At 42.8% G+C, this 67,187-nt stretch overlaps 2 protein-coding genes across 9 annotated transcripts; one reads left to right on the top strand and one right to left on the bottom strand.

Annotated features, from left to right (window-relative positions):
• Positions 1-15,356: 15,356 nt before the first annotated feature.
• Positions 15,357-22,420, top strand: LOC139914279 (uncharacterized). Its single transcript, XM_071902558.2, has 5 exons — positions 15,357-15,414; positions 17,352-17,525; positions 17,658-17,917; positions 20,029-20,340; positions 21,269-22,420. Exons 1-5 carry the CDS (start codon positions 15,357-15,359, stop codon positions 22,418-22,420), a joined length of 1,956 nt encoding a protein of 651 aa, XP_071758659.2.
• A 7,187-nt stretch (positions 22,421-29,607) lies between these two features.
• On the bottom strand, positions 29,608-60,969 carry LOC139914277 (sodium channel protein type 2 subunit alpha). 8 transcript variants are annotated; one of them, XM_078291061.1, is made up of 28 exons: positions 60,703-60,969; positions 58,683-58,801; positions 55,882-55,971; positions 54,647-54,775; positions 53,952-54,043; positions 52,381-52,569; positions 52,258-52,296; positions 51,108-51,171; positions 50,098-50,239; positions 49,372-49,578; positions 47,150-47,428; positions 46,312-46,653; positions 45,220-45,352; positions 44,731-44,969; positions 44,412-44,585; positions 43,347-43,703; positions 42,869-43,222; positions 42,653-42,802; positions 38,704-38,839; positions 37,650-37,804; positions 36,657-36,830; positions 36,314-36,436; positions 34,692-34,967; positions 33,705-33,758; positions 33,317-33,454; positions 31,536-31,640; positions 30,894-31,164; positions 29,608-30,800 (listed from the first exon to the last, which is right to left on the bottom strand). In XM_078291061.1, the coding sequence occupies exons 1-28, from the start codon at positions 60,967-60,969 to the stop codon at positions 29,608-29,610; spliced, it is 5,991 nt and encodes a 1,996-aa protein (XP_078147187.1). The 8 variants fall into 8 exon arrangements, with proteins under 8 accessions (XP_078147187.1, XP_078147188.1, XP_071758649.1 ...); XM_078291062.1 differs by lacking the exon at positions 53,952-54,043 and adding an exon at positions 53,590-53,681 and having other exon boundaries at positions 38,704-38,824; positions 42,653-43,222; positions 47,150-47,497; positions 52,258-52,306; positions 52,418-52,569; XM_071902548.2 differs by having other exon boundaries at positions 42,653-43,222; positions 52,258-52,569.
• Between the last annotated feature and the right edge of the window lie 6,218 nt (positions 60,970-67,187).

Raw genomic sequence — 67,187 nt, 5'->3', positions numbered from 1 at the left:
CCCATCAGTCCAGGTCTTATGTTAGTGGGAAAGCCCATTATTCCTGAACAAATCATGGAAGGGCCCTCAACAATTAACCCCGCTGGCCCGGCGATGGCTCTTTTATTGTTTCACTCATTCACCAGCCGCGCCAACACTTCCTAGGGAGTGTCTTCCTGCGCTCGGTACTGCTAAGGGAAGTGGGAATTAACACATTAACCATGTCTGGTTCCTCCGTGACGCACGCTGCTCCTTTCTCATCCTGTCATGTTCGAACCGCGGTTCTCACAATATGCCACAAGACTCCAGGTGGACCCGGAGTCACGCTGCGCCTGACTATGCACACAGATTTTCACTGAGAAAGAGGAAGCGCGGGGTCACATGATGGAGAGTCGGAGGGGGAAGAGAGAGAGAGACAAGAGGAAGCTGAGCAAGATTGGCAGGTTAGTTACAGGATAGGGTGGTTACAAAGACAGGAGAGTTACAGGCCTGAAACAGTCAGTCAGAGAGACAAAAGAAACATCAATACAGAGGGAGGGAGGGAGGGAGGGAGAGAGAGAGTGAGTGAGAGGGAGAGAGAGAGAGAGATTGAGCGAGAGACAATCCAGATAATCCAATCTTAATGAATGAACGGTCATGATATATGCATCTGATAGTACTTTGGAGGACATAGTATCACTCCATTTATACCAGTGGCAGATACATTATTCAGAGGGGGGCCAAAGGTATGTGTGTCACTTTCAGCTGGATCCTGTGTCCAAGGCCACTCAGTTTACAGGAGTTACTCACACACACACACACACTTCAAACAGGAAGGTTACTCAATACCAAACAAAAAAAAGAAAAATCTATTGCAATTTAAAAAAAAAACTATTGTCATGTTATCATGAAATTGCAACATTTAGGCAGTTTTTTACGACATTATTTCATTTTCAGTGCTTGGAAAATGTCAAAATTGAGAGAAAATTGGGTTTCTTAGGATGCATTCTGGTGAATATTTTCTCTTGATTTGTTGTACAGTGGAAGTAGTTTTACACACATCCAGGTTTGAGTGGAATCCAGTGTGAGAGCAAACGTAATGCCCCCAACACAATGCTCCGGAGAAGCTTTTTATTTAATACAGAAAGACAATTGTTCCTGCCCTAGTGGGCCTTCAGCGGGACTTTCAGGTAAAGACCCACAAGGGTAAAAACATTGTCTTCTTGTATTAAATAAAAGGTGCTGCGGGTCCTGTGTTTGCTCTCATCTTGAATTGCCGGCCAAGGATCCAGCACAGAACCAGACTATCTTATTTAGCAGGCTGACTGGGATGCCTTTCCCTCTGATAAGACGTTACAGCCTCTTGGATTTGAGTACTTGGAGTTATAATTTACTTTTTTTTTTTACAGTGCTAGGGAGCATGCACACACAAAAACTGTCCCACAAACACACATACATGCAAAATCACATGAATAAACATATGCATGTAAATACACAAGCATAAATGCACACACACACACACACACGCACACACACACACACACACAGACGTTGCATTTTCCAGCAAGCCATTAAAAGATGCTGATATGCTCTCACTAAGTACCCACACTTATCATAGCTTAATAGCATCCACTTACAAAGCCAAAGGTCTTCCTGATTCCCAAGAAAAAGCCTGAAAATACAGAAAACATAAATCAGCATCTCACAACCCTGTCACAGATATCAGCAAGAAAACCTGTTCAAGACCCCTGCCAGGAAAATCTTGTCCCATCAGCTTTCCGCACATTATTCATTCTTGCATTTGTTGATATAATAGGGAATGCAATACCGTTCTGATTCCAGGAGTCCTTTTCAGCCAAGGATCCAAATGAGAAATTTAGTCTCAGGCCCCTGGGAAGCCTGGCTCATGAAAATGCGTCATTATGCTCTTGTTATGTGGAAGAAGTTGCCCACTTTGGGTCACGAGCAATAGTTTCATGAATCTGACTATAATTTATCATCAAAAAATAAATGACTGCGACAGACCAGAGACATTTATAAACTTCATAAAAGGGATTTCTATAAAAGGAATAGAGTGCTTTTTAATACAACGCAAGTGGCACAAGAAGTATCCACAACAGGGTGAGTTATTACACTGTCTAGAGGTAGTGTGAGCCATACTGAACGTGAAGAGAATATGAGTTTATTTGGTTTGTTTTGGTGATAGAATAATTTTAGGTTGGTTGGAGTTTTAGTATACAAACATTTCTTGGAGGCAGAAATAATCTCAGGCTGAGTAAAACCTCAGTAAACGCAACCAAAGAGCCACAGTTTTTCTGGCTAAATAACATTAGACTAGCCATGAAAAGGGCAAATCTACTCATACTAAGTTATCTAGGTTAGCTAGTTAGCCTAGCTGACCTTCCAAGTTCAAACTAGCCTTACTAGCCTACAGCTATCTAGGGAAGCTAGTTCGCTAGCTGCTGACCTTCCAACATCATGACTGCCATGGTGATGACTGAATGAAAAAAAAAAGAAGTATATATATATTTTTAGATTTTGAACAGAGATCCTTCTTAGCATTTAAGTTTGCCAGTTAGCTAACTTGCATTCCAAAAAACTGTGGTTCTTTGGCTCCGCCCACTGAGGTTTAACTCAACCAATGAGATTATTTTTGCCTCCAGAGCAGCTCTGCAAAATTGTTTGTATAATTAAAACTCCAATCTACATGGAATGAATGAGATCCACTGTAGAAAACTACGCAGTGGTACAGTGTACTGCAGCATTACTGCAGTGGTAAATTAGCATTTTAAGCATTAAGCTGATAGTCTTATCCAGAGTAATTTGCATGAGTGCAGGGAGGGGATCAGCATCTTGCTGAAAGACAGTTTGACAGCCTACATGGTTGTTGATGGGCACATTGCCTGACATGGGGATCAAACCTGTGACCAGTTAGGAGAGGTTACTTTTCTACGCAGAGTGGCCTTCATTGAACTATGACCTATGAGAGGGAGGCAGACTATGAACCCCAGTCAATGATAAGACAAGACAAACAACCTTCACTTTGTTCAGAATAGATTCATATTTAATTTTCCTATTTTCATGAAAAGGGCTGCCTGGTGGTTAGAGAGACCGTCCTTATACACACATGACACTTTTCCTGTTCTGTCTTCTGATTTTGATGTTCATATGGTACCTCCGTCCTGGAGCTTTGCTACATGGGACAGCTGGTAACAAAGGCACATTCTGTAATATATTTGATAAGGTGCGTAGTTTTTTTTATAGCGATCGTCTGCAAGCAGTGACATTTTATGTACATATGGCATTCTGCAGACTTGTAAATCATGTAAATCACTCATCGCTCATCACAAATCCACATACTTGCTTCTTCAGTTTTCACACATCTCCCCCATTGTTATGCTTTGCATACATTCACGTATTTTCATAATGGTTCCACTATTTCATACATACTGATAAATTATGGAGCACATAATTGACACCAGCATACATTTATAGAATCACACAGTTGTTTACGTTCCATTTTATTGCTTTATTGTTTTATTAGGGTTTTACTGTTTTTATTGCTTTTTATATTGCTCTTTTAGATTGCTTATACTCTATTTGTCTTTTCCCTACTGACAGCTATTACTTTTGCTCCTGCAACGACTTAATTTCCTCACAGGGATCAATAAAGTTTCATATTATCTCATCTTAAAGGAAAAATCCTCCTTCATATACTCTTACACTGTTTGTGATGTAATTAACTTTTTTGCTGTACCCACTTTACCTCAACGTGTCTTCTTCTACTTCAGTTACTGTTACACAGTTACTGTTACACAGTTTCCCAGAATGCCTTTCAACAACACCCAAGAAGGAGAAGTAGCGTGAACTTGTTGCTTTCAATCACAGGTGGACATATGGGATATATAGCTATGTCTTGTAGCTGCATTGCATGATAAAAGAGAATTTATCCACAGGGATTAATGAAGTATCACATTATTATTGTCAGGTTACTTACATCTTGTCATGATCTTACATCTTACTATAATGTGATCTATAATGTATGCAGTCAGAGCTCAAGATTTAGGTAAGCTTGAAAAGCTGAGCTGCTCTATTTCACAAATAATAAGGTGCATAAACTTTACTTTAGGTGGGTTTACCCTCCACTACATGCCTGTTTATGCATATGCTAGTTTATAGTAGGCAGTAGTAGGTAGTGTAGTCCTAGCTTTATTGAGCTGCAACACACATCAACTGCCAGATGCCCATAGATAGTAAATAATTAGATAAGATTTATATATATAAGATTTTTTTCAGACTTGACCAGATTTCTAGACTGGATTTCATTGTGTTTGTCAGTGTTCAGTATGTATCATGTGGACAATATAAATGTTCAACCTGGCCATAACTCTATAGCTGAGGATTAATCTTTACAGCGATATCATAATATATGACTTGAATGGTGGGTGTACAACTACATAAAATGCATAATCATTTGTATGCACAACAGAACAGCAATAACCTTCCATACTTTCCCACATTCCAGTTTCTTTCCAGTTTCTAAACTTTTGAAGACTTGGAAATGATTGAATCCTTCTTCCATACGTTTCCAGAGTCTGCAGACCTGTGCAGGTTATAAGCAGCTTACAGCACACACTCTCCTCACTTTCTAGGCACACGGACGGTGACAGCATTCAGTCAGGATCAGATGACGGCTACACACTTCTCCAATTACTGTGGTTTTACTTCCTCCCTCCCCTTCATTATAACACAACAAGTCATCCGATAGGGCCGGTGGATAGTAATGTAGAGTAGTGACAGTCTGGTCTACCCAGAGTGAAAAGCATAGCACACACACAATATGTTAATTCTTTGTTAATAGTTGCTCCTAAACAACCCACTAGGAAATAAATCTCTTAAATTCCAATATTTGAATACAGCTGGACTATATATTGAGCCAGCATGGTGAGTAATGGCCACTTTATGTTGAATTCTGGCCCGTAATGGCATATTCTCTCTGTTGTCAGAATGTAGTTTACCAGCCTCATTGCCTGTCAATATAAAATATCAATCTACATAGCGAGACTTTATTTCTTTCCGTGTGACGGCAGATCAAAAAGGCTAATCAATTACTTCCAGGAAAAGTATTCTGAGCGGGTTACACTGCACTGTGCATCGATTCGGAGTTTAGAGGAAGGGGATAAATCTCTCTGTCCTCGGGGAGAAAAGCAGTGGAAGCTGTGAGATCATCTCAGGCCGTGTAGTTTGGTTTGTTTGGCTTGGGGCTCTGCCTGCAGTGTTCTTTAAACAGACCAGACAGACGGAGATGCCATCTGCTCCGCTGACCGCTTCTCAGCCACCTCGCCCCTCTTCTGAGTCGGAAAATGTGACCGTCTCCTCCTTTTCACATGAATCACAGCTGGCCGCGGCGTTGCACGCTGTTTTAAAGGGAGTCATAAAACATAGCAGAAGATAGAACTGCTGTAATACATTGGAAATACAGTTCTTCTGCTGTGAAAGTGCAAGGAAGCATGGGTCCTGCGGTAGAGCAATAGGCTGAAAGGCAAAAAAAAAAAATCTCATTTAGCTCTTGGTTTTAGAGAGAAAAGTTCCCATTCAATCTCCAGCACACAGAGCAGGCATTTAGTGGTTCCCAAAGTGGGGTGTGGGGACCTCCAGGGGTCCCTGAGGGGGTCTCAGGGCCCCCCAGCAAAATGGGGAACAACTTCATTTCATTAGTAGCACAGTGAGAGAATGTATGAGGATATTAGATATTCTTCTATAATAAGTTTCACTGCACCATCCGTACCTGCAGTGTAGACAGCTGTATAATTCATTATTAAATCATATCTAACATCAAATATCCTGTCAGACGGGGCTCACTGGGACATAATCTTATCAAATGAGCGTCCTTGGTCTACTGAGCTTTGAGGGTCCTTGACATGAAAAAGTTTGGCAACCACTGCTCTAATCCTGTTATCAATCTGTGTTCCGAATGCATTGGCTGCCCTCTGCTGTCCATTAGCTGAAATCACATCATAGGCTGCAGTCTCCAGTACTTGCAGGTGATGATCAAAATAAAGGCGATGCCACTCTTTCAGGAGAATTTCAATCATTTTGGTGTTTTGTTGATGGTATTGGTGGTGGAAAAAACTGCCTTTAGCCATTTTTAAAAGTGTCCAATGAGAGTTCATTTGGGAATAACATGGCATGCACTTTCTTTTCATCAGACCCAGACTGTCAGTGACCCCTCATGCCCTGTAGATGGAGGCATTGTGGGATATACTGTGTATTTACCGAAGGTCCCAGATGTTTTTGAAACTAAACCACCAATTCAATTCAACGAGTCTTTATCGGAAAAGGACACCAGGAAATTAAGCACATGAAGTCCAACTGTGTTTAGTAAAGCAGATAGAATGCAGATCCTACTACTAACCTCTTTAAGTGATAAAACATTAAAACTGCTATTACTGTCAAACCAAACAGGACAGAACTGGTCCCTTCCCTTGCAACTGTCCATTGGCGACTTTGTCAGATAGAGTTTTATGTAAGATAATATAATGCAGAAATAATGTACAATGTAGAAAAGATAGCATCTTCTGTATAAATCAAGAGTGTGAGTCATTGCTGTGTTAATCACAGCTGTAAATTAAGTAAATTATTATGCATGGCCCAAAGGCCCAGTAAGAGATACAATTGGGAAATGAAGTTGCCAAGTTAGTAATTTGTTTTATGCACTTGGAGGAGTAAATGGAGTTGTGCAGAAATTCAAATCAGAGAGAGAGAGAGAGAGAGAGAGAGAGAGAGAGAGAGACAGTATAAGAATAATGCACTTGTATATTTTCTTTAATGGTTTGATCACAATCATATGCTCACTTTTAATACTGTACTTTTAGTGTTATTACCAGATATTTCTCTTTCTTTTTCATTTATTTTTATATTATTTCCCCTCTAAATGCAATGGGAACACTGATGTATTTACATGTCATGCCAATAAAGCAAGAATTGATATTGAGAGCACAAGCACTGGGTCAACGCACCACATCTCAGAGAAGCTGTTGGTGTGTTTACACTCGCTCCATACACTGAATGTACCAAATATTAAGGACACCCTCCTGATATTGAGCTGCAGCCCCTTTTGCTCAGTTGTCTCAAAGCTTAAAAATCCTTCTGTAACTCATCTGCTTCTCTTTATATACATCTCTAAATCCAGGTAAAATGGCTTTTACCTGGATTTACCTTTTATATGTGCATGTTTTATATCCATTTGCACACTTTGCATGCAACTCAAGTGCACATTTTATATAATTTGTACACAATAGGCATGTCATTGTCAGAGTTAACACTTTCTTACGGAGCCAATTAGGTTTTGATTTAGTGTTGAATTTTTATTTGGATATATATTGTGTCTTAGTGTTAGTTGTTTTTTGTTGATTACATCTTTTTTTGTGCTGTGAGCATGAATTCTATGTGGAAGTACGTAAATATTACATATATAGAATGTATTATTGGTTATTTCTGATAATTAAAGAAAAAAAAGAAAAAAAAAGATAAGCTGGTGGCTCTGATATACAAGGATGCTGATTCAAACCTCGTCTTCTTATGTGTCTGAATGTAATGCTTGTCATGCAGAAGGTTGTTGGTTTGTCTCTCAGCCCTCTCACACTTAAGTGTTTCCATGTTATTGTTGTCAGCAGTATGAACTCTTGTAGAAATAAAATGATGAAGGTTAGTTCATCTAAACTCAGAAGTAGCTCAGCAGGATGAGCAGCTGGTTTATCCTTCACTGTCTGACAGTCTGAGTGTTGGTTCAGTCCCTGATGGGAATGAAATGTTCTTGTTAAAACCAGTCTGCAGTGTCTTTAACCTGACTGGTAAACACACTGGCTTACAGAGCAATATACTGTATACTGGCTCCTATAGGCTGCTCCAAATATATAGCATGTACAAACTGATCCTATAGACAGATCCATATAAATACTGTCAGACAACAGTCAGAAACTAATACATCCTAGCTCCTACAGGTAAGTACAATATTAGATGCAGATACTATATGTGATTGACACGATATGTGGAAAATGAATGACAAATGTAAGACACTATATGTAAATCAATTAACAATAGACTCATCATTGGCTCTGCTTACAGAGTGATCTTTGAGAAGTCGGATTTTAGCCCTATAGGCAGGCACTTATAGTATATGTATAATAATACTATATAGTAATACTGTATATTAATATAACGCAGTGGCGAACCACTTCCAACATTCTCAAAACCTTGACACAACTTCATGTGTTGGTAAACCTTCAGCTGGGCGGGGCTTGCTCCTTCATAACCCTCCTTACAGCTCTCTGGACAGTCGGAGGGGCCTTTCCACTTCAGGGTGTTTCTTCTCACAGCTTTTCAGTCTTTCTTTGGGATGTTGGCTTTCAACATTTCAGGGAACAAGCACCGGTAACATTTGTTTTGTCCCCCCTAATTACATTATTGTACTCTTTGTATGGTAATTAGGAAAACACCATAACTAGCCTACCTTAAAATCTCTCATAATTACAAAATTGTTACCCCTTAATTCCAGGACTTCTTGTTTTGTTACCCTGTAATTACAGCATTGTTATTTTATTAGTATCCCATAATTCCAAACTAGTTACACCGTAATTAGCGGGATGTAAAATAAAGCGTTACCTTTCTTTTTTTACCAGGTGACCCCTGAGGGACTCCGTACTTCTTACCATGAGATAGGCATACATTTTCTTTTCCAACAGGGCGGCCCCTCCAAGGCTGCATAGCACAGCCACCAACCTGCTACAGACCTGTAACCAAATTGTTTTTGTCATCACAAAAATGTAAATTTTCACTCTGGATGTTTACATTACTTTCAGTTTGTATGTGTCGTCCAAATACACCTTGGATGTTTTGAATGGGAGATAAATGCAGCCGAGGATCACATCTCGCAACTTCCCACTTAGCAACGACATTTATGGTTCCCAGAAATAGAAGCAGAGTGAGAGCTCTTCTTCCACCTCTCTGCCACTACTCCACTCCGCCTGGATGGTTTGAAATGTATGTTAGGCACAATAGCAACCTCTAGGGGATCACAGCGGCTAGGGTGACAGTAAGGTGTATAATAGCATATTGATGCAGATGCAAAAGGCTTTCTCTGGTTTGTGAAAATTTCCGATTTGTAATTCTTAGCTCGAAGCAAAGTCTCTCTGTCTCTGTCTCTCTCTCTCTCTCTCTCTCTCTCCCTCTCCTTTTAAAGGATTAATGAGAAGCCAATTCATAATCATTTTCTAATGATCGCATAGCTCTCGTTAAGGATAAGTAGCTCAACAATTTCTTCAATGTTTTCTTATGTTCAATATCATCTTTTTTCATGAGGCTTTGATGCCATGACCATTAGTCATGTAGCCTCGTTTGGTTACGTTTTATGTCTTGGATTGTGGTTTATTACCATCACCACCACCCCCATCTCTCTCTCTCTCTCTCTCTCTCTCTCTCTCTCACACACACACACACACACACACAAACACACACACACTCTCTCTCTCACACACACAGGCAGAGCTGTGTGTGGGTCATGGAGCTGTAAAGCTACAGCTGGGCCATTCGTCTGGGTCCCAAGGGAACCAATTACACCCCACCAGCCAGCAGAGTGGAACAGGAGCTTGGGATTAATGATAGGCTCATGACTCAAATTGAAGCAAAAACTTTGGTTTCCTTCATCTTCTCAAGTCTCAACACATGCTTGTATTCTCATTCTAGCCGGCCAGGTCTCCGCTATCGCCTCCCTCCTCTGTTTTACATATTAGGTATTTAGCTGACCAACAGGTCAGACCGTGAGACCATGGTGCATTAAGATGGCAGCCACCCAGAAGCACTTGATTTGAGATTTCTCAAACCAACATGTTTACTTTTCTGTTATCTCTTAGAAAAAAAGAGCTATGATATTACTATAATAAATCTTAAAAGGATACTATAAAAACATCACAGCAAAACTATAAACTATAATATCCTGTAGGAATATTGGGCATATTATAGTGATACCATAGTAGACAGAAACACTATAAGATCACAGTACCACAGATCTACACTATAGGGATATCATAGGAATATCACAGTGAAACCATGCAGTAGGAATTACAAAATACCCTAAAGTACAATAATGTCACTGTAAACTCACTATGACAGACACTATAAGACCCTGTAGAAATACTGTAAGAATGTTATAGTGATACCATGAGAGATTAAAAACACCATAGAGTACAATAAGGTAACTATAAATTCATTATTGAGTACCACAGGCACACTGTAAGTCCCTAAAGGAATATTATAGGACCATGATAGTGATTTTTCATTACTTGTGTCTTTTTTCCTACAGAAATGAACCATCCAACAGCAACAGTGTGACTGGACCTTAGCAGAAGGTGGGTTCATTATTTACTAAAAGCCCAAATGTATGTGGGGTCTTATAAGGACATAGATATTTCTGGATTGGAGATGTGTTAATAACCCAAACTACATTCACATCCAGATGAATGCACTGTCCTCTAATGACCTTCTGAGTCGCATCAGCACAGACTTTAAAAGCATGTGGATGGGAGTGAATACCCATTATATGTGGATGGGAGAGGACAGCCATTAGAGAGCGGAGGTGCTAAGCGCAGTGTGTGTTATTTTTTTAAATTTGCATTCCATCTGAAAATAACGAGGACATCTGCTGATAGTAGGAGAATAGGCAAAACACAGTCGTGTGTGTGTGTGTGTCCTGTTGTTAGAATAACGCGACGCTGTTCTTGCATTTCCAAACTATTTTAATTTCTAATGTTCCTTTGCTGCAGCGTTTCCCAGCACCCACAATGTTCTTTCTTTATCCTGTGAAAATGCGGACCTCTTCCAGTCTCCCTCATGCTTCAGCGTTAGAGGAGCTGCCACATCCCAGCCCCCACCTCCCCACAACCCCTCCAGCCTCCTCCCTCCCTCCATCTCCCTCTCCCTTCATGGCCCGTTGCCATGGAAGCTGATTGGAAGGATCACTCTGTCTCTCCAGCACATTGCCGCTCCATCCTCGCCAGGAGAGAGCGAGGCATTTCAGAGCGCTGCACAAAGCCTGGAAACGTCCTTCTGAAACAGTGAGCTGAGGTTAGGTAGTGGCTCCTGTAGCTACCAGACAATAATGGACTACAGTAATGATCGGCTTTCTGCTCATGCTCTTAAAAGTCGCATGTTATTCAGTTTTTATGATTTAGTTTTCAAATATACTATGATTCAGGATGAGAATAATGTTTTTCATGATATTTTGCAGGTACATGTAGTCTAGTTGAATGCATTTGAAGATTAAGTCCTGACAGGCAGAACAGTCACAAAACTGGTCTCTGATTGGTTGACAGCAGCAGCTCCTCTAATTCAAATGAGGTAAACCTGCTGAGCGGAGGCTTTCTAGGGGCGTGTCGGTTCAAATTCTGCAAACTTGCCTAATTGGAAGGATTTTTGCATTTTTTTTTTAGTGAGGAGAGCCAATCAAAACCAAGTCCAGTTGTGATGCGTTGACTAGAGTTAGTCCCAAAGAGACTGTGAAAAAAGCAATTGAAAAAGCAATAAATTTAACCACTTAAAATCTAATTTGAACAATGTCTTCATTAAACATCTTTGATCACATTTGTATATAGAAATTTAAAATTCCTACAATAGTACCACTTTAATCCACATGCACAACAGCAGTGTGTTAACTTAGACCGGTGTGAATGTGGATCCGCTGCAAGGTGTGAGTATGTTTATTCATACTGAACACTTGATTTACGTTGAGATGTGTCTTTTGTCCTCCGTTTCATGCTCAAGGACATTTTACTCCACACGCTGGTAGTTTCATCCAAAGGACAAAGAGCACAAAGACAGACCGATAGGCTTCGCTTTTTCTTTTTCTTTTTTTAAACCATCCCTTCATCTAATTAATGAAGTTAGAAAGAGAAAGAGAGGGAGAGCAGAGAGAAGAATAATCAGCTATTTCAAATCTTAATGCGGTGCAATTATATTCCACCTGGCAGATGTACAGCTAAATACCAGGGAGCGGAGAAAAGGTTGCACAGTGACACATTCAGTCCATCATATTATATAATTAGTAGCCTTTGTGAAATGTGCTACCTATTAGAACAATATAATAACTAGGTTTCATATCAACATTTCCTTGAAGAATACCAGAAATGCACAAATCCCCAGAACATTTTCTCTTTTTCCCAGTAAGATTTGAACGCAAATTTGATAAGGAAAAAGAAACAATCGAGAAGGTCATGAAACTATTTCATGAAATCTAATTTGCTTCCTGCAGGTCTGCATTGTTTCCCACTTTCTCTGCACTGCATTTGAAATAAAGCGGCTGACTGATGGATGAAACCAATATTCCAACACATTTCTCTGTGAGTTCAGGCTAACTCAAGGCTAAGGCCCTAGGTATCTTTCTCTCACGTGTTTTTTCTATCAAGCAGCAGCATAATGGAAGCGCTAACATTCAGCGGCCAGCATTGCTATAGCAACACTGTTTAGGGGCTCGTGGGTGGGGGTTGGGCGGTTAATGAAATATTTTTTGCAAGTGATTGTGTCTATATTGGTGATTAAAGAATTACCTTGCAAAACGTTATATACAGAAAATTGAATACTTCTTATTTTTTACCATATAAAGAGAGAGTTGAAAGAGAAAAAAAGTGGCTTACGTTCAGTTCTCAGTACCTCAACAATTCAGTTTTAATAGAGTTTTTTTTTTCTTCTTTTCATGACAAATCCTTTTGTCAGAGTAGGTGTTACATTTTTCAAATGGCGGATCTCCCATTTTGGAATTAAACTCCTCACCTCACTCAAGTCTACCATGAGCATTGTGAGTTTCTGAAAGGCTACTGTGCAATTACACAGTGGGATGGATTTGCTTATAAGGCGCACTTCAGCGAAAAATAGAGCTGATTTATTTTGCGCATATTATCTCCCGCACAGCCGAGAACTGTAAACATGTCCTGCACAATTTCATTTGGTTCGAAAATCATTTTGAGTTAATGAGTTGGAGTTTGTCCTGGGAGTGCTATCATCAGAGGACACACAACACTTATGCTAATTAAATTCCTGGTGAATCGCGTGCGTGGAGATGACAAAACAGCATGGAAATTGCATGTGTAAGGCTTTGTGTGAGGTTCAGTGCATCTGAATGGAGGCAGTGAGTCATCAACAAAACAACAGCTCTTTCTAATTTTAGTCCATTTTTAGCAATTGTACATCTCAAAATTGTTGACTACCAAATATTTAAGCTGCAGACAAAGTCAAAGAGTCAGTATTTGGACGACAAATGTCCTCACCCCCATGTGGTGTGTGAGCGAGGATCAACCAAAGTGGCTGAAGTGGTGATAATAGTGGTGGGAAGGACTGTGTATTGTGGTGAAAGTGACAAAAAAGTGACTCCCAGCAGCTTGCACAGCTGGTTTGTGGTGTGTTTCTAATGTGTGTGTGTGTGTGTGTGTGTGTGTGTGTGTGTGTGTGTGTGTGTCAGCCTGGTCTGGTTGTCCATCCACGTGACGTGTATTGTAGGCTATGTGTTCGCAGCATGCGATTTCAAAGCCCTCCCACTGGCTGCGTCAACATTTTAAAAACCGTAAAATGAACTGATTCTCGGCAGTTGGAACGGGCACAGCGGCGCGCGATTGAGCGATTGAGTCACCGATGGAAACAATCATCCGTCACGTTTTTTTTTCCCCTAAAAGTTCATTAGTTTGAGTTCACATGGCTGGCGGATGGAGGGGTTGTAATCACTGAAAGAATATCAGTGGTGATGGATTTGTATAATTCATCCCTGTCATACAGCATAAGTAATGCCAATGGGCGGAATAGTTAAGTTTAGAGAATTGGGCTTGTAACTGGAAGGTTGCCAGTTGAAAACCACCTGAGAAAATATGGAAGTGAATAAGCAACCACTGCTGATGCTGATGTGCCCTTCAGCAACTCAATCCTCAGTTGCTCCAGTCCAGCTGCTCCATGGCCAACAGCAGAAGCCTGCTGACCTCTGTATTAATATGAAGCGGTGCTGGAGAAAAGAGAATAAGCGCTCAGAAAGAGGCAAAAATAAAAGATAACAGTCTGGCAGATTGCATGTTTGTGAATGTAGAATAGATGATGCCCTGCCAGTGACCCTCTGATACCCACACTGCTCTCTGGGTGTGTTTCTGCCTAAAGGCACAGTGGAAATGACTCATTCTCCATTGTCTCTCCCCTCTTCTGCCTCTCCTCTCGTCTAGTTGGCTCTCCTATCAATTTCAATTTCAAATGAGCTTCGTCGGCATGAAAGGGAGGGCGCGTAACAAAGCGACTACCACAATTACATTTGCATCAGAAATACATTACGGAGTGATATAAAATATTGCGGGGAACTAAAAAAAAAAATTAAAAAATGATGTCACCTGTGAACCTGGTGAACTCAGACAGCGAAGAAGGAGACTGGAAAGGTTACAGTCATTTATAGAGCAGGCAGTCAGAAAGACAAACAGAGTTGATACTGAGTCTACATTTGCCACAGACTGGATGGAACTTACTGCATGTGCTTAATGGTTTCTCAAGCTGGTGCCAGTCTGGGGAGGAATAAGGCAAGATAATGAGTTGTCACTGTTTCAGAAGCCATCTTATTATCTCCGTAATAACTGTAGGAATTATTATTTATAGTAGTCCCATTCATTTGTAACATATATTGTGCTGTGGACTATGGAAAAGAGAGGTATTTTATGTAGCAGAATCTATACTCCCCCCCCCCACCCACACCCACACCCACACACACACACACACACACACTACCCCATTACCACCACCACCACCACCACCAACTCCACCACCCCCCTCTCTCTCTCTGATCTCTAAGGGCTTGCTTCACCTCAGTCAAGCTCCAGCGCTCCAGCCGGCAGCAGCATCCAGCTAACAAGTCTTTGTGAGGAGGGGGAGAGAGAGAGAGAGAGAGAGAGAGAGAGAGGGAGAGAGAGAGAGAGAGAGAGAGAGAGAGAGAGAGAGAGAGAGAGAGAGGGAAAAGGAGATATTTCAGAGAGAGAGAGAGAGAGAGAGAGAGAGAGAGGGAGGGAGTAGGGGGGGGGATGCAGTGTGAAGAAACGTAGAGAGAGAGAATCAGACAGAGAGAGAGCTGACAGCAAGAGAGGCACTGGATGGGTTTGGATAGTGCAGAGAGAAAGAGAGAGAGAGAGAGAGAGAGAGAAAACGCCTAAGATTGTGACAGGGAGAGGGAGTGTGACAGAGGCAGAGAGTGTTCGGTGCTGCACAGGAGAAGAGAGAGAGAGAGAGAGAGAGAGAGAGAGAGAGAGCAGGCATCATGGCAGCGCTCACTGCATCATCACGACACATGGGGATGTTTGGCTGCTGCTGCTGCTGCTGGTGAGCGCCGTGTGATGCAGAGGGGAGAGAGCCGAGGACTTCCTGGAAACCAAAGGCAAGCCGAGGAAACAGGTCAGTGACGGTCACACCGCCAGAACACACCACCAAGACTGTGAATCTGCATGCAGCCCCGGGGCTTTGTGCGTCCAGCAAACACCGGGACCGAGGGACGGTCGTGTCAGCAGATGTTGCTGCCTCTAGCGTTTGTTTGCCAGATGCATTTTTATCAATAAGAATTTCCTTGTTGGTATTTTGGGATGTGTGCATGCATGGGGAAGCTGGAGGTTGCGCATGTATTCAGACACGTGAGCAAGCTTGTATGTGTGATGTGTGTGTGATGTGTGTGTGTGTGTGTGTGTGTGGGGAGGGGGTTGCACACCCCTCTAAATGGCATTGGCCATGAGAGCACGACCATGGATTTAGCTGACAGTGGAAAGCCTCCTGGATCCATCAACAACTGCAACATCTTCTGTAGCGTTATATATATAGAGAGAGGTTATGCAGTATTGTGTATTCAGTATTTTCTGCTCCTACAGAGCTTGCTGTTCTGATTATTTTTAAGGTTTTTTTTATCCTGAAAAGCAGTGAGGTAGATGGGAGGGATTGTGAGTGGCAGGGTGGTGAAGAAAGAAGGGAGCAGTGAAGAGAGGAGAGTAAAGAGGAAGGAAAAGATAGAGGGATAATAGGGGAGGGAATAGTAATGAGGAAGTAAGGGAGAAGGAAATAGGAGGAAAGAGTAAGGGGAAGTGAGGAAGAGGGAGCAAAGGATGTGATGCAGAGGAAGAAAAGGGAGAGGGGAAGAGAAGGGAGACAAAGCCTGTCAGAGAGAGAACGAGAGCTTGGCCCAGCATTCTGCTCTGCTGCATATGATGTAATCCTCCACCAGTCCAGTTCACCAGGGGTGAGCTCAACAGTTCATTATTTCTAAAAAATTAGCAATTTTAACTGAGAGAAAGTGCTGAGGGCTACGGATCTAATGGCACGCTTCCCATTATCAGGAGTGCTTTTGAAGTGACTGGATGTGTGTGTGTGTGTGTGTGAGAAAGAGAGAGAGAGAGAGAGAGAGAGAGAGAGAACCTGAGAATGAATGTGTACATATCATGTCATATCACACAAGTGTGATTTTTTTAACATTTTAACATTTTACAAAATATATCAAATATGTAAAAAACAAAAAACAAAACATGGTTCACAAGCTATTAACTGAAGTCCATTGAGTGACACTGTTTTTTAATAGAATTGATAGGTTTGACCTTCCAGACATGATAGTGCAAATATTATTTTTCAATATAAATCTAATTTTGTGGATTTCCCCACTTTGTCTAATTTCCCTGCTTGCTTTGCCTAAAATATTCAATTTCAGTTGAAGAATGAGGTTCATATTGGATCCAGTGTAACTGAGTGGTAATTCATTTCAATCAAAATATAAGATATTAAGGATAATAAGGAGTTAGATAGGATGTGGAATGGATCAGATGTGCTTAACATAAGATGAATGTTATTAATCCCCAAGGGAAAATTGGGCAATTATCTTGCAGAGTCTATTGGCCAAGACTCTGTGACTAAATTTTGGCCAACATTTAGAAAGGTAATAGCCTTAAAGATAATAGGGTCGGTTACATCTCCAGCCTTTTTTAAAGAGCACCTATTTGCTCCATACAAAGATTTCAGAATCCATTGTTGTAACCATTGATCATTCTTGAGCTTAAAATGTATTTTACGTTATGTATTTTGTGGAACAGTTTGTAAAAATCAATCCATCTGGGTCAGCTTTACCCAAAGAGAACGCCTTTATCACATCAACCAGCTTTGTTTTGGTGAATTTCTAACTCTGAATCTCTCCTCCAGCTTTGGTATGATGTCAAAAAAAAACCTGTAAAACTCTACATCTGTAGCTACAGTTCATGTCAGAATACAACTTTTCAGAAAGGATTGTTATTCTTCTTTAATTCTAACATGAATAACTTAAGGTGTCCTATACCCACGCTTCACCTCTGTCTGTGGTGCAGGTGCGAGCAGCGGGTGGAGCCCCAGGATGAGTGGGATCCTGAAGAGGAAGCTGGAGGAGGGCCCCGCCCCCTACCTGACGCTGCAGGGCTCCGATGACGACGAGGTTTCCTGCAGCGACAGCGGCAACAGCAGCGACAGCCTCAACCACCCTGTTCCCTCTGGGCCGCTGGACTGTAAGCTCACACTACCTGCCTGCTCCACTTAGCAGCTATTTCCACTCCTGGGGAGAGTTTGTGTCTGTGAAACACTTAAAGTCACAAGGAAAAATGATTCTTTTTTCACTGAGCGTGTTTTCCCTCTCCCAGCCTCATCTCTCCAGCAGCAGTCCAAGCGGCTGCGGGGACACAACGTGCACTTTGAGAGCGTGACCGTCTACTACTTCGGCCGGCGGCAGGGCTTCACCAGCGTGCCCACGCAGGGCGGCAGCACCCTGGGGATGTCGCCGCGCCACAGCTGGGTGAAGCGCTTCACCCTCAGGGAGTTTGCCGTGGAGCAGGAGAGGAGCCACCGCAACATGCTGAGGGACCATCTCAAAGAGGAGAAACTCAACGCCATCAAGCTCAAAGTCAGTCGGATGGCTCGATAAGGCCTAATTTACCTGCTTTACCTTCCTTTATCAACAACAATAATAATAATCATCATAATTGGGTCCAAGCCTAAGTGACAATGTGAGCTTAATTCATCAGTTTGGAAAAGTTTCGGTGAAACTCTTGCAGCTGCAGGTGAAATGTTGCCTCATCCATTTCCATTTGGAAAATTGGCAATTTCTCATGATGGTATTCAGCATGACCAAATGTGGTCTGACGTTGGGGCTCCTTGTATGTGAAGTTTGGATGGTCCCCATGAAATGACATCTTTACTTCCTGGATTTGATGCATTTCCTGTTGAAACAGGATGTTGGGGTGGGACATAACAAAGTGAGGGATCATTCAGAAGTCTAAACCAATGGAATATGAGTCAGGAAGAGAAAGGCAGTTTTATATGATGGGAGGGGTGCAGAGGGGAGGGATTGTTTAAAAATCTGATAGTTTCATTGGTTAGAAATGTATATTTAGGCCTACTAGTGCAGCATGAGGTCACCATGAAAGATGCTCTGTTTTCCAGGGAGTAAAAGTAATGGGAATTCATTTCATGGGGCATTTGAGTATTTTGGAAATGCGTCTCGCTTCCAGTTTGAGGATCTTCATCATCAAGTATCAAAATTCTGTGATGCAAAGATGTTGTAGGCAGTTGAAATATGCTATATATGTAAAATTTGGTGCCAGAAGGTGGTGTTATGGAGAAATGTAGTCTGTCATGTTTTGGGGTCCATCCCAAACAGGTAGGCTATCTGAAGGTTGGTTGCTCTAGCATGAAGCGTTTAGACCTCACTTCCTGTTTGCGTGGTCAACTTCATTTCTACAGTTTGAATTTTCAAAACTGGGTAATAGCTGTAATCTAGGAAATCCATATGCTGTGTGCAAAATTTTGTTGAGATTAACTAGTTGATGCACAAATATGTTTTGCATAAAATTCAAAATGGTGGAAAACTGTCAAGGTTGAAATGAAAACCAATATGTGTAATGGATTCAAGGGGAGTTCAGGAGTTATTGGTTAAGGAGTCATTGGTCATTTTTGTTGCCTGGTTAGTGAGGGAGATTTGAAGCCTATCCACCAAATTTGGTTGGACTTACTGTCTCTGAGGTACAGATCGTTTTAGGGAAGAAGAAGAAGAAGAAGAAGAAGAAGAAGAAGAAGAAGAAGAAGAAGAAGAAGAAGAAGAAGAAGAAAAAGAATCCTAACAAAACAAAAGCCCCTAATAATAATAATAATAATCTTTATACAGCACTTTTCAAAACACAGTTACAAAGTGCTTCACAATCAAGAGAAATAAATAAGATTGAGCAATTGACAGATCAATAGAGGGACAATGAGTTACAATAAGGTGGAGCAGTGATAAAGAATATCCAAATAAAAGTAATAGTTCCAGCCATAAGGATACAACAAATGGAATAAATAACAGACTATAGGCAGATATAGAAGTATAAAATAACAGACAAGGAAACAAGAATATAAATAACTAACTAACTAAATAAATAAATAAGTCATAGATTCTTCATGTTATCTTTTGTTTTGCTTTCCATAATCAAATATTTTTAATGCAAGTTCTGTGACTTAAATAACCAATTGCAAATCCAAAAGTGACCAAACACTGCTCATGAGTTTTTAAATGTAAAACAAGCAAACGGCCATAGCTCAAGCAGTGAGTCAGGCCATTAATAATGCATTGCATTTACAAGCAGCACTTTCTATGCTCCTTTTCCAAGTGTTTTACATTCCAGAGCGCTCCATCACTTATTGTTTTCCATTACTGGCACATTACCACCATACATACATTTGCACCCTGCCCCACTTCTCCATTTCCAGCACTTTTAACCTGCAGAAATGTAAAGGCCACTGGATTGGGCTGAAAACATGTGCTCACATCAATCAAGTGCTCTTAAGAAGTAGATGGAGTGAAGTTCTTTGTGTTTTCTCCTCTCACAAGAAAGGGAAAAGCATTTCTATACACACTTCTTCTAATCTCCAGCTGACAATAAGGTCTAAAGATGATCCCAAATGTTTGAATTCATGTGTAGGCACTTTCGTTCAACACCATATCCATTCATTTACACCTCTCTCTTTCTGTCCCTCCAGCTGACTAAGAACGGCACGGTGTCGTCGGTGGAGGCGGACGCCCTGACGCTGGACGACATCTCGGAGGACGACCTGGACCTGGACAACACGGAGGTGGACGACTACTTCTTCCTCCAGCCCCTGACCACCAGGCGGCGGCGGGCCCTGCTCCGCGCCTCGGGGGTCCGGCGCATCGACGTGGAGGAGAAGCACGAGCTGCGCACCCTCCGCGTGTCCCGGGAGGAGTGCGGGTGCCACTGCCGCGGGATATGCGACCCCGACACCTGCGCTTGCAGCCTGGCCGGCATTAAGTGCCAGGTAAATGGCGCTGTGGTGAGGCCCGTCTGTAATATCACACTGTTTATTCCTGTCTGTCTGTGCAGTAGAACTTCTGGCGAGTCATGAAACGTCTGGACAATCAAAATAAATTGAAATGCCAGGCCAAGTTATTAAATGCATATGTTCTTTTAATTGCCTTATGTAGTCTAATTGCATGAATACAACAAAAACAATCAATTAAATCAAAATGTTCCATTCCAAACTGACATTTCAACCATTCCAATAAATGACACCCTCTCTCACAAAATGATTGGTTATACAACATAAAACAAATTATGGCAGAGAATGGCATAAATGCAGAGCAGGTCATTTAAATTAACCAGATTAACCAGATGGTTACCCAGATGCTAACACTTTTACAAACTGGATCCTCTATATTTATGACATACTGAGGAACATCAGGAGGTGATTTTAGTTTGTTTTTCCAAAATGGATATAGAGCATTTTGGCTTCAATATTTGTTAAAATCCAGCATTGTTGCTATCAAGTGAAAACCTTGCATCTCCAAAATTTCAACTTCTCAGGAGCTAAGAAAAGCCTCCTTGTTTTTAGCTTTACCACCATGCATTTTTGAGTTTATCCAATATGTTTTGAATAGGTTTCATAAACCAAAGGATGGTGGAATTTTCTCAACCCATAGAAGGCCATGTAATCCTGCAATTGAAACAAAATCATTCAAATAACGTTAAAGGGTTAAAGCTAAGGGTTTTCACAGGACAACAGCAATATACTGTTCGCTATTTCTACTCAGTCATAGTCAGGGGATTGAATGTGAAGTTCTACTGCATATGTCTAACACTGTCAATGTCACAACTAGATGTCAGAGTTTCATTTCAAGCATGATCAGCCATGATTGACAGCTGAATTTCCCTCCGTCACGGCAGTTAATTGAAGTTGGTGTATTTTCCCCCTGCATGTGCAGGTGGACCGCATGTCGTTCCCCTGCGGCTGCACCAAGGAGGGCTGCAGCAACACCACCGGCCGGCTGGAGTTCAACCCCGTCCGGGTGCGCACCCACTTCCTGCACACCATCATGAAGCTGGAGCTGGAGAAGAGCCGCGAGGAGCAGCAGCAGCAGCAGCAGCAGCAGCATCAGCAGCCGGAGCGGCAGCAGCAGCAGCAGCTCGTAACCAACGGCAACGGTTACCATGGAGACTCCCCCTTGGTCCAGCAGCAGCAGCAGCAGCCGGCGAACCTGCAGTTCCCTCTGATGAGCGGCGCGGCGCACATTCCCATCATGCACCTCCAGAACGCCAGCGACACGGACTCGCACCTAGACGAAGAGGAGGAGGAGGAGGAGGAGGAGGAGGAGGAGGAGGAGGAAGAGGAGGATGAAGATGACGATGAAGCTTACGAGGAAGATGAGGACGAGGACGGCAGCAGTTTATGCAGCGGGCTTTCGGACTGCAGCACGCACAGCTTGGAGACGATGGACGAGGAGGATGAAGAGGATGAGGAAGATGAAGAGGATGAGGAAGACGAGGATGACGAAGAGGAAGAGGAGGAGGAGGACTGGGAGTGTTCGCGGCACGGAGCGAGTCCTCCTCCGTATTCGCACACAGAGGTGGTCCCTCTCTCCTCTGCGCTGGGTTTCTCTAACAACACACACATCAGCCTCAGTCACCCCTTCCACAGCTCTCCCTCCATGGAGCGTTACCAAATGAACGACATGCCTTCCCCTTTTAGTCAAAACATATCCGTCGCTCCCTCACTTCCCACACTAGAGTCCACATTAGAGTCCAAAACCACCATTGAGCCACTAAGCACAGAACTCCACAGTTCCCGTCATTTCCCCAACGCCACACACTCCCTGACGCCCAAAACTTGTTCACAAGTATCCAAACCGGAGAACGACAGCGCCCCTGCTGGTGTGACGGAGGAACAACCGGAGCTCCAGAACAATCTAGATCCTCATGACTCGCAGACTGGAGCTTCGGTCGGGTCTGTGGAGCAAGCGGGGGGAGAAATAAGGGAGCAGCTGTCAGAACAACAGGAGGGGTCCTTAGGAGACACTGTGAAGGAGTCTGCTTTGCCTGATCAAAAGAGAGAAACATCATGCTTAGAGAGCATCTGATAAATAACTCAGAGAGGGATCAATAAGTATTTGGAATACTTTGTTCAAGAATAGTGACCTTAAACCATCAGAGTTTGATTTATTCTTGATAAGTGCCACTTCCAAAGAGAAACGGATTCACATTGTGTGCTTTTGTTTTGACTGATTTTGACGCAGAAGGCTCAAAGAGTTGTACATGACCTAATTTTAGCTCAGTTTGTCCCTAAACCTTTCTAAAAATACACTGGTTTAGCTTAACGGAGAATTAGAAAACGTGCTAAAAGGACACAGGTCAATAAAATGCAGTGTTGCTGTAAGTTATTTGTAACTATATACAGTATAATTTAAGCCCTATTATAAAGTGTTTGATAATTACAGCATGTTTTCTGGTTGTGGCTGGCATCTGTGACAAATCAACTGGATTTTGAGATTCTGGCAAAAACGCTTGTGTTGCTCCACTATTTTCCATTGTGTTGTTGTTTCATCATTGCTGCCTATTGTTCTTAAATGCCTGTCTGTATAGCATGTATTCAATTTACTTAAGATGTTTTACGGCTTACCTTTACAAAACTGTAAAATGATAAATAATATCACAGTTTAATCTACTTGGACACTCATATTCATACCAACACAGAATTTCTTCTTGGATTGATTATAATTCACATGCAGGTCTATTTTGTTCTTTTGTTCAGTTCATCAATCTATGAATGAAAAAAACATCCCAAGCCCATGTGTTAACTTCCTCTGGCAAGGATGATCTGCAGTTAACATTTGAATTACAGTGACAATATGACAGTCAAAATGAAGTCAGCATGATAGACCCAATATCTGCTAACAAAATATTAGGTATATGCTACTACAAGCTTGAAGGAAGAAGAATAGCAAGAAAAGCAGAATATCATATCATGTCCTGATACTGAGACTGCAGCAACATGTGCCTAAAATCATGTTTACAATAATAAACAGATAGTAGGCCTTTGAGTCAATATCTCCTCCATTAGTCAAGTAATTTAGAAAAGTGGGTAAGGGAGAATACCCAACATTTGTGTGCAATGGATGGTTCCCATCACAGAATCCATTCAAATCTTATAATATACACTTGAAAGAATATTTTCCTAATTTTACAATAGCTACCTGCCAGATATGATCCAACCTGACACTTTTATTTGGAGAACTTTCAGCTCTGATTAACAGGAGGACGTCCATTAAATCTGCTAGCCAGTTTCTCATTATAATGCCCTTCTTCTGTCTCTCTTTTCCTTCTGTTCTCCATTCAGCGACATCGCCACATCTCCTCGGTGTTAATCTCAGCCAGTGAGCACATCAGTGTGCCAAAGCATTTCTATTCCAGTGATTGATAGTAAGATTAGAGACAGGTTTTGTCTATGCATGTATTTATCATTTTACAGTATTGTGATCAATGTGATAAAGTGCACTGAGCTTTTAGATGAGGCAAGGCTTGTTTCAGAAGCAGAAACACTCCAAACTGCCAGGAACTGGGGGCCAAATGTATTTCATGTTTGTTTTGTTCTCTTTTTTAAAAAAGACTATACATTTCCATGAGAGTCAGATTAACATGGATATTTTTTGTATCCATCTCAGTTTGAAGGTGGTTGATTGTGATGGTGGTTATCTGATTTGAAGATAAAGTTTCTATTCTGGTAAACCAAATAATGTGATATAAGTGGACTTGACAAGACAAATAAAAAAAACAAATAATTAAACAACCAAATACACAACTATTTTTCTTTTTTGTATAATCAGGGGAAATTTCCTTTGCGATGTAAAATGCCCATAATACTGTGAGATCTCATCCCAGTAATGTCTCCTCCTTCCATTCTGTTTTGCTACCAGTAGATGGCATCTGTCACTTAATAACTGAACTCCTCTCACCAGCCGCTGACGTCCAACTGGAGAGGGTTAAATCATTTTTTCTGACGTCAATAACTGTGTTGATTACATGTTTTCTGCCTTAGGACAATGTGATATTGGTTTGCTGGTGGAGTCTGTCCTCTTTCAGCAGGAAAAGATTATTTAAACCAATTTCTTCCATAACACTAAAATCCCAGTAAAGGTTTTGACTCTGCTCTCTGTTCTAGACTGTTTACATTTACATTTTAGCTGACATTTTTACCCAGATCGAACCAGGACCTTCCAGTTACAGGATGATCTGTCTAGCTGCTATGTCACCCTGCTGTCCCATCCTTATACATCAGCGGTCCCATCCATGTCCTCCACAAGTCACCCCAGCACTGGATGTACATGTTGAATTCTTTCCACCTTCCAACCTCTAGAGAGCGCTGCTGAGTTTACGATCCAGTGACGCCCACCTTAGGTGAGGCAGAGATCAGACAGAAGCAGGAGGAAGCCCAGTGCTCCCACCTCACTGGCCGGTCTATTCATGTATAGAAATATCTTCATGGCTCATTGAGTAACCACACAGTGAGCAGACTCCACAGCAGGTGCTGAGCACAATGGCCGCCTGTCAACATACATTCAGCAGGCCTTTTTTTTTTATCATGTATAATGCAAAGATGCAGGAGGATTTCATCAGAAACACAAGGTCATAACCTTACCACTCCCTCTGTTACATAATCATAGTAAAACTGTCTTTCATTGTGTCACATCTGCAACATTTTGGAGCTAAAAAAAAAGATCTGGACCATAATAATGCAAAAATAAATAAATGTCAGACATTCGCTGCTTTTTCACACCCGCCATACCCCCTTGACTCTCAACCAAGGACGGGGGTTGGAGCAGGGAATGCCTGCTTGCTTTTGCCAGCAAGGTATTGTGGGTAAGCAGCGGAGAGACACTGCTGATCAATCACAGGCGGGGGAGCTGTGATGTCAGGTTGCCAGGCAACAGAAAGGGAGAACCAGTAGCAGGATCAGCAAAGCTTTTGGTGGTGGCTGTCAGCTTCTCGCCTCCTTCTCCCTCCACATTTTGAGAAACACCAGCACTAACTCTGGTGTGAGACAGAGGCTACCAATCTTCTCCACCATGGTCTCATTTGTTTATAGCAATTATACCAAGCTATCACAATTAATTTGACAATGATATTGTGGAGTTGAAATGAATGAATTGAAAAAGTTTAAGATGGCTAAGAGTTATATCCTTTGACAAACTCCAATATCATCTCTCTCTCTCTCTCTCTCTCTCTCTCTCTCTCTCTCTCTCTCTCTCTCTCTCTCTCTATCTCCCTCCCTCCAACCTTCTGATTACTAAAACCACTGGAGGATTTTCAGCCTAAACACCACTCTCTTGGTTTACTTGGCTGAGATCCTAAAAGACAATGCACTCTTTGTTCTGCTGTGAACCAATGGAACAAAAATCATTTCAATGCTGTGAAAAAGTATAGACACTTTGCCATATTTTGGACATGTAGATATCTGATCTTCATTTCAACAATACTGATCGATAAAGGTAACCTAATTTACCAAATAACACTGAAAAATCCCACTTTGCAGTCATTTAGGCAATTAGAATAAATAAAAATGCTATTTCCTTGTGTGGAAAAAGTTTGTACATCCCTGTATTATCCCATCAAATTACTAAAATGTGAATCAGGAGCACCAAATTATCAGAAGATCATTACAGTAACTTGGAGGGTTTGGGCTTAACCATACAGGTGTGTGATAACACATCATGCCAGGTCCTCGGAGGAAAGATTGTTGATGCCCATGGGTCTGGGAGGGGTTACAGAGCCATTTCCAAACTGCACTGCACTGTCCAGCTGATAATCTACAGGTGGAGAAAAGAGCCCCAGGGTGACATCAAGGGATCTACAGGCATCACCTGCAGCTATCAGTGTCAAAGTGCAGGAGTCAACTGTCAGAAAGAGACTGCACAAACTGGAAGAAGCCCCTGCTCTCAAAATAGAATATAAATGCATGATCAAAGTTTTCCAGACAACACCTGTGTGAAGAACAAGACTACTGGACTGCCTCTGAACAGAAGCAGCTTCTACCAGCTGTAAAGCATGGCAGCATTATGGTATGGGGCCGCTTTGCCGCCTCAGGGCCCGGCCGGCTTGCCAATCACTGAGTCAACCATGAATTCCACATTGTACCAGAGAATACTTGAGGAGAATGTGACGCCATCTGTCAAAAAGCTGAAGCTGAAAATGGATCTTGCAGCAGGATAATGATCTGAAACACTCCAAATCCACAAAAGAATGGTTCAGAAAAGAGGAAATGGAGGGTTATTGAATGGCCGAGTAAAAGCCCACATTTAAATCTCATAGAAATTCTATGGAAGGACTTGAAGCAGGCAAGAAAGCTCTCAAACATTATGTAAAAAAAACTGTGTGAGAGACTGATAGTTACAAGAAACACCTGCAAACATGTATATTTATCTAAGGGTTATTGGAGCTAGAGGTGTACTCATGTTTTCCACACAAAGACATTGCATTTCTATAACTTTTTATTGAATGAATGATTGCAAAGTATAAATTCCCAATATGTCAATAGTCTTGAAATGAAGATTTAATATCCATATGTCCAAATATAAGACAAACTTCTCAGGGGGTGAACTTACTTTTTCACAGCATTGCATATTGGACAGAGCAGGGCTTTATAACCAAAATACCATATGATAATAATGTTCTTAGTTTGACTGTACTATTCCTATTCCAGTGCACGACTCCGGGATACTAATTGAGTTCAAAAAGGTTTCATTTACACAAATTTAATTTCCTCCATTGAGAATGTCTACTCTTGATACTTAATTAAAGATAATTAAGACATGAGCTATCTTTATGTTTTATGTGATGTGAGCTTTTGATACTCTGACAAAATGATTAACCTGAATGTAAAACTCACTATTATTGATGTTATCAGCTATCTTGCCCTTTACTTAGAAATCAATATCATTTTAGAGGATATAATCATTTGAGTTTTTTTTAAAACAGCATTGTAAAAATGTATGACAATATACCTTCTAGTATGGTCTACTGCCCAGAATCCCAGCTCTCTATATCCAATATGATACCTCAGGCTGAAAATAGACCATCCTCTCAATAGCCAGGTATCCTGTTTAAATGTCAAAGAATATGCTGAGCCTCTTCCACCGCACACCAGCATTTCCCCAGTAACCTCTCATCTGAGAATGAATGAATCCTGCATGCAAAATATGCTTCCCAAAATAGGTTTTATTTTGGAAATCTAGATTTTGTGTTTTGTTGCCACATCTTTGGTTATAACAAAAATGTCACTTGTCACACATTTTGCAAATTGATACATCGTTAGGTGTAACATGTACTTGAATCACATGAATGATCCTTTCAGCCAAAGTTTCCGCCATGTTAAGCAATCATACTTTAGGGTTAGATCACAGACCAAAGACCGGATGTCACTGACAGAATAACCATTGAACCATTGAACAAAGAAAAGGCTGGAAAAGAAACGGAGAAAATAAACAAGCATTTACAAAAAATATGTCCTTTATTCTTTTGGCTTTAAAATTATATTACCATATGAGCGGACAGTAGTCACTTCTTGCATGCAGTTCACTAAAACACTACAAGCGCAATGAGAGATGGCTACTGATTGCTTCATGGTTCGTATCTACAGATATGGGGACCATACATGTGTTTCATCATGTGTTACAGTGCAGAATGGAAAACAAGTTCTAGAAAAAATGTAAATCAAATTCGAAGACTGGAAAAATGCACTCATATCTACAGTAAAAATGTTATTTATAATCGGTAGAACGTAAGCAACCTGCAGACCCCAGTTGCACAGAAACACACACACACACACACTCACATAGAGATAGATATGCTTGCTTACATTCTCGCTTTCTCTCGTCTCCCTTTCACACACACATACACATAGACATACACAGACACACACGCTCTTACACACACACACACACACACACACACACACACACGCACTTACATGTATTACCGCCACACATGGTATTACATAGCGGTGGGGATAAAAAGTGCTCTTACATCAAATGTAAGTGTGATGCATACTGTGGGCCCAAATAGCTATATTATTTACAAACCAAACCACTACATTTAAAACCACTCGCTTTTCAATTCAAATCAAGAACAACATGAATGCCGTACAAACATTGGTGATATCATAACCTCTAAACGTGATGTGTTATATTGTCGTGTTCTAGTTTCGTGAGCATTTATAAAGATTGACGTTTTCTTTTAGTATACTTCATTATTTAGATATTTTCTTTACAGGAGCTCTGGTAGAATGTGTGTGAGAGAGGGAATGAAGAATGGGGGGGAAAGAGAGAGAGAGAGAGGGGACGACGAATGCATTAGAGGAGACACCGCAATATGACAGTGGATGAGTGTGAATGAGGTGCGACTGTCACCTTAAATGTGTCTCATTCCATTAGTTGGCATACATTCAGCTTCTCTGTACTTGTAGACTTGTATGTTTTACTGCAACGGGGAGATGACAATCCAGATTTACAATGCAGATTTTAACAATCACTGATGGCATACCGGTGAATACAATGCCATATCCATTGTAGTTCAAAGGGATGCTTGGTGTTTCAACTCTGTCTATGAACCTAAAGCATTCTGGGACTAAACCTGCGTGACGCAAGTTTCGGATGATTATTTCCAGCATTGACTTTATCTGCCCTTGGTGATTTTACAGCAGTGAAAGCAATGGACACATTCTCACAATAACACAAATGAGTAGAAAACATTCTTTCTCATAAAAAAGAAACTTTGTAACCAAAAAAAAAAAACCCAAAAAACAAAATAAAATGCAGAGTACTTGTTAAGTGATACAGCGATTGTTAAATTCAAGACACTGGATTTATAGTAGTAGCAGCAGCACTAGCTACAGACAACTTAACAGTACACTCAAGTGTGTCAGATAGTAACAACAACCAATAGGAAAATCACAAGCGTTTTGCAGAGAGGCTTTTCCATGTTGCCATAGTTCCACTCGCTCTCTGGTAGTGTCTGCTGGATATGGAGCTTGTCACCCACCACTTGTCTTGTGTCCAGATGACCTGTGAAAAGGTCCCATATATTCATATATGTCATAAATCCAAACTGCACTCTCATTTTAGGCTTACCTAGACAGTCAGTCTGGCATAGCATTTGTCATCTCTTAACAACCAACACACAAGCGTACATCTATCTACCCCTCAGAAGCTGTAAACAAATTTCCCTCGTCGATAATGTCTCTGATGCATTTATTTTTTTGTTCCTTTTAACGAGTCTATTTCTTTTTCTCCTTCAAGTCTTTCCCTTTGTTCTCTTTTTCCCTGTTTTCTTTCTCGTATTTGTCCTTGTCCGATTTCGTCACGCTGTTGTAGGAGGGTGGGGAGGCCGTGGAGGGGGTCATGTCCGTTTTGTCCGAGGTGGAGTTCTCGTTGAACTTGCTGATGACCAGCACCTCCTTGTCCGGGTCGCGGAGGCCGTCCCTCAGCTGCTCCTTGTAGAGGGCGGAGGCCTTCTTCATGGCGAGGCGGATCATGTAGCGGCGAAAGGCTCTCTGGATGACCATGGCCGACATGTCCTCCTGCTTGCGGCGCAGGGTGGTGGTGATGGGCTCGTAAGACACCTTAGAGGGATTCGAGGCCATGAAGCGCTCCTCCATCTGCCCGCGCAGCACGTCCATCTCGCCGCCCTCGCCCAGCACTCGCTTGGTGAAGGCGAACAGGATGTCCAGACAGTGGATGCGCTCGCCGCTGACCATGGGCAGGTCCATGGAGATGAGCTGGATCTTGTTCGGCTTGGGCATGCGCAGCGGCGGGTCCAGAGCGTCGGCGAAGTCGGAGAGCTTGTTGTACTCCATGAACTGCGTGGCGTCGGGGTCGAAGCGCTCCCACACCTCGTAGAACATCTCGAAGTCGTCCTCGCTCAGCGGCTCGGCGCTCTCCTCCGTGGCCACGCTGAAGTTCTCCAGGATGACGGCGATGTACATGTTGACCACAATGAGGAAGCAGATGATGATGTAGCTGACGAAGAAGAAGATGCCCACCGATGGGTTGCCGCAGTTGCCCTTGTAGTAGTTGCCCGGGTGTTCCATCTGGCTGTCACAGTCGGGCTCCCTCTTGTTCAGTATGGGCGCCAGCAAGCCGTCCCAACCGGCCGAGGTGGTGATCTGAAACAAACAGATCATACTGTTCCCGAAAGTCTCGAAGTTGAACATGTCGTCGATTCCCGACTCCCGCTTGACGTAGGCAAAGTTGGACATGCCAAAGATGGCGTAGATGAACATAACCAGGAAGAGGAGGAGGCCGATGTTGAACAGGGCAGGAAGCGACATCATCAAGGCAAAGAGAAGCGTCCGGATGCCCTTGGCGCCTTTAATAAGGCGGAGGATGCGGCCTATCCTGGCCAGGCGGATCACTCGGAACAATGTCGGGGATACAAAGTACTTCTCGATAACTTCAGATAAAAACATACCTGCAAAAGCAAAAACAGCAAATTCAGCTGCATTGTTACAATCAAAATTAACAAAATGGAAAACGAAGGCACCTCAACAGATGATGTCCTCACCAACAATCGACAGGATCACCACTACAAAGTCAAATACATTCCATCCAATGGTGAAGTAATAGTGGCGGAGGGAGATCATCTTGAGCACACACTCGCCGGTGAAGAGCACGATGAAGACCAGGTTGATCCAGTAGAGGATGTTGTCCATGTCCACCGTCTGGTCGTCCGTCTCCACCATCATGGTCACCATGTTAAGGCAGATGAGGATCATGATGACGATGTCGAAGGCCTGCTTCGTGATGAAGTCAAACACACAGCCTTGGAATGCATTCTGAGGGTAGAGGATAAAAAAAGGACAGGAGGACATTAGTCATTTTACGCCTCTGTATTCCAACAAAAAGAAATAACAGAGGACAGACTGAGCAAAGACCAGAGTCTGAGCGCATTTCCACTTCCAAACATGGAAATCTTAACCATTGTTCTATCCTCTGGTAAAAATCATCACAAAAATGCAGTGAAGTAAATCTAATCGCACTAATAATAGCTCTTCATTACAGCCTGGTCAGCAGAACGTAAATGGACGATGCAAGCATCATATTATCATAACAAAACAAATTTTCACAATACAAAATAACACTTGAAGCTTGAAAGCCCACTCAGCACACTTTCAGTCACAAATAGTGTGAATTAAGTGTTTCCTACTGCTGGCCGGGGGATTGGCTTTTGTGGTTTCTTGGAGCCCAGCTTCTTCATGGCATTGTAGTATTTCTTCTGCTCCTCTGTCATGAAGATATCCTGACCTCCAAAGTAAAGGGAGCACAACAAAATCTGGTTATAACCACATACTTTAAACTATATGTATATGTATATGTATGTATATATGTATTTCTCCTTCTTTTGCTGTCTCCTCCCACTGCTCAAAGGCAAAAAAACCCCTCATAATTAATAAAATCTCATAGCTAATTTTGTCGATATTCATGTTTTCACTTGATCTGAAGTTTTACATATGTTCATTTATAAGTAGAACAGGCTTCATGTATCAAGGCTCCATTACAACCAATCAAACCACATGACAAAAATGTCAAAATGGCTGTCAAATGGCTGTTAAAAAAAAAGACCTTTGTTGAAAATACACGGTTTTCATCCGACATAGGCGCTATACGCTTTCATTAATCAAAGGAAGAAATCCGAACTCATTATAGCATATATGAGGCATTGCACCATACGTCAGTGAGTGGTGCTCAGTGAGTGTGTGATGCGTGTCTGGAGGGAGGACTGGTGTCAACACTGAACGACCATCTGTGTGAAGCTGTGGCTGTGGGGCTGCTGCACCACATCAACTGATCCAGTCACTCAGTCAGTCAAGTCCGACCTGCCAGCACATAGCAAACTACAGTACAAGCCCACCCACCCATACCCCACCCCCACCACCCCCCCCTCTGTGTCTCTCCCTACCCCTCCTCCTCTCGCTCTTGGGCGTTGCCAGCCCTACATGTTAGCGCCTGGTTGAATGGAGGGCGCATTTCCAGACTACATTCTCTGTGACACTGTGATATGTGTGTGTGTGTGTGTGTGTGTGGTGCAGGCAGGGTGTTTCTCAGTGACTCATGCACCCTGGGTATTCTCAGAAATCCGTGGCACCAACAGGTTCTCGCCGTGCTACATATAATGATTATTCCCCAGCAAGGCGGTACAGTTCTCTCTTGCCCACAGCTGTGAGTCTGCTTTGGTTCGATCCATGCAACTGCTTTGCATATAAAGGGACTCCAGTATGGTTTTTCCACTGCACATGTACTGTGCCGTAGGTGCTGGGCCTGGCTATGGTTTGGATCGGTACCCCTTGGATTTCCATTGCAATTTTGAACATATGGGTCCAGAATGCATATGTATAAATACTGTAACTACTAGTGTCAACATCAACAGCAGACTTGGCGGACCCACTGGAGTTTTGTATTTTGTATCTTTCTTTTGAAATAATATTGCATCAAAGTTGTTCTACTTGTTTACACCAGCTGGGTATTTAAAAATGGCGGTTGTAACTGAACGCTTTTCCTATACCCAGACTGTGCTGAACTGTGAACAAAATGTGATGGATAAACATACTGTACCATGGCAGCATGGGTACAGTATGGCACACTACTACAGTGGAAAAAGCATACATGTTTTGACTCTAGTAAACAAACTGTTCCTGCTTGCCAAATATGGGTCTATAACAATGTTTTTCATTTTTCATTCATGTTTTAGGGTGACCAGTTGAATTCCCAGCAGTCTGGTTATTGATTGCCAAGTCTCTTAGAATAGGAGTGTTTAGCTAGGATAAGTTATGTCTTTCAGTTGATTGTGAATGGTTCAGGCGAGCTATTATCCTAGATCTACATTCCTACTGAGACACTTGATAATTACTATCCAATGAGTGCCTGTGGATCATATTTGTGTCTAAATTGCCATCTGACTGAGTGTGAATATTACTAAATGCTACTCATCTTTTTCTTCTGCTGATTGAAGTTGTCGATGATGACACCGATGAAGAGGTTGAGGGTGAAGAAGGAGCCAAAGATGATGAAGATGACAAAGTAGAGGTACATGTACAGGTTCACTTCATACTCAGGCTGGTCCTCCACCTAGAGCAACCACACAAGAGAGAACAGACTCACACTGTTACCTGGTTTCATAACTCAAACATTCATGTATGTCAACCTGCTATGTGAAGTGAAAGAAAAAAGTGAGCTGAAAAGCAGCATTCACATTTAGTCTCTCTTACACATGGAACTGATTTTGAGCTAATATGCAACAAGACATAAATGCAAAGTGTATTTTTCTCCTTCTAAATGCTCATTTACAAATCCCTACGTTAAGCAGAGAGAGACTTACATTGCGCGAGTCCACAGCTGCGTACATGATGTCCATCCAACCCTTAAACGTTGCCTAGGAGCAGATGAGAGAAGACTCAGTCATTCAGTCTCCGGGGATGGAGGAGGGGGAGGCCTTCATCTCAAGTGACAACCTTCATCTGATTTTCTCAACAGTCAAGCACCACTGCTTGGCCCTCATTTAGAAGATTGGAGAGTTATTTTGGTCCAACTTTGACAGATTTTCAAGAGTCATGTGACGCTGTGCGCAGTATACATATTGAAATGCAAATCTATGATGATGACTAAGATGCAAGATGTCAACAGCTCTTAATATCTTCATAAAAACACCACTGGGATAAAAAAAAACAAAAAAACATGTCATCTTGCTGCCTTGTGGTCCTTTTACTCTCCACTTAGTCACTCCTCCACAAAATTCCTGTCACTCAGAAAGTATGTCAAGAAGATCTGAAATGGTTTGAGGTGTGCTTGACCCACTTGAAAAGCATAAAAGAGACAACATCATTTGCAAGATTAGCAAAGCCAAAGGGGAATAGGGCAGTCCAATCAGTAATTATGTGCATCACCAACTCTATCCCAAAGGTAGAAGCCGGAGAGACGAGGCTCTAATCTGCTGTATCATAATGATGTAAAGCCTGCAGCTTCTCCAGTGACAATGAATAGAGAGACTGTGAACTAATACAAAGTTTGTCTGAGCTTTAACCACCAAGTGAGGACTTTATTGTAGTAGTGCTATCAGTTCCAAATCAGAAAAAACTACCTTTACTTTCAAATAATTATTAAAAGGTATTGCCAAGGTCATCTGCTCCATCTTTTGCAATAGTGCTGTGCATCAATATGACATCAGAGATTAAGGGGCGGGACAAACTCCTCTTTCTTGTTTCTGGCTATGGGAGACAGTTGCGCTATAACAAGAATGGCAACAAATGCAAGCTTTGACATTTCCACCTTTGCCTTACTGCCTTTATGTCACTTAGGCTACACTCACCACTTGCAACAGAGCCAGATAGCCGGCGCCGACGTTGTCAAAGTTGATCTTGACGTTCTTCCAGCGGGCGCTGTCGTTCACCAAGGCCAGGCAGTCGCTCCTGTTGTTGACAACGTCGATGGGGAGGATCTCGTCGGTGGTGGTGTTGACACAGTAGTAGTACTTCCCTGCGAACAGGTTGACGCCCATGATGCTGAAGATGAGCCAAAAGATGAGGCAGACCAGCAGCACGTTCATGATGGAGGGGATGGCCCCAAGCAGCGCGTTCACCACAACCTGGGGAGGGTGAAGCACACGGCCGAATCAGCATCCTTCTGTTTGGCAACCGCAGATCCTTGTTTGCCAAATTAGAATGGCTTTTGGGTTTTGGATAAGTGGCCATTAACAATCATCTAATCACTTAGCGTTCCTAACTAGGACATCTGGACACCAGATTTGATGGAGCTGTTTAACCAAATGTAAAGCTATGGCTTAGGGAACAAGGGCCAAGGGTGATGTTATTTTACATTTGGGCTGGAATAATTAACAGTGTTCCTATATTATTAAAAACTACATTTAATATGTAATTTTCAGCACACATAAAGCTCTTAACACCATACATATCTACAAAGAATTTAACAACATGACAGTTGGAAGGAAGAAGGTGGATAGGTGTAAAAGTTCACATTTGAGAGGTAAAAAAGCAAAACAGAAAAAAACCTTAGAGAGGCGGGATGAAGTCACAACATTTTGTTTGACTGTAAATGAAAAAAGACACACAACAAAGAAAAAAATTACAGGTCAAAGGCACCACACAAGCAACGTCAGAAAACAATGCTGAGAACAGCTATATACAGTACATAATCCATTGACACAATGTGAAGAAAGTCATGCAGATAGAAGAAGTATAGTTCTGAATCGCAAGGAAAAAGATAAATCTAGAGCTAGGAATAAGCATGCATTCTAACAGTCGGCCCCCTACAGAGCTAAGGCCCTTTCAAAACATATTTTGCTGTTGTCTGCAACAAGAAGTCACAGTTGACATCAAAAATTACCGAACAAGAATCTGGTACTCTAAAAATGGAAAACATGAATTCTTTTGTGGCATTTTCCCTCCAACACTCCAAAGCTGAGGACAAGAGGGCACTAAGAAACTGTTTCTCTAGCTTTACAGAGAGAGGTAAAATAAAAATAATAAGACTAGAAAAGTACATCTCCATGAGAAAATGCGTGGGCCAGCTGAAAGCAGCTGGAAGTGTGTTTGCTTCAGCATGAAAGGTTATAAAATTGAATTCAGTAGAAGGCGTTCTTTTAAAAGTGTTTACAATTTGACCATCCAATGTGACAATTCATTTATTTGAGTGGGACAAATTTAAGAATAAAAATTAGATATTGTTGAAAGTATAAGGAGTAGCAAAAGGTTCGATACATCTGCACATCTCCTAAAGTACATGAACATTTTGAATTGTGAACAGAGTCTCTAATTGAAAGTATATAGAAGTAGTTACAGTTTAAGGTTTAGGAGAGAATAAAAATGAACAGTAGGAAAAGCACGAGCGTGCCAGCTTTCAGCTTGCCCACTAATAATAATAATAATTATAATACAAGCGGTTTTGTTTGGCTGTTTTTGCAGCTGCCCTTACCCTCATGCCCTCAAACCGTGACAGGGCCCTCAGGGGCCGCAGGGCTCGCAGCGTCCGCAGAGATTTAATGGCGCTCAGCTCAGAGTAGCCCAGAGCGTTGGCTACCAGGCTGACCAAGGACACCTGACAGAAGACAGTGACAGAGACAACCGGGGCAAAAGGTGAGGCATGAAAAAGGTTGCCAGTGTTTGAACAAGATGGCTACAGCAGAGATATTCACAATTAATAATTAGCCAATCATCTCAGATTGGAAGCTTTATTTTTATGTTGTTATTCATGTAGGCATCGAGCCACCAAGGTAGATTCCTGAAATATGAATACATACAGCTAACTTGATACATACATCTACAATGAGAAAGTCGAGCCAGCACCAGGCGTTGGTGAAGTACTTGACAAAGCCGTAGGCGACCCACTTCAGCAGCATCTCCAGGATGAAGACGTAAGTGAAGACCTTGTCTGCGTACTCCAGCACTGTTTTGACGGTCCTCCTTTGCTCTATGTAAATGTCCTCGAATGCCTGCACAGAGTCCCACAGAGAATGAAGAGTGCTGGTGGAAGTAGTGAGGTGTGGATTATGTAATTGTGCAAAGAAATTCAGAAGTTAAAGGAAGTCGGCGGTTAAAATTTGCACCAGTCACCAGCTAGTGTAAATGTTGGCTGTGGCCACAACGCTGTAGTGGTAAATGAAAAGGTAAATAAATAATGAAATCTAGTTGGTGATTACCCTAGAGGAAGGCAACACCGCAAAGCAACATACATCTAATTTGGCAAGTCCTTAGGCAAACATAGGAGTGTCAATGCAGGTAACTACTGTATGGCTGAAAGCGTAATGGACCACATTTTCAACCACATTTTAACGGAATTCACGCTTCAGCTATTCTTGTATAAACCACATTACAAAGCTGAGGACATTTTGCAAAGGAGGCAAGAATGAGCTGCCACCGCGAGTCAAGCAGCTTCGGAGCCTCCAGAGGGGCTGCAGAGGGCAGTCTACTGGCAGTGACTGGTGATGGATGTGCCGATATTGCGCAGCCATGCCCACAGAGATTGAGAGTATTAGCTGTAATGAATGGGATCATCACAGTTTTTGCTGGAATCCAGGGCTGACACTGAAGAACAGGGATCATTGTCTGTTACTCAACAACAAAGTTTCAATGCAGAAATGACCACGGAGTTTAGAAACATCCCTCTGCACCAACAGGATAAACTGGCAAATGACCAACTAGTGTTTGACTGGGCCAACAGGGCAAATGACTGACAGTCAGACTGTAGTCTGGTTAATGCAGATACACACACACACACACACACACGCACACACACACACACACACACTCACCAGTGCTCCACTGCTGAGCAGGATCATGAATATGATGAAGGACTCAAACCAGTTGTGTTCCACTATGATAAAGCAGGTTTTCCTGAGCGTCCACCAGCTCTTCCACCTGCCCTCCTCCACGTTGACCTGGCAGCACTGGAACCTGCGCACACAGCCTGGAGGCACGGGGAAATGTGAGGAGAGAGGAACCCGAAACAGAGAGACAGAGGAAGGCAGAGGCAGAGACAGGAATGAATATAGAAACCCTGGGTCCATGTTGACTGGAGGTGATCGTATGATTAAATCAAAACAAACCCTTTCTACCTGTTCTCCCTAGCTCAATTTTCATTACCTGGCACTTCTCTATTCTCTATCATACATGATCATTCTAACAACACAGGAATGTTACATCTATTGTCTGGGCTCTGTGGGTCTGACTATTGTTTACTCCTTGTTATTGGTTGCTTGTAATTTTGCCAGTCTAGGAACTGAAGCTTATTCTGCTGTTGCACTGCAGTGTACGTTCCTCTGGATAAAGGTGCCAGCTAAATGCTTAGAATGTGAATGTAAATAACAACTTGTCCAGGAAACCCACTAGGCCAGGAGTCAAAGTAATATTAGAAACAATGTAAATAAGCTTCACACTTTTTCTTTTATTGTACCAGTCTTTAACCTTCCACTTGGTCCTCCATTCCTTTTCTACATCCTTAAATGCTACGCCATGAGCCTCCTGCCTCCTCCACAATTTTTCATTTATTTATTCTACCTCCATGAGGGCCTGAAGAGGCATTTCCAAATTAAAAATTGTGGCGGAGGTGTGTCAGACACAATGTCATGTTACATTACAAACTGAGAGAATCTCATAGACTCCTTTTATTTCTGTCCTACTGAGCATTTGTATTCACTGTCGTTTAGTGTTGAGTTTAACAGAGCGGTGCTAAGTGCGAGTAGTTAACCCGATTTTCTTTACGTCTTGAAAGGTACTGCGGAAACATCTCATCTCCCACTTCTCACTCTCTATCCCCCTTTTCCTTCCTATCATCCTCTCTGCCTATCACCCTCGCATCCCTCTCACCCTCGGTGAAGCAGGCCTCTGGGTCCAGCGACTCCTCAGGCTCCAGCTCCACTGACTCGCCCCCATCTCCTGGGGGCCGAATATCCACTGTGCTCCCCTCCGAAGAGCTGAGGTGCTGGGGCTCCACATCTAGCTTCTGCATGGAACGAGGAGGAGGAAGAGGACAGAAGACAAAGTTACACTGAAATGCCTGAAACCACAGAAGTTCAGTCGTTACAGGAGCCAACCTTCTGAGCTGGTTATTATTGTCATTCTCCATTCACATGTACTCCAGTGCCACCACTGTAAATACCTTAGTCTGGAGACTAGGCACTGTAATAGCTCACAGAGTTGGGCTCTTTAAAGTCATCGTCATTGTAATCATCATCATAGATTTCATCATCACATGCAGCATCGATCAAATGTACCTACAGGCTTTGATATTAGTTTGATCTGGTAGCTCAAATCAGATTATGTGGCAACACATGGCATGGGGAGGTTGGCCTTACGGAAATGCACTGTGGGTACGTTTGATGTGACCTCAGTTTGAGGAAGAGTGCATGCAGTATTCCAGTGCATTATCAATCCAAGCCTGAAATAGTACCAAGCAGAACGTGTGCTGAAGTATTTTCATGTCCACTGAAAAATGACCCAAGATCAATTCAAGTTGTCTAGAAATTATCCCATTTCCAAAATTGCTTTTATAAAATTTCCCCACCCTCAAACCTATAACCCACCCGCCAAAAAACTGCTGAACATTTTCCGCAATGACATGAAAACACGTTATTTCCATTCCTTGAAAGCAGTGTACAAGCTTCTTCTGTTTGTGTTGAAGTAGACGGGTAACCACATTAGCTTACCAGCAAAAACCAGTACTGTGCACTGTTTATAAGACAGCATGTGGTCTGGCGTTTTGTTCCCGTGTGTAAAAGATGTTGAATTAGCACTCATGCATACCCAGAAAACATACAGGACTAAGTGTGGTACTCAATGATTCTCATCAGTCTTCTCAACGATACGCAAAACACATGGTTATGACAAGTGTTGCTTCTGTGCGTTGAGCTTGTTTTAATCTGTCTCCCTGCCAACAACAGAATTTTGAACCCTGACATCACTCATAACTCCTCTGAAATGCTAAAATGTAGTGATCTTTTTTTTTTTGCAGTTGTGTACATTGCAACATCATCTGCATAGAGTCAAACTTTTGTCTACGGTTCGGTATTGTGAAGCTTCCTGTCTGTTTTTCCTTGGGCAAACATGGTGTTGTGTGGCCTCATGTCTGAAGCAGATCTGTCTGGTGTGTGGAGTACAGGAACATGTCATCCTAGACAGTGCAGCAGCTCTGATTGCCGTGGGACCCAGCTAATACGGCATGGGAATGATGGAAGCATGCTGCTCGCAAGTACATACTTTTTTGGGAAGGTGTGTCCCTCCCGCTCGCTTTCTTTCTCTCCCTCAGTACGTGACCAATTTTACCTCTTCTGGATAAGGACCATACACAGATTGAGTCTAGTCCTCTTAACCTACCCTGCTTTTATCATTATTATAATTTTTATCTGATTTTGTTAGCAAGTTTCACTATAGTCATATAAGATAGGTGATGCACCAGCTTAGATGCAGTGGCCCAAAGTGGATAACACAGGCACGTAAAAACGTAGGCTAAGGCCTACTCATCCACACTTAATGTGTAGTAGTTTTGCCATCTTTAATGAGGATCTTGAGTTTCTCCATAACATGTAACATTATCAGGTTTTAATTTTGTAACTCGACTCACATTTGAAGAAAAAAAATGAAATGAAATTGAAATTTTAGAATAGTGCCACACTGATTTAATATAATTTGCCATGCGTTATCTATTTTGCCACCCTGCAAAAATCAGAGCTGATTCATTTGTCTTTTGAAAATATCTCCATGGAAATGATTCTGTAATGAATCTTTCATCATTCCACTATTACTCAAGTATCACAGAAAAGGTACAAGTATGTGATGTGTGTATGCATGGGCTATGAACCAGACAAATGAATTTTGTCAAACTACAGCAAAATTCATTCCTCCATTCCATCGCTCTCTTTTTCCTCATTCTCCTCCACCTCTACCTCTCTTCCTTCATTCTCAAGCTCTGAGTGTTGGATGCCAATCAAGTCCCAAAACCAATTCAAAACCAAGCAATGAAATCAAAAGCAAAGAACATAGATGAGTTTGTCTATCAATGGAAAAGGTGGTGTCGCTCATTCCTAATGGTTTGTAACTGCAATACAGCCTGATGCTTGAAGATAGATTATGAAGGGGGGGAGGGGTAAAGGGAAAACTCAAAGATTACAGCATTGAGTGTGCTGCTGTAGGGGGAGGGAGGGGGAATATAAAGCAAGGGGTGGGAGGGGGGGTCGGAGGGCGGACCAGGCAAAGAACGAAAATGGGCAATCCATTGAAAGTATGAGAAAAACATGTTGTTTGTCTGTAAATGGCATAGGCAGTCCTCATGGTTAGTGCTATGGTACAATAAAGTGGTCTTACAATTCTCCTCTCATTGAAAACCTTGAGAGCGTCTGTGACACAGCTGCAATAACAAACGGGGGGTTAAACAAAGTAAGTCATACACACCAAAAGCCAGCATACAACCTAATGTCTGCTCTCATTCGTCAGCCACAAGGCACAGTGGGGGAACAGGTTAGCCACAGACAACAGAAACTACAATCTAGTTATCTTGCAAAGTATATTCCTCAGGCAATACAGAGGGATGCTATTTCTGCATAAATCAGTGTGAGGCCTCCTCATAGACCGGCAATGAACATTTATGTTGACACTCACTCCCCTACTCTCCCTGACACACACAATAAATGCATGGCTAGTTTTTAATATCTCTTATTTGATTCTATGAAACCACAACCAATAGGCAGCAGGTGGAAAACATTCAAAGATCTGTTAACTAGACAAGAAAATTTAGGGATTGGCCAAAAAATCCCCCACCCCCTGGCTACAGGGTGTGAAGATCAGCAGTGACGCGAGGCAGCATTGCCCGATCCATATTTGGAGCATGTGGTGTCATGGCTAGAAATAGACTCCTGGGTTGTTTTGAATCGGAGGGAATTGGCACCACGCCCACAGTGGCAGGTTGGCATCACCGGGGAGCGCATTCCCGAAGCTCTGTCAGCCTGGCAACACTTACAGCAAACCTGGCTTTTGCTCTGGAAGAATATGAATTATTTTATCCCTAGGATTTTCTTGAATAATGTGTGCAAAATGATAACATATTTGATTTTGTAGTGTGTTAATTGTTTTGTTTAAATTAGTTAATGGTATAGAGTTGTTCATTTTGGTTCTGGCTTACACTGGCAATTCATTATGATACACTGTTACTCAGCAATATCTGGAGCTAGCTTTAGATTACCTCCATAAATATCAAATAACTAGTTTGTTGTTTCATTCGTGTTATTTTAATGCAGGACATTTACATGGGCATACACTTCACTTCACCCAAAGGCTGGAACGCTGAATTAAGCAATATCTTCAACAGGTGTGTGTGATAGTGAAGAGCATTTGCTGGCCTGTCTGTTAAGTCAACCATGTAACACCGCTGACAGACACACTGACACACACACAGTCTAATGAGTACATCTAGAAACTGAACCTGCTACATAGGCTGAAGGCAAATTTGAGTCATTATTTGTCATGGCTGTTTATTGTTTTGCTGCCAAGGGCTTTAGAACAGGGGAAAAAACTACAGAAGATTCCCTCAATAGCATAGCATGACGCATAGTGTACAAATGAGTCAGCAGATATGTTATTTTCCAACTGTTTGACTGTCTGAGAAGGCCAGCTTTACTTGCAGATTTTCTTGACATATTCATACATTGACCGTAGACTGACACTGGATGGTGGCCCTAATCAAATTTAAAAAGCTGTGTGACTCAAGTGATTTCCTTCTAAATGACAGAGGAGTGAGTCATCTGATCAAATTCTTTTGTCTTACCTCCTTGCTGCCTTCCACATCCGACGAGTCACTGCTGAAATCCTCCGTGTTAAGGTTCTCAAAGTCCGACTCGCCCACAGCGATGGGCACCGTTACTGTCAGGCTGGGGTTATGAATGAACGACATGTAGTCGCATTCTTCCATGGAGTACTTTCCTGTGCTGTCCCCACCAACACCAACACCAACCCCAACCCCAACCCCAACCCCGACCCCGACCCCGACCCCAACCACCAGCCCTCCTCCTGGCCGCCCATTGCCCTCCTTCAGGTACACCCCGCTGGGGTCTTTGGTGATCTCCACTGAGGTGTGGTTGGAGATGCAGTTGCCTTTGCCATTGCTGTGCAGCTCATCGAGGGGTTTGCTCTCCTCAGCCAGACCAGAGCCTTTAGTGCCCCCACCAAAACACAGGCTCTGGAGGAACTGCCGCACCATGGACTTGACAAAAGCGATGCCCCGCTGGATCCGGCCCACGGCGATCTGCAGGTTGTTCATCTCGCTGTCATCGTCAGTTGCCGCCAGGTTGTCGGCACTGAATGAGCTCAGAAGGAGAGCCAGGAACAGGTTCAGAACCTGGGCAGAAATGGACATCAGGGAGGGCAAGTGAATTCAGCTTGACTTCAACCACTTACCAATAAAAACTGTTAACCAATTAAAACTAATTATGGAAAGGAAATAAAGAGAAAGAACCCCCTACCACCAGGTTTCCAATGACCATGACCATCATGAAGACGATGAGGCACATGCTCTGTCCTGCCACCTCCATGCAGTCCCACATGGTCTCGATCCACTCTCCACACAACACCCGGAACACGATGAGGAAGGAGTGGAAGAAGTCGTGCATGTGCCAGCGTGGCAACTGGCAGTCATCGGCAATCTTACACACACACTCCTTGTAGCTCTTTCCAAACAGCTGCATGCCCACCACGGCGAAGATGAAGACGATGATGGCCAGCACCAGAGTCAAGTTCCCCAGAGCGCCCACTGAGTTCCCGATGATCTTGATCAGCATGTTCAAAGTGGGCCATGATTTGGCCAGTTTGAAAACCCTCAGCTGTTTTGAGAAGAAAATCAAAAGGAGTGTGTAATCTTCTGGATCTAAACCTATCATAGGCTTTAAATATTCATTGAACAGAATATCCACAAAGAAACAAAAGCATTTATATATTGTATTGGTATTTGATCAAGTATAACTATTTAAAAGCCATCTCCTCTGGAATGTATTTATTTTGACTGTGATGAAGTCACAAACTTATACAAAGTGGTATAAAACTGCCTCCAAAAAACTATTTGGCATGCAGAAGCTACAAATGGTGTTATACTGTATTCTGAATCTGGAAAACACCTTCTTACCTTAAAGTAGACCTACATTTTGAGTTACAGTGGGTCAAGAATGTGTTAAAAAGCTTTTTGGACATCCACAAGCTAAGCTAAGCTAAGAATCTATGTGGATATAACCTTAAACTTTATGGGCCAAAAATCATGGATCGGGGCCTCAAAGAGTCTAGCAGCACAGCAACAGTGAGAGTGAGCTTACCAGGTGATCTGGTCAAAAAAAAAAGTGACCTACAGGCCTTAACAACTATCACTGAGGCCTTTCAAACATTGCACAATAGCTCCCCTCCGTTAAAAAAATGCACGCTATTGAAAAAGCTATTCCAGCATGACATGTTAACTTCTGATCATTTATAGAGGGGAATAAATGTAATACACGGCTATTGCAGTAAGATATAGCAAGATTACAGTTTGCCAGCACACTTACCAATCTAAAGGACCTAAGCACAGACAGGCCTTCTACGTTGGCCAAGCCCAGCTCCATCAGACTCAGGCTGACGATGATGCCGTCAAAGATGTTCCAACCCTCCTGAAAGTAGTAGTACGGATCCAGGGCGATGATCTTGAAGCACATCTCTGCTGTGAAGATGCCTGTGAACACCTAATGACAAAAAGGAGCAAAACACCAGTTTAACACCTGTATTTGCATCATAAGAGATAATTCACAACTGACGAAACATTGAAGCCAAAATTAGTTTTTTATGGTCAGTCAGAGTGTTTAGCACAGTGTTTCACACAATACTCACCAGGTTTCCGACTGAGAGGACGTTATCAAACTCTTTGGTCATGGGGTAGTGCTCCATGGCCATGAAAAGGGTGTTGAGGACGATGCAGATTGTGATGGCAAGATCCACAAATGGGTCCATGACCACCATGTTGACGACCTCTTTGATCTTCAGCCAGGTGGGACAACAGTCCCAGATCAGATAGGTGTTGGCAAATTTATACCAGCAGGGGGGGCACTTCTGTCTCGACTCTTCCAGCTCTGGAAAAGCAACATTTCAGCAACATTTTATTATGATGGGATGCAGTGGCATTTGTGCAAGATATGCTATCCTTCCAGCTTGTACTGCTCTCCTGATTTTAAATGATAGGACTAGTGCCAGAAGGCTTTGAGTGACACCTTATCTGACGCTATCTGAATTGAACCCACTTATATGCTACAAGTAGGTTAAAACAAACACATATAATTTGTAAGTACCAGGTCTGGAGGTAACATATGGCCTGACACTGACCTTCCATGGTGTTGGTGAGGATACTGGCCACACTCATGGCTCTTTGCCTGGCCCCTGGTTCATCCAAATAATCCATGGATGGCTGGTGGGAACCTGAACGCCGTTTCTTCAGCTCAGTATCTGTAGTTGTCCCCTAAAAAACAAAACGTAAGTATTAGGGTCAAAATACACAAGCGACATTTTGCAGAAAGGAAGAGGTATAAGAGATGGGGCAACTATTTTAAGCAACCTCATCAATATTTATGACATCAAAAAATGTTTCTCTGATCACCACAAGAGACATTTATTGCTTTTACTTTCAATGGTTACCTAAGGAATGGCATGTGGTGTTACAATAAAGGACGATGCACCTGGCTGCTCCTGACATTTTTTTTTCTGTCCAATGGTGGTCCAGAGATGTTCATACATAAACAATTTATCCCCCACTTTTTGCCTCAATCTATTGACTCCACAGTGCAGCTCATGTCTACTGTGACAGCTAGGCATTCACCCACACATGGCAAATGCCCCAACTCATTAAAAGAGGGGCAAAAATGAGACCACTACCATTCACATGATATTTCTGCCTGATGTGGTTATTCTGAACTGTGTGTTCTCATTTCACAACTAGTGATTAATGATCCAACCCTATCTACAACTCAACTGACTGTGGATCTGATGTTTTATCTACTCACTTAGGGGATGATTATTGCATACACAGATCTCAGTTGTATACAAATTAGGTGGAAGCACACACACCATGAGGATAAGCAAATTTCTTATTCAAGGTAATTATATATCTACGGAACAGGATTAGTGCCACATGTGAAAAATGTATTTGAGTTCTGAGATGAATCTCAGAATTCTGAGAAAATGTCAGAATTCTGAGATTAATTTCAGAACTCAAATAAAAATTTCACATGTGGCCCTAATCCTCTTCCATATATATCTCACCTGGAGAAAAATGGATATTTTCATCTAAACTTTTTGATGATGTACAAGTTTCCTACCACTTACTAGGACTCAGTTATTTATCAACGACACCTGAACTAAGTGACAGGAATGAATCAAGGGGTATAAACTGGGAGGAGGTCTGTGAAACCGTTAAGTCACCTCAGGCAGCAGGAGACCTACAGGGGAGGTTGGTACGGACGTTCCACCGACCAGCGACACCACGCCGTTGCAGTCCACGGCGCAGTGCATCTTGCCGTTGGCGGGCAGCATGATCCGCGGCGCCCCGAGGCTGGTCTGGCTGACGGCGCTGCAGCGGCGCTCGAGGCGGCGTGGCACGAACAGCGAGCCGCGGCGGCTGTCGCTCTCCTCGAAGGTGCTGTGCTCGTCGTCGGCGAAGTCGTTCTCCGAGCCCACGTCGCGCGCCCGGCCGCGGAAGCTGAACAGGCTGGCGCGGCTGTTCCTCCGCGGGGAGAAGAGGGAACCCCGGATACTGAGGAGAGACTGAGAGAGAGAGAGAGAGTGAGTGAAAGAGAGAGAGAGAGAGGGGAGAGGGAAAAATGAGGTTAGAGGGTTGAGGGGGGTAGAGCCCTGGATACCTGGATGACAGAGAACACATTATCAATAATGTGATGATGTCTGTTCTCAATGATTTGCAAAGTTCTTTATGAGGGTTTGACAGATATGGGATTTTGAAGGTCGATATCCATACCGATATTTTTAGACTGGAGTTGCTGATATTCAGTGGTAGGGGAACTCATAATGGTAGGGGGAAACAATTAAATTAATAAATAAAATATGCAAAGAAAATAAAATTTCATTGGGGGTTTTACAGACTGTTTTTATGCAACTGTGGTCAGGTAGGAACCTCCATCATACCGACAGTGGATGGCCAATATCCGATATTTAGTAATAATATCTGATACATCGGTCTAGCCTTATTCTGTAAATCTTCATTCCTCAGGTAGCGATAATGCTGCTTTGCCAGTGAATCATTTACCTGGTTGGGTGAGGAGCATCTCTTCTCATAGGAAAGCCGGTTGGCGTCGATGGAGAAGCGGAAGCTGGACCGTTTGATGCTGTCCTCGGACTCAGACTTGTGGAACTTGTCGCGGCCCCCCCTCTCCTCCTCCTCCTCCCTCTGCTTCCTCTTCTTCCTCCGGTTGCGTCGCTCTTTGGCACTTTTGGAGCTGAGCTTAGACGTCCCTGAGGAGGACTCGGAGGTGGGGCCCCCTCTCCCGCTGTACTCTCCGCTCTCTGTGGCTGCTGCCGCGGCAACCTGCCAGCCAATGGGAGCACAAACACAGTTGTCATGGCGACCAGAGCCCGTCTCGGAGGCTCTCGCGGACTAGAGCGGAGGAGAGAGCCTGGCAGCCGAGAGCAGCAGTAGCATGAAGAGCCAAATCAGCCTCAGACAACTTCTAAAAATGGAGGCCAGAATGTTTTCATACAAACTGAAACCGAAATGTGTCTGAAAATGTTTGCATTTGTAAAAATCCTCCTTGAGGAAAAAGAAAAAAATGATTCAAATAGTGAGTTAGGTAACGGCCCAATGGCTTTTTGTTTTATATATAGTATGGTGACACACAATCTTTAAGATTGGATCTCTATTAGAAAGAACATATTTTGTGACAAGCCAAGCAACATTCATCAAATCACTGCACACAAAATGCAGCATTTCCCCCGTCTCAGCCTTGTATGTTGATGTTGGTGAGAGAGAGAGAGAGAGAGAGAGAGAGAGAGAGAGTCTGCATCATCCCTCAAGGAAACCAATATCACTTTCTACTGAGTGCAGAAACAGATGCACTGTTTCAAACATGGTATTAGCCTCGTTTCCATAGGAATTGGTTGTATTATCTTCATCTGCTGCTATTGGAAAGCTAGGCCGGGGGATTTGAGAGGGTGAAGTCTTGTGCCTTGGAGGAAAGAGATTAAGGTTAAACAGAAATGCAAAAGGTATGAGAGATACAGATGTGTCCCAATAATTAATTATTCAAAGACCTTCATTATTAGCTTCCACATTTGGCAGTTAATTTGTATTTTTTAGGCTTTCTCTCTTCAATCTTTGAGTGGGACTCTACAGTATGTTTTAATGGACAGTATGTTTTAATGGAGGGAATGTGCACAAGCCTAACAATGCCTATAATAGACAGAAGACTTATGAAAGTAACCAAACACCAAATCATCATTATTCTGTCATCGCAACTAGAGAACAATCAACAACAATAACCTGGAGTTGTGCACAAGCCTAATAAGAGAGCGTTATGTTGAGCATGGCAGAATAGTCATTTAAGGATAGAGTCAGGGGTAAACTAATGTACAGGGTAAGGTAGGTGATCTGAGAGGAAATATAAAGCAGGGCAGCATATGGAAGACAATGGAAAGTACCTTGGAAAAGGTATCTTGACCTGCCCCTAATGAGGATGAGGTGGAAAGGATAAGTGACATACCCCAAGTCGTATTCCTGTGCCATAGTGTTAAAACACTATGGCACAGGTAAACTGAAAGGAAAAATCCTGCTGTCTAATGAGCCTTCTATAAAATTGATCCACACCTCACAGATCACCGAACCAACAGCCAAACCAACAGTAAGTAAATTCCCATAATCCAGTGTGCTCCCGCCACCCTCCTCCCCTCTCCATGTTCTCCATATGCCTCTGCCTCTGTCTCTAGGTCTACCAAGGACTCCTGACTCCTGAGGGAAGGGAGGGGGGGTTGTCAGTCATCCAGGACAGTGCATCCCTCAGTTGCTCAGGGCAACACTGCTTTTGGCAGCTGGCCATGCCAAGCCTAAGCATCAACAGAGTCTCCCCAGTTTCATACGAAGAGCTTCTCCCAGCCCATTTCCTGTCTTTCTGTCTGATGAAAATGGTTTTAACAGGTCGAAATGAGATTTCATGATTCATCTAGTCCTCTATTCATGTAAATCATATTACTCCTACTGTTTTGCATCGTTTATGAAGAGAGGATGGTCAGAATGAGAAAATTAAAAAGCCATTGAAATAAATCAATGGGAAGCAAGATCTTAAAATTTCCCTGGCATAGAAGAGCTTTGCAGTTCGCCAACATTATCTTGTTAGAGGGGCTAGCTGTAGCATTTTTATACATCAATAAATCATTGTCAAATTAATTGTGATTACTACATATAACTACCATAAATAAATGGAATAAATTAAATAAATTGCAATAGATAGATAGATAGATAGATATTGATGCCCCTACCTGTGCCTCCTCTTGCTGTCTCTTGAGCTGCTCCAGCATGGCCTGGAACTCCTCCTCCTTCTGCTGCGCCTCCTCGATGGTGGCCTGGTTCTGCTCGTCGTAGGCCATGGCCACCACAGCCAGGATCAGATTGACCAGGTAGAAGGAGCCCAGGAAGATCACCAGCACGAAGAAGATCATGTAGGGCTTCCCCGCCGCGCGCAATGTCTGACGGACCCAAGAGAGACCAGAGAGAAGAGGAGAGAACGGTCGTGGATGAGCCAGTAATACAGGAAACCCAGGAACAAAGATGGATGCCATTTTGTTATGTCTACAGGTAAGATAAACCTAAAGGCACCTGAAGATTTACTGTACATTTGTGTCATTCCATTTGTTTGTTGACCTAGAAAATGTCATGAACCAATTGTAAAGTAGCAGCAATACACTGCAGACTACTGCAGCAGACAATCAAAAAACTCCTATATAATGCTGGTTCCAAGAATAGAGTGGTAAATATTGGATGTTAAAGGATTTTTTCCCCTATTGATGATCTGAGGATTTGTTACAGGATTACAGGATTTCTAACAGATCTATATTTTGAGATATGACATGCTAACAAAATTCCATCTCCATGACAAACCTTTCAAGGACAAATATGAATATACCCAAAATTTTGATGGTCAAAAGAAATTCTGTACTGTATCATTACGATAAATTAGTCCCATGAATCCTGTAGTGTTTTCTCACCTGCTGGTAGAGGTTTTCCCAGAAGTCCTGGGTCATGAGTCTGAACAGGGAGAGGAAGGCCCAGCTGAAGGTGTCAAAGCTGGTGTAGCCGTAGTCTGGGTTACGGCCCGCTTTGATACAGCTAAAGCCCTCCGGACACCACCTGAAGAATACAAAGGTTTAATTAAACAGATACAATAATAACATGGACTTTTCCCACACTTTTCCCATGTGTAGCATTTTCACATCAATAAATCATTACCACTTTGATTTGAGAAATTAAGTATAATTACGTAAATAAACAAGACCATCACCAAAAAGATTGGCAGCCTCTACCAGCCTCTACACTGCATTTTACATTGTGCGACAGGTCAGATTTCATGGGAAATGTGCTGGATTGCTTTATGGCACAAAACAGGAATGGGGCCGCTGTTCTTCCACCACAAATGGAGCAAATAGCAACATCCTCTTTGCACCAGGAAGGAACAGGGTTTATGGGAAATGCAGTCTTAATTTTGAGAAACACTAGCACTAACAAGAGATAGAGGCTGCCAATCATCTCAATTATTTGTTTACAGTAATTATACCATGGTATCAGTTAATTTCACAATGACATACTGATGTTTAAATTATTATTAATATTCTACACAGAGCACCTTAAACTGTGTACAGGTAAATTGACTGTGACCAATACGGTGGAATTGATTATGCCTGGTCAGACTGTAGTTTTAGCGACTACTGGACTGAATGATTAAATGAACTTCAGTTAAGTTCAGCTTGGATAAATGCCTTAATTAAGCCTTAATCAATCAGTTCCACTGAGCGAAAAAAGCAATAAAGGGAAAAAAAAAACCTCAAAATTTGCCAAAACACATGACATGACATAACATGCCCATGATGCCCGATAGTTAACCAGCAGTTTGAATTCCTGCGATGCCTCAGTGCGGTGGGCGAGTGTAGACAGTAATTGTGTATGCTCGGCTTTGTGGGGCATCTAATTGGCCATATAAATAAAACATGTCAAGACTTACCCAGCGCCACTGCCGTTCCCACAGAGCAGAGCATCCCTGCGGTTAGGAAGGTAATAGTAATTACCTAGAGGAGAGGAGACAGAGGAACGGTCATTCAAACCCAGAGGGGAGAAATGGGGGGACAGGAGGAACAGAAAAGAGCAATGGGGGTATTGGGAGACGAGGGCAATTTGTAGCCCGTGGGTTTCTCTTTATATATATATCTTTTTTTTTTAACAATTTGCAGTTGTTGCATCAGAATATGGCAGGAACATTGCATTATGCAAAGCAGATATTGCAGTGTTTGCCAACAAGTTAGAGGATGGGGTATAGTGTAACATTGTGCAGTGGCTCAGGGCGAGAGTAGAAGCAGAGAGAGAGAGAGAGAGAGAGAGAGAGAGAGAGAGATGGTGATTTGTTTTTTGTTTTAACACCCAGCCACTCTACTGCTCCACTGCTCACAGACACCCATGAAACATGAGTCATCCTTTTTCTCATTTATAGTCCGGTGTGTTTTTTTTTGCATGACATGAGCTTGTGTTACTTTAAGATGCGCAGTGTAGCACTAACTGTCGCAAAATCGCAAGCGAGCTACGATCATATTTTTCATAGCCACGGCTGCCATTAAGAGGCCAGGCTTTACAATACCGATGCCATTTTAATTTGTTCTGACTCTGCCTCTCTCTCTCTCTTTCTCTCTCTCCCTCTCTCCCTGACATCGGTTTGTCATGTAGCTGGTGCACGTCTCCTCGATATCCCACTGGCGGTCAGTGACTCACCATCCCCTAGCACTTTAGGCTGCTCATGCCACACAGATGGGGTATGGGAGAATGATGAAGGGTAGCGGGGGGGGGGTGAAAGTGAAGGATTTATTGTTGTGGCGATTATCCGCCACATTTGCCGCATTCTCCCACCAGCCCTTGTTAGAGAGCGCAGCCCCTGCTCCTAGCCATTGCTGTCACTCCCTATCACGGCAGCGGGCCGGCGTGCCGACCCCCCCCCGCCCCACCACCACCACCACCCTCGCCCATCTCTGCATATGAAGTACCCAGTATATGACTCAGGCCGTCTGGGGCGGATGCTAACTTGACCCTGGTTAACCCCTTGGGAGCCCGGTGGACATAACAGCGCCGGGCGGGCTTTGCTTTCGCGCCGCTTCACTCGGGCTTACGGTCATCGCTGATGTACTCCGTCCAGTTGAAGTAGCTGTCTGTGTCATTCTGCGCGAAGGTGGTGTTGATGTCCAGCAGGGTGGTGTTGAGCAGCAGCATGTCGTCGATGGTGAAGTTGCTGCTGTTGGTGGCGATGCTGCTGTTGGTGGCGTTGCTGGCCACCGGCATCCGCACGCACTTCTGCCTCAGGTTGCCCATGAAGAGCTGCAGGCCGATGAGGGCGAAGACGCTGAGGCAGAAGACGGTGAGGATCATCACGTCCGACAGCTTCTTCACCGACTGGATCAGTGCGCCGACGATGGTCTTCAGGCCTAAACAGGACATAGGGAAGGGAAGGGGGGTGGAGAGAGACATCGCAGACTGATTACTGACTGCTAATGAGGTCCACAAGCTTGTATGGAGAAGAAGCTGCTAATGAGAGCTACAGTAGCAAGCAGCCAAAGAGATCTGCACTGGAGGTTCCTGTATGAACCGTCATACAGGAACCAGGCTGACACAGATCACCGCTATGGATAAACCACCAGAGAAAGTTATGTTGCTCTTGCCCATTGTTATAGTGCTATGGTATTGGCCTCTGGCAAACTGATCTTAATGAAGTGGGTTTTTTTCTGTATGTTTATAGAATTTCAACAGGAATAATGCCATTACAGTCATTACTGTTTTACTGTTGTGTTGTCTCCTGATTAAAATGTCATTGAAACAGTTACAGTTTAAATAGGGTCCAAATATAGCTGCAGCAGCAAAAATCTGTATTGTTTACTGTAGGATTACATAGGACCCTCTTTTTACACAGAGCCAATGACTGGATGTTCTACAAATGGGCTTTTTGTTAGTTTGTGTCATGAAGTGTGTTAGTGTTTGTAATGCCATTACCCAACCACCACTCAACATGTCACAATTTCCCCAAAACACACATTGAACAAGACATGCACAGGAAAACAAGGTAAGGAGGAACCCTACACACACAAGTGCTTGCCAACAGAAAATCGGCTTTTGCAATGTCTCATGCAAAAAGGAGAAACAAATCCCAAGGCAAGAATAGATTTCATCCAAAGAGAATTCGGTCTTAACGAATGTATCTAAAAGCTAAGAATCCTGTCAATCTGTGCAGATTGGAGCCAGATTCCAGCTTTTACTGGCCTTGGGACTAAGGCAGCATGAGGGATAGCGACGGGCGTCGTCAGGCTTTAGCTACAGTGAGATGAGCTGAGAAGAGGGGGGGGGGGGGGGGGGGGGAGGGGGGGGTGCTCGGATGTTAGCGAAACGCCAGCTGTTAGCCGTTAGCATTTCATTAGCTCTTTTGACCCTGTGGGCCTTGATGGCTCTCTCACCTGGGATGACTGATATAGTTTTCAGGGCTCGCAGAACCCTGAAGGTTCGCAGTGCTGAGACATTGCCCAGGTCCACAAACTCTGTGACATATCTGTAAGGGAAGGGAGGGGGGAGGAGGAGGAGGGGGGAGGAGGGGGGGCATTTCGGAAAGGGTGGAGGGGGTGGGGTGGGGGGCACACACACACACACACACACACACACACACACACGAATCACGCACGCACACCCACGCACGCACACCATGACAAGACAAAAGGGGTGGGGAGGGGGGGACGGGGGACAGGGAGGGGAGGGAACGACAAACGGTCACACACGGAGGACAAATGGCAGGAGTGCTGGCAGCAGGCGCGGGCAGCCTTACCTGGTATGACTGAGATAGTTTTCAAAGCTCGCAATACTCTGAACGTGCGCAGAGCTGAAACATTGCCTAGGTTTACAAACTCTGTTATATACCTGCAGGATCAAATGCACAGTTACTACACAGCATGGCACAAGCATAAACCCATTGCAAACACCCGAAAAAATAAAGTACTGCTCCCAAAAGTATCATCAATTATGGGAACCTTTCAGACAAACAATGTGACAAAACAAGATTATAGTCTTATTACATCATCTGACAAGGGAATAACTCAATTATTCTACACAGAAGCATCTGCAAATACTACGATCATAAAAAAAAAACCGCTAAGATGTACTGTGTAACCTAATGCTGAAGGCTCTCTTTTGTGGAGTCACAAGCCAAGTAGCTAAAGCCAGTCAGGCGTGGGACAGAAAATGTGGGCCAAAATATTCCATGCTTTGGGGCTCACATCCATTATAAGGGATTATGGCAGTAGAGTTGAGATTTCTGGCTATGCCTTAGAAAATAGAGCGAGGGACTGAGAAAGCTGTGAAATCTCCGGATTATCATACGCTTCCCCATTCTCTCTATTTTTCCTCTCCCATTTAACGGGACTTAATAGGCTAGTGGGCTGATTAGCATTAAAAGCAGTTGGCCTCTTAATCTACGCCAGATCGTGTTAAGCTGATCCTAACGCTGGTTGTCACAATACTTACGCCATGAGGATAACACTGAAATCCAGCCAGTTCCATGGGTCCCGGAGGAACGTGAACTTCCCCACACAGAAGCCCCTGGCCAGGATCTTTATAAGGGACTCGAAGGTGTAAATCCCTGTGAATGTGTACCTGGTAGACAGAGAGACAGAGAGAGAGAGAAGGAGAGCGAGAGAGACAGAGACAGAGAAATGGTTTTAACACCTAGCCGCTCTGCTGCTCCACTGCTCATAGACACCTATTATTATGAGAGACAAGGTGACAGAGGGCTATGAGAGCAAACACAAGATCTACTGTGTATAGCCTTGGATGTTTTATTACATACCTTACATGTTTTGCTGTTGGGGTTTTAGTCAACATTTTAGCTGATTAATTATTTTTACGTATATTTTTTTCAACCATCTCACATTGAGTTATCTCCTGAAAAGTGCAGCTCTGTTATTAGAGCATACTCATATGTGTATGGGTCTTTTTTGATAGACTCTAGATCTGTAGGTCTGTTTGCATGACTGTATGTATTTGCAGGGGGGCAATAATATGGGGAAACACCCAGCAAACATTCTGACATTGGATCATTGTTGTCGGGTGAAAACCTTGCATCTGCAATATGTCAACTTTTCAGGAACTAAGAAAAACAACCTTGCTCTCAGCTTGATGACCATGCATTTTTCAATTTATCCAATGGGTTTTTAAGTTTTCATAATCCCAAAGGTCACAGAATTTCCTCAGCCCATTGAGGAGCAGGTAATCCTTCAATTCAAGTTAAAATATGAAAATCACCAAAATTGGAGTTATGGCGCCGATGTTGAAAACCTGTGTAAATCTAGTGCCAAAATGAAATTTGAGACGGCATCCATAGTCATCCATGGCTGCTACCTGCATTGTAAGATAAATATCTTTCTGGTATCAGATCAAAACAGTTTCGAAAGCTGTTTTAACATGAATTTCTACCATGCTATAATATAATATTGTGAAAATGTTGTGCTTGTTTGGGTTGATGTTGAACTTGGCCGCCTCCTGCATGCCGTCGTCTGGCAAATGCTTGCTTGGCAGTTTTCCAGTTTGTTTATAAAGAGGTTATTTGATTAGTCAAGAAAATGTTATTACCATTAGTCAGTGTAGATTCTCAAATCAAATTAAAAACAAAGGAAAGCCCTACTTACCTGCAAATCAATCCAAACATAATCAAAACAGAGAGAGACAAGACAAAATGGACAGTTGACAAGCCGGGGACTTACTCTACATTCTTGGCCCATTCAGGGGGATTACTGAGGGTCATGAAAGCACAGTTGGTCAGGATGGTGAACATGATCAACATGCTGAACATCGTAGACACAAAGCACAAGGTCAAGGAAGATAATAGAAAATTTGTGTTTTCCAGTGTTTTCCCTATATCTCATTTAGCAGTGGGGGACCATGGCAGTAAGACAACAACAACAACTGCTAAAGAAAACAAAAAATATATAATTTCTCATTAAATATCTAGCATTATTTTCTGCTATTTTATCCTAATGTTTACATTTTGCACAGTTATGTAGAATCTAAACCAAAATCTCCCCAATCACCATTGCTACAAAATACAGTATGAGGAAACATTGGTCTGATCACCAGTGGATGTTTCCTCCATCCATAATCAGGGGTCCAAGCACCGAAGGTGGAACCGCTAAAAGTATGTGCAGCTCAGAAACTGTAAGTCCCAGAGCTACCACATTTGGCAGGTGGGTTCCTATGGCCCCCCACTACTCAGGCAAGGCCATTCACCCATGTTGACCAGATGGTGGTGCTATAACAAGCAACTTTACGTTTTGGCCTATAACTTCTGAACAGTAGGTCGTAGAATCAAAATTCCTTGGGTCATTCCGCATCTTTCGCCCATTTCCGTCCGATTTTCCGCCATTTTGAATTTTGTCCGAAACTCTTTTTTCGCTACTCCTCCTAGGCCGTTCATCCGTTTCACACGAAACTTGTGTGTGCAGAATCTTGGGACCGTCCTCTTTCAAATTTGCATAAAGGTTATTGATAGGTCAACGAAAAACGCCATAAGACTAAATTGCCCATAACTCATTAACCATTCATCGAATTAAGCCAAAATTTGAAACGCATTTTGAGAAGTGTTGCATGAACACACCCCCAAAAGCATTTGGAGTTCCATCACTGGTGGGCGCTATAAATGCAAAAAGTTTATATCTCGTAATCGGCTACATGGATTCTTACGAAATTCGGTTCGCACGGTCTAGGGTCATGACTCAGTCAGTGCATAAAATTTGGTAATGATTGATTAAAGTGGGCGTGGCTTATTACAACAAATCTAAATTTCTAGACATTTCACATTCCAAAATTCAAAAAATCTAAATAAATCACCTGTACGTCCTACAGAGCTGACATTTTTTCAGCACATCCACTGAATTGTGACAAAAGTTTGCCTCACTGCAACCTATGGTCAATTCAGAAGTCCGTCACTCTATATTTTTCAAAATATGCAAAATCAATTAACATCTATATCTCCACAAGTCTTCATTCATATGCTACCAAAATTGGCACAGACATTCTCTAGATGGTAGATATCAAGTGTGTCAAATGGTGTTCAGATCGGTCAAACTGTGAGTCCACAGTGATATTCAATATCTTACTGTAATTAGTACTGTATGCACATCATTTTCTATTTCGCCAAATATTTGATCAAACTTCACCAAAATATTTGACAATACACCCAAAACCAGCAGAATGATGTATGATTTTTTTCAGAATTTTATCACTAACATTTTGACTGATGTAAGCGTTTTAAGTTTAAATAGACAAAAATACCCCAGTTCGGCACGTGATGTCATTGCCTCAACTTGTGAGAAGGTGTGTGAAAGCCATGTTTCTCCAGTGGTGCAGGTAGTAAGTCACCTTCTCTGGGGATATAAAGCTCCAGAGTTTGAATCCCCAGGTGGCAAAGTCCTACTTGCCAACAATGTAGCAATTCATGCATGTGGTATGTTTTCAAGTGCTTATTGAGGTCATATTAAGTCGAAGGTTGCCTATTGTGACCCTGTGAAAATTTATTTTTATTATTATTTTTCTCTGCTAAAAGTGTTTGTGCAGCAAAAACCGTAAGACCTAGAAACACCAAAAATTGGCAGGTGGGCTGCAAACTCCACCCACTACTCAATTTTCCCCACTGTGGCACACGGCAGAGTGGTAAAGCTCAGGTCTTTGGACCATAAGGTTGTGAGTTCAAGTCCCTGATAAACTGTGACCTTTTTGAAGTTTCATGAAAAGTAAATCAACACTAAATTACAGAGTGTAGAAAACTCAAAGCAGGTGTTTGACATCATCTGTCAATGGCAAAATACCTGATTGGCATCACTGATTGGGGTGTGGCCAGACCTTTCAACCCATAGAGAGCAGTGAAGCAGCGGCTTTCTGGCCCATGTGATTTAGTATTGTTTTATTCGTTAGTGGAGAGTACTACAATGTTTTATAAAGTGATTAGCGCTGTCAATCATAGGCTGCAGTATCACAATACTTCTCCCTTTAGTTATTTTCTCCTCAGTAACCCTGTAACAGGAGTGTAGCTCAGAAGGTAAAGTGTCTGCCTCTTGTGTGGAAAGTTGTGGGTTCAAATCCAGGCTTGTCCTTTCTGAAGTCATTAGTTGTCAAGAACAAGCGGTATGTGTTCTAATATAAAGTTTGGCCATTGTGAATAACTTCAACAATGTGGTTGCAATGAAATGATGAACTTGACATAAGTCACGGGCCGACACAAAAGCCAGTGTTAGACTGCCTGTTTGATCTTCACAACATGTCAGTTTTTGTGTGTGTCTTTCTACCTTCTGTAATGTTTTGTCTATCTGTCTGTCTTATCAAATTGTGCTTGGACCCCTCAATCGCCGCTTGCGGCTATATTCTAAGAGTAAAAACTGATGTATCTTGTCACAAGACATCAAAACCAATCATGGCATTTAGTCTTCATCATAAACATATTCAAATCCCACTTTTGTCTGACACACTAATCCAAACCAAGCTGAGGGCGTAGCGAACTGTGAAAGGATATGAGTGTACCAAAACTCTAATAGATATCCTCCTTAGAGGGTTGAAGGGGCTTAAGATGTACAAGGCAGGAGTGGCGTTGAAACGGAAGATTGCCTTCCCGCGATTCAATACTATGAAGGTCTGAAAGAGAGAGAGAAAGGGATATAGATAAATATATAAAATCTATGCAATACATGGGAGTATGAGAAAGTTATATCAATATATATGCAAAGCAATGAAATCTATGCTATTTAGAGTTTTAGTTATACGAACATTTCTTTGAGGCAGCTGCTGGAGGCAGAAACAATCTTTTCAGAGCAGAGCCTAGCTAACTGGCAAACGTGAATGGCAAAGAAGAATCAAAATATAAATAAAAATTATAAATGGCAATTAATTATTTTTTTCTTTCATCCATAACCAAGGCATTTGTGATGTTGGAAGGTCAGCAGGCGAGCTAACCTAGCTAGCTTACCTAGATAGCTGTATGCTAATATTGCTAGTTTTTACTTGGAAGGTCAGCTAGGCTAACTAGCTAACATAGATATCTTAGTATGGCTAGATTGCATTTTCAGTAAGTAGCAAGAGCGCTAAGCTTCATAATATTAGCTTCCTCCTCTCTTACTCCTTGCCTTTTTCGCTACTTGGCTTCAAAAGTCTCTAGCTTTACTTGGCCAGAAAAACGGTGGTTCTTTGGCCCCGCCCACTGAGGTTTAACTTAACCAATGAGATTATTCCTGCCTCCAGAGCAGCTCTGCCTCCAAGAAATGTTTAGCAAAACTCTCAAAATCTCACAATCTGCAATCTATACAGTGTCACAGACCCAGGATTTGGAAAGCTATTTTTCAATTAAAAGAGCATACAGTTTCACACAAAGCTTTGTCCTGTGCTGTTGTTCACAATATGTGACGGATGCAACACCCACGGGAAAAGACATAAGACAGCCTAAGTACTCAGATGGTAATGCCAGTATGTGTGTGTGCGCATTTCAGAGGTGCTACATTATGTGTGTGCCATGATGTCTGCTACGCACGCCTACTTGCGTGCGTGTGTGATTAGTCACAATAGTGGACAAGAGTGAGCTGGCGTCTCTGTCCAGCTTCCGCACAGCGTCTGCTGCGGTGATAATAATGGAGCTGGATCAGTCCACCTGGGGCAGGACGGCTTTGGCACCACGGTTCAACTGGCACAACCACTCACATCAGCGCTTGGCACCTCTGCTGGCCAACGCTTGAAAGGCGCTGACTTGGCTTGGCACGTTGAAATAGATTTTGCAGCTTGCCCATCAAAAATACTAATACTTAATTCCGTCCATTTGTATGAATTTTGATTCAGCACTGAACAAGCCATTTCAATAAACAGTAGCTGAAAGGCTGATCTGTGTTTAAGCATGCAGTCGATAAAGGCATGAGTCACTTCGTGGTCAAATGTCACTGACGCACTTTTTGTTTCCAAGCAGAAAAAAGGAGATAACTGGCACCAGAGGTACTCACAATATCCAAAACAATTAAGTCTATCAAATAGATAAAGGCAACCAAGGTCACAGAATAATGAGTTGTAAAATCAGTCACAACGCATCCTTTAATAGAATATCTTGACTTTTGGATTTATTTATCCAGTTGTTATTTTTCTTCAGCAGACATTTTTCTTATTATGGGAAGAACTTTCAACATTTGTCCTTGCATTTTCTTAAAATAGTTTGTTGAAAGCACAGGCAGAGTTAGCTGCAACCTTTCAGGGGCAAACAGGTTTATTGGTTTATTGGATGGGATCCCCATTAGCTGCTGCACAAACAGTCGCTATTCTTCCTGGGGTCCACACATCATATCTACCATGATTGAAAGCAAACTCAATATAATGTAACTAACAATACACACTGGGGCTTTAAAGCCAGAGCAGTAATTTAAATCTTAAAAGACAGGTCTTTAAAGCCAAGGTATGCATCCATATGGAGCTTTCCATTTAAATTTTTACCCTTTTAACAAAACATGCTTTGATAAAATGCACTTTCAGCTAGAGAGAAACAGAATAATTTTGAAGCAGACCTTCTGATTGCTGTAGAAGGTGTCCAGGTCCTCCAGAGGGGTGGACACCAGGTTGGGAGGGGTGTCCCCGTAGATGAAGGGCAGGGACTTCCCCGCCTCCAGGTCGCTGTTGGGCTTGGGCCCATTCTCGTCGTCGCTGTCGCTGCGGCGCTCCGCCCGCGGTCTCCGGGCCTCCTCCTCGGCGATGCGCCTCTCGATGGCGGCCAGCGACTCGGGGACGAAGGGGCGGAAGCTGTCAGGTCCGGGCGGTACAAGCAGCTGTGCCATCTTGTCATCCTGCTCCTTCAGAGGGCAGCGAGGGGCTCAGCTGGGGCAGGGAGCTGCAGCGGCATGGGGACGAGGAGAAAATGGGTCAGGAGTAGTTTACTACGTTCACCTCTGTAACTCAAATACGCTCCAGGCTGCGCTGTAAATAAGAGGGTTCTTAGTAGGGCTGGGCGATACTGACAAAATCAAATATCACAATATTTTAGACCGAATACCTCGATATCGATAATGTGGCGATATTTTGGGGATGAGTATTAGTGCTTTCATAAGATATGTACACACAAGAACATTTTTTAAATTATAGTAATGATCCTTAGTAATCAGTAATAGTAATGTGGATATGATGAGCAGCTTAAGCCAATCATTGTTCATTTTACTCAGCCAGAACAGGCTAATAAGTTCAGAAAATTGTATCACTTTACTGTAACGCAGCCTTTAAGACGAGGAAAAAGTAACATTTAAGTTATTTCACAATATTCCGCTAACCAAAATCCCAGACGATATCTAGTCTCATATCAGGATATCGACATTATACAATATAATACGATATATCACCCAGCACTAGCCTAATTATTAGTAAACTTGCCTGGTTGAGGGTTAAAAAAATTACAAAAATAAAAAAGATTCTGGATGCCTCTCACACTCCAAAGACAAAGCTGATTTGAGATGCTGATTTTCTATATTTCTTCCAGCCAAGCCTTCATATGATCACCATGACTATCTACATATATTAATGGGATTGGTTCCTGGTTAAATATCAGTAGTCTTTGAGCAGCTACACATGTTTACTGACATCAAGGAAGTAATACGCAGACTTGCATGTTGGAACCATATGAAAGGCCGCTGGAGGAAAAACATAAAAGAGAGGACATTTCACATGCAAATGGTTCTGAGTGACTAATACCCATTTGAGTGCCTTACAACACAATACTCTTTGGCTCTGCGATGCCTGTTTTACAGCAGATGACCACTAGAATTCACATCCTCACGTGCAAAACTAAAATTTCAATATGCCATCGCTTTGCTTTCCGTCTGAAAATGAACCAAGTGTCTTCTAAATTACAAATAAAAATGATTAATCACAGGAGTCGAATGGTGCAGCATGTCTCACGCTGACCTCTGGGTAGAGTATTTCGACTGAAACAGCTGGAGGTCATAGGTGGGGCGGAGGCTTCAGAAAGGCGGGGGGAGGGGTAGGGGGAGGGGGAAGGGGAGGGGGAGGGGGGGCGCGGGGGGGGGGGGGGGGGGGGTTCTGACGTCAGTGACAGGCAAGGACGGCCTTGAACTGATTCAGAGGGACACTGCGAGAGCCAAGGCCAACTGAGGTGGACAGCATGAGAAAAAGACTGGCGAAGACACTGCCTCAGTCCAACAAGAGAAAACAATCTCCCCACTTTTCCCCATTTATTGCTCTGTCCAAATCTATTTACACTCGCTTTCAGCTTCATGGAGAAAGTGGCCGCTGGAGAGCTGGAGGCAGTCAAGCAATTCAATAAACTGTGTGTTTTTATTGCATAAGTAATTGGTGGATTGTCTCAAATTAGAAAAATAATATGTGAATGGACTGTGTAACTTAGCACAACACATTTACAATTAACATTGATTTTCTCTTGTGTGTCCCAATCACTATCAACAGCAGCTTTCCCCTTGAAACCCTGCCACCCTTCACACCCAGAAGCCCATCCTGTTCCCCCAGGAGACAGAGGGAGGTGCACAAACAAGATCTGCCCAAAAAACCCTGGTGGGCCATTATCAGCGCATAGTCTGTGCCTTCTAGCCTCGGCAGTCTCACAGGTGTTTTCTTGTCCCTCCTGGGACACCGTACCGGCCCAGTAAACAGGAACCTCCCCTCTGGGAGAATCGTCTGCGATGGGAGTGATGTCTCCTTGATTCATCAGCCTTTCTCCTTTACAAAATGGAAATGGGAATAGAGATTGCCTAAACCTTCTACAGCCCATTTCCCTTCCATTTAGGAGGCAGGGAAAGAACAAGAGAAATGTTTTAAGGCATTTTGACATTCAGCCCTTGTCTGAATGGCATACACCCCGAGGGGACTTCATCCATCACGGTACGACCAATTTCACCCATGCACACTGTAGCAAGAAACTCTGGATTGTACTGCCATGCCCCAAGCGTTATGATGCTCTCAGACATGATCAAAATATGAGTATTACCAGTTTTAGACAGGTGTCGTGTCTGACTATGTCAGAGACTAAGTCATGACAATCACTTACTCACAGCTCCTCATTTTACACATCTTTGAAAGCAATCTTCCAGTCCTGATCATATCCATGGTAACTTTAAATTGAATATAACACTAAGTGTGCAAATGGGAAGTAACAGGAGGGATCTTTCTGTCAGCCCATGTGACCTCAACATCCACAATGGTATATGAAATTCAAACATATTTTGATATGTACATCATGTTCTCACTGGCATTTCCCTCCCAGAGTAGCCTGTGTTTCAGATAATTCCTTTAGCAATATCGTCAGTTTTAATTTAACTCTGAGAGTGTAAGAATCAACAGTATGCCAGTTAATTTCACACTTTTAGACAGCCGCCCCAGATCCATATCAGCTCTCCGAGTGGACAAACAATTCTCAAATCAACATTTGTCAACTCCAAACAATTGAAAAGTCACTGAAAAATCAACACTTATTACTGTAACACTGCCAAATGTCCTGTGGAAAGACCAGCACTCGAACAGTACCTCCAAAATGGTGACACAACATACAACTGAAACATCATTATAAGCCTTTTCTCCTGATTAACAGCCATGGATGTTTTACAGTATATAACATTATCTCTGATTATCCTAACACATATTTCATCTTGATGAGGAAGCAAAACAAGAAGAAAATTCTTATGTGAGCCATATCTAAGACATTAAAAATAGATGAAATGAGTGATCTGTCTCTATTCTCTGGTCAACCAGGAGCAGCATTCATCATTAGTGGAAGTGGAGCATTATTAGAGAGCCACAGCGGGCATCGAATATCACCGTCTCTAAGAAACCATCAGGCATAAACAGTAGATTAATTGTAGCTTCTCCCATAGGGGGAATCTCATAAAACACATCTGCTTGTGTCCTAAAGACTGCCCCGGGACGCAGTGTTTTGATGTGCGCCCTGACAGCTTGTCTGGCGTGAGCTGTGGGGTTGTGGGAGGGGGGGGGGAGGGGGAGGGGGGTTGTGAGTACCAGAGGACCGATCGACCCTTCAGGCCCAACATCCACACCCACCTCTGAGCTCAGCTATCAGCCCGGTCGTCCCCGGAGTCAAACACAACACGACACCCTGATACCAAGAAGGGACAGCGGACGTTTCTGAATTCATGCACTCTGACAATGAAAGGAATCGCAGTAACTGTGAAATCAGAAATGATCTGGTTCACACATAGAGGACCTTGAATGCTCCACATGGATCACATCAAAACTTGAATAGATATTTTCAGGCATTTTGGTGGATTAAATGTATGGGACATAGGGATATTGGGATATAAAAATTAGAAATGAGCTTGTTCAATCCTTTGGAAATTCGAGGAACTCATTTACCTCAATCCTTTTCCTAATAAAAAACAAATTAGATTTCATTCATAACCTACTAAATAATGACATGAAAGCTTGATGCAGTGTAACCCAGCCCTGTATTATGCTCTAAATCACCCAACATTGTCATCAGGGTAAAGCAGGATGACCTAGTGGTTAGGGTGCCTATATCCCGTCACCCAAAGGTCAAAGGCTCGATCCCCACAACAGCCAGGAATCCTGTCAAAGTGTCCTCGAGCAAAACACTGAATCCTCTACCTGCTTTCTCTCTCTCTCTCTCTCTCTCTCTCTCTCTCTCTCTCTCTCTCTCTCTCTCTCTTTCTCATTGTCAGTCTCTGTGGATAAAAGAGCGTCAGCTGAATGACTAAAATCTCAACAAACAGACCTGGAGTCAAGAGGCGCCGCTGTCCGTGGTGCTGAAAAGGGACAGCGCTGAAAACCCGGTTGTTTGAGAAAACACAGGAGAATGGAAATGGTAGAAATGACAACCCGACGCAACATGTGAGACATTTTGAATAGCCCTAATAACGAAAATCACTATGATATTCCTATAATACTCCTATAAGGGCTTAAGGTGTGTCTGTGATGCTCAATAGTTTATAGTGACCTTGTCGTACTTTGGGGTATTTATATTTCCTATGGTAGCCTACCTATAATAGGCTATAGATACAATACGAATATAGATATTGTATGGTATCCTTCAACATTTTATTATAGGACTAGGCTATATAGTTATTTTTCGTATAGGGGAGATATTAGTCGCTATATTGATCTCGATACCGACTGACTATTCCGGAGCGAGAAATATAAATCAATAAGGCTAATCATCGATCAGAAATAAAGGGAAGGTGTGCGATGTACCTTAATTGTCGCGGTTTCAAAACGAGCCGAGGGGGCCGCAGCAGCTGTCGCCATGTTGATGATGTCTCCGCGTTATTTCCACGACTCCGAAAATCGACACTTTTCGCATCATATTTGCCACAGACGAGAGCTCGCCGAGATATCTGCGGCCGTCATCTCTCTCTCTCTCTCTCTCTCTCCCTCTCCATCCACCAGCGGCACCACGACGACTCCGAAAAAAACAAAAAGAAAAGCCCCAAAGCGCGCACACTAATGAGCGACCGACCGAGGTTGAGGCTGTTAATCGCTTCAGCATGCAGCAGCCACCCATCACCATTCCCCTCCAAAGCAACGGTTCCCAACCTGGGGTCCGGGGGCCTCCAGGGGGGCCTCGACTTAGGGTCAAGATGGTCCCCGGTAAAAAATGAAAAATAGTTTAATTTCACTATAATTCACTAGTAGTTTTCCCAATGGGAGGATGTATCAAGATGAATATTCTAAGGTTTCTCTCTTACCTTCTTATCTCCCCACGTAGGGTGTGATGCAATTCACAAATCTTCCCACGTAGGGGTCCCAGGGTCAAAATATTATCAAGTGGGGGTCTGTGGGTTCTATATGTGTCTATTTGAGGGGTCACCGGTGTAAAAAAAAAGGCTGAGCAGTCCTCCCACACACCAGTGAATATGTGTGAATGGGTCGGCCTGGGTCTGGGCGTGTCCTGGCCAGATGTGTGTCTATATTCCTTGAAATCGATCCTCTACATAGGGAGCAATCGGCTCACCTAAAATAGAAATTGGACCTTTTGTTTTCTTTGACACCGTTGTCCGCCACTTAATCACGAAACCTCCGCTGATGTTGGCCCTTTTTGCATCTCGCATGTTATGAATACGGAACGTTTTTCACACCAAAGGCAGAGGCCTGCAGCTACAGGCTGTTCCCTCCCAGCGCGTCGGGAGCGCTTATATTTTGATTTTATTTGTCGTCATGAGGCGATTATTTTCCACTCAGTGTGTTTATTTGAGAATGAATGAAGGAGAAATAGCAGCGTTTTATCCTTGTAGATAATCCATAACTGGGCTATAGGCCGATTAAAACCCTTGATTGGTCTTCTAATCGGTGAAATGATTGCGAGTTGAATCTCTCAATTACTCAAATGTCTATATAGGCCTAATTACACAAAATGATCAGAGTGTAGTAATATTACCGAATGGATAGGGCTATAACACGGTGTGCAATTAGCAGAGGAATGTAACAATGGTAAAATAACAACAATGGTAAAAAACAAAATCCGAATGCGTTGTTCTCGTATTGCACGCATCCTATAGCCTACAAATAATGTGTTATCTTTGGAAATAAATTAAAACTACAAACATGTTTAACCCTGAAAATCCTTGAATGGAGGTAAAGTGTCATATTAAAGCGGGTTTGCCTGGATACTCACCACCATTACGGTGCCCAGCAGGTGGGGACCCTGAAGGTAGATCCCATTTCCGACAGAATAATCCTTTTATAACAGGATAGCCTGTCAATTTAAGATTTAAAATGTGTCTCTCCCTTTGAGAAATCCTGCGCGCCGATTGATGGATGAACATTTAATACGCGCTCCTTTGATTTTCTACCAGCGCTCGCTCGCCTGCCATGTAGAAATCGATCCGCGCTTCCGGTTGGTAAGGCATCTCAGGGTGGGAATTAAATGTGCTTAAAGCTCCGACTGTCACAAGATGGCCCGATCCCACCGAAAATACACTTCGACTGAGTCACAAGTCAAAATTAGACTCGTAGCGGCGGGTAAAGTCAGTTTGCAGCTTTTAGGGCGGGTGTAATTATTTAT

Source organism: Centroberyx gerrardi, chromosome 21, assembly GCF_048128805.1.
Source record: "Centroberyx gerrardi isolate f3 chromosome 21, fCenGer3.hap1.cur.20231027, whole genome shotgun sequence".
Lineage (NCBI taxonomy): Eukaryota > Metazoa > Chordata > Actinopteri > Beryciformes > Berycidae > Centroberyx > Centroberyx gerrardi.
The sequence above is the reverse complement of the archived record's forward strand: the minus strand, read 5'-3'. Positions and strand labels throughout refer to the sequence as shown.

Coding starts and splice junctions, on each gene's coding strand:
- LOC139914279 (XM_071902558.2), top strand. CDS start 15,357: ATGCAGAGGGGAGAGAGCCGAGGACTTCCTGGAAACCAAAGGCAAGCC. Junction 15,415..17,351: donor AAGGCAAGCCGAGGAAACAG/GTCAGTGACGGT, acceptor TCTGTGGTGCAG/GTGCGAGCAGCGGGTGGAGC. Junction 17,918..20,028: donor TCAACGCCATCAAGCTCAAA/GTCAGTCGGATG, acceptor CTGTCCCTCCAG/CTGACTAAGAACGGCACGGT.
- LOC139914277 (XM_071902546.2), bottom strand. CDS start 60,969: ATGGCACAGCTGCTTGTACCGCCCGGACCTGACAGCTTCCGCCCCTTC. Junction 45,353..46,311: donor TAGGTCTCCTGCTGCCTGAG/GTGACTTAACGG, acceptor TTTGTTTTTTAG/GGGACAACTACAGATACTGA. Junction 44,586..44,730: donor TCCTCTCAGTCGGAAACCTG/GTGAGTATTGTG, acceptor TTTTGTCATTAG/GTGTTCACAGGCATCTTCAC.